The sequence below is a fragment of the Triticum urartu genome, chromosome 6A (assembly GCF_056163025.1).
Source record: "Triticum urartu cultivar PI428250 chromosome 6A, HENAU_Tu73, whole genome shotgun sequence".
Taxonomy (NCBI): Eukaryota; Viridiplantae; Streptophyta; class Magnoliopsida; order Poales; family Poaceae; genus Triticum; species Triticum urartu.
Window position 1 is genome coordinate 44,369,045 of NC_141878.1, and position 72,089 is coordinate 44,441,133.

The following is a 72,089-nucleotide window of genomic DNA, read 5'->3' on the forward strand; positions in this document are numbered from 1 at the left end:
TAAATAACATGCCCATCAATATTATCAGCCAAGAGATCCTTAACAATAGCAATATTAGGTTCAAATTTAACTTGCTCAGGAGGTGTATAGGTTCTAATATTGCTTTTACGAACCACAATTGAAGCTTTAGCATGATCTTTTATCCTAACAGGAAAAGGTGGTTTCTCAACATAAGCAGTAGGAATAATAGGATCATTATAAGTGATAGTCTTTTCTTCAACTTTAATAGGTGCAGCTACTTTTACTTCTATGGGAGGATGATATTTAAACCACTTCTCCTTAGGGAGATCAACATGACTAGCAAAAGATTCACAGAAAGAAGCTACTATCTCAGAGTCAAGTCCGTATTTAGTGCTAAATTTACGAAAAACATCGGTATCCATAAAAGATTTAACACAATCAAACTTAGGTGTCATACCTGACTCCTTACCTTCGTCGAGAACCCAATCTTCGGAGTTGCGTTTAATTCTTTCCAATAAATCTCATTTGAATTCAATAGTCTTCATCATAAAAGAGCCAGCACAAGAAGTATCGAGCATGGTGCGATTGTTATCAGAAAGCCGAGCATAAAATTTTTGGATAATCATTTCTCTTGAGAGCTCATGATTGAGGCATGAATATAACATTGATTTAAGCCTCCCCCAAGCTTGAGCGATGCTTTCTCCTTCGCGAGGCCAAAAATTATATATATAATTGCGATCAGGGTGAACAAGATGCATAGGATAAAACTTCTGATGAAATTCCAATTTCAATCATTTGTAGTTCCATGATCCCATATCATCACATAGCCTATACCATGTCAATGCATCTCCCTTCAAAGATAAAGGGAATATCTTCTTCTTGATAACATCATCGGGCATACCTGCAAGCTTAAATAATCCACAAACTTCATCCACATATATTAGGTGCTCATCAGGATGTAATGTTCCATCTCCTGCAAAAGGATTAGCTAGCAGTTTTTCTATCATACCCGAAGGAATTTCAAAGTGGACATTTTCATTTTCAGTAGGTTCAGTAGGTTGAGGAGCAACTCTTTGCTCTGCTGGTCGAGGTGAAGATACCCCGAACAAGCCCCTCAAAGGATTACTTTCCATAGTAACAAGTGAGAGTAAATTTCAGCACACTGTATAAACTTTTTCCTTACCAAATTCCACCTACCAAAGGCGCTTCACTCCCCGGCAACGGCGCCAGAAAAGAGTCTTGATGACCCACAACTATAGGGGATCTATCGTAGTCCTTTCGATAAGTAAGAGTGCCGAACCCAACGAGGAGCAGAAGGAAATGATAAGCAGTTTTCAGCAAAGTATTATCTGCAAGCACTGAAATTATAGGTAATAGATAGTTTTGTGATAAGATAATTTGTAACGAGAAACAAGTAACAAAAGTAAATAAAGTGCAGCAAGGTGGCCCAATCCTTTTTGTAGCAAAGGACAAGCCTGGACAAACTCTTATATGCAGGAAAGCGCTCCCGAGGACACATGGGAATTATCGTCAAGCTAGTTTTCATCACGTTCATATGATTCGCGTTCGGTACTTTGATAATCTGATATGTGGGTGGACCGGTGCTTGGGTGCTGTCCTTACTTGGACAAGCATCCCACTTATGATTAACTCCTATTGCAAGCATCTGTAACTGCAAAAGAAGTATTAAGGTAAACCTAACCATAGCATGAAACATATGGATCCAAATCAGCCCCTTACGAAGCAACGCATAAACTAGGGTTTAAGCTTCTGTCACTCTAGCAACCAATCATCTACTTATTACTTCCTGATGCCTTCCTCTAGGCCCAAATAATGGTGAAGTGTCATGTAGTCGACGTTCACATAACACCACTAGAGGAGAGACAACATACATCTCATCAAAATATCAAACGAGTACCAAATTCACATGACTACTAATAGCAAGATTTCTCCCATGTCCTCAGGAACAAACGTAACTACTCACAAAGCATACTCATGTTCATAATCAGAGGGGTATTAATATGCATATAGGATCTGAACATATGATCTTCCACCAAATAAACCGGCTAGCATCAACTACAAGGAGTAATCAACACTACTAGCAACCTACAGGTACCAATCCAGACTTACAGACAAGAATTGGATACAAGAGATGAACTAGGGTTTGAGAGGAGATGGTGCTGGTGAAGATGTTGATGGAGATTGGCCCCCTCCCGATGAGAGAAGCATTAGTGATGACGATGGTGATGATTTCCCCTCCCGGAGGGAAGTTTCCCCGGCAGAACAGCTCCACCAGAGCCCTAGATAGGTTCTGCCAAGGTTCCGCCTCGTGGCGGCGGAGTCTCGTCCCGAAAGCTTGCTTATTATTTTTTTATCAACGAAAGACTCCATATAGCAGAAGATGGGCATCGGAGGGCCACCAGGGGGCCCACGAGGCAGGGGCGCGCCCAGGGGGTAGGGCGCGCCCCCACCCTCGTGGCCAAGGTGTGGGCCCCCTCTGGAACTTCTTGCGCTCAGTATTTTTAATATACTCTGAAAATAGCTTCCGTGAAGTTTCAGGACTTTTGGAGCTGTGCAGAATAGGTCTCTAATATTTGCTCCTTTTCCAGCCTAGAATCCCAGCTGCCCGCATTCTCCCTCTTTATGTAAACCTTGTAAAATAAGAGAGTATAGGCATACGTATTGTGACATAATGTGTAGTAACAGCCCATAATGTAATAAATATCGATGTAACAGCATGATGCAAAATGGACGTATCAGCCCCTTAGGGCTCTTGCTACCTCTTGAGCACTGCGTTGGTTTTCCCTTGAGAAGGAAAGGCTGATGCAGTAAAGTAGTGTAAGTATTTCCCTCAGTTTTTGAGAACCAAGGTGTCAATCCAGTAGGAGATCACGCTCGAGTCCCACGCACCTACACAAATAAATAAGAACCTCGCAACAAACGCGATAAAGGGGTTGTCAATCCCTTCACAGTCACTTACGAGAGTGAGATCTGATAGATATGATAAGATAATATTTTTGGTATTTTTATGATAAATAGAAATAAAGATGCAAAGTAAAATAAACGGCAATAGAAATAGCTAAGTGTTGGAAGATTAATATGATGGAAGATAGACCCAGGGACCATAGGTTTCACTAGTTGCTTCTCTCAAGAACATAAGTATTACGGTGGGTAAACGAATTACTGTCGAGCAATTGATAGAATTGAGCATAGTTATGAGAATATCTAGGTATGATCATGTATATAGGCATCAGGTCCATGACAAGTAGACCGAAACGATTCTGCATCTACTACTATTACTCCACACATCGACCGCTATCGAGCATGCATCTAGAGTATTAAGTTCATAAGAACAGAGTAATGCTTTAAGTAATATGACATGATGTAGAGGGATAAACTCATGCAATATGATATAAACCCCACCTTTTTATCCTCGATGGCGACAATACAATATGTGCCTTGCTGCCCCTGCTGTCACTGGGAAAGGACACCGCAAGATTGAAGCCAAAGCTAAGCACTTCTCCCATTGCAAGAAAGATCAATCTAGTAGGCCAAACCAAACTGATAATTCTAAGAGACTTGCAAAGACAACCAATCATACATAAAAGAATTCAGAGGAGATTCAAATATTGTTCATAGATAAACTTGATCATAAACCCACAATTCATCGGATCTCGACAAACACACCGCAAAAGAAGATTACATCGAATAGATCTCCAAGAAGATCGAGGAGAACTTTGTATTGAGATCCAAAGAGAGAGAAGAAGCCATCTAGCTAATAACTATGGACCCGAAGGTCTGAAGTAAACTACTCACACATCACCGGAGAGGCCATGGAATTGATGTAGAGGCCCTCCGTTACCAATGCCCCTCCGACGGAGCTCCGGAACAGGCCCCAAGATGGGATCTCTCGGGTACAGAAGCTTGCGGCGGTGGAATTAGGTTTTTGTGGTGCTCCTGGATGTTTGGGGGTACGTGGATATATATAGGAGGAAGAAGTAGGTCGGTGGAGCAACGAGGGGCCCGCGAGGGTGGAGGGCGCGCCCAAGGGGTAGGCGCGCTCCCCTGCCTCGTGGCCTCCTTGATTGAGTCTTGACGCCCACTCCAAGTCTCCTGGATCACGTTTGTTGAGAAAATCACGTTTCCGAAGGTTTCATTCTGTTTGGACTCCGTTTGATATTCCTTTTCGGCGAAACTCTAAAATAGGCAAAAACAACAATTTGGGCTGGGTCTCCGGTTAGTAGGTTAGTCCCAAAAATGATATAGAAGTGTAAAATAAAGCCCATTAACATCCAAAACAGATAATATAATAGGATGGAGCAATCAAAAATTATAGATACGTTGGAGACGTATCAAGCATCCCCAAGCTTAATTCCTGCTCGTCCTCGAGTAGGTAAATGATAAAAAAAATGGATGTGGAATGCTTTCTAACATATTTCTCAATGTAATTTTTATTTATTGTGGCATGAATGTTCAGATCCGAAAGATTCAAGATAAAAGTTTAATATTGATATAAAGATAATAATACTTCAAGCATAATAACTAAGCAATCATGTCTTCTCGAAATAACATGGCCAAAGAAAGTAATCCCTACAAAATCATATAATCTGGCTATGCTCTGTCTTCATCACACAAAATATTTAAATCATGCACAACCCCGATGACAAGACAAGCAATTGTTTCATACTTTTGATGTTCTCAAACTTTTTCAATCTTCACGCAATACATGAGCATGAGCTATGGATATAGCACTATATGTGGAATAGAATGGTGGTTGTGGAGAAGACAAAAAGGAGAAGATAGTCTCACATCAACTAGGCGTATCAACGGGCTATGGAGATGCCCATTAATAGATATCAATGTGAGTGAGTAGAGATTGCCATGCAACGGATGCACTAGAGCTATAAGTGTATGAAAGCTCAACAAAAGAGCTAAGTGGGTGTGCATCCAACATGCTTGCTCATGAAGACCTAGGGCATTTTGAGGAAGCCCATCATTGGAATATACAAGCCAAGTTCTATAATGAAAAATTCCCACTAGTATATGAAAGTGATATCATAGGAGACTCTCTATCATGAAGATCATGGTGCTACTTTGAAGCACAAGTGTGGAAAAAGGATAGTAGCATTGTCCCTTTTCTATTTTTCTCTCATTTTTTTGGGCCTTCTCTTTTTTTATGGCCTTTCTATTTATTTATTTATTTCGTCCGAAGTCTCATCCCGACTTGTGGGGGAATCATAGTCTCCATCATCTTTTCCTCACTTGGGAAAATGCTCTAATAATGATGATCATCACACTTTATTTACTTACAACTCAAGAATTACAACTCGATACTTAGAACAAAATATGACTCTATGTGAATGCCTCCGGCGGTGTACCGGGATATGCAATGAATCAAGAGTGACATGTATAAGAATTATGAATGGTGGCTTTGCAACAAATACCATGTCAACTACATGATCATGCATGGCAATATGACAATGATGAAGCGTGTCATAACAAACGGAACGGTGGAAAGTTGCATGGCAATATATCTCAGAATGGCTATGGAAATGCCATAATAGGTAGATATGGTGGATATTTTGAGGAAGGTATGAGGTGGGTTTATGGTACCGGCGAAAGTTGCGCGATACTAGAGAGGCTAGCAATGGTGGAAGGGTGAGAGTGCGTATAATCCATGGACTCAACATTAGTCATAAAGAACTCACATACTTATTGCAAAAATCTATTAGTTATCGAAACAAAGTATTACGCGCATGCTCCTAGGGGGATAGTGTTGGGGATATTACTACTGGAGGTAAACCGGCCTTATGTAGCCGGGTTGACTCTTTGAAGATTAGAAGCCCATGAAGATGTAAAGATGATAGCGCTTTACGGAGGGCCCAAAGGCGGGTTACAGCCTGTAAATGTAAACCGGCCTAGTCATGTAACTTGTATAGTAAGATAGAAAGAGAGAGGCCGAACCGGATACGTTTATGATCCGGCTTCGGGACTCTGTAGCCCGGCGGGCGTCAACCTATGTATATAAAGGGACGACCCGGCCACGGTTTAGAGACAGACAACAACAACTCGAGAGCCAGACAAAGCGGATTCGCTCCCTGGCCTTCGAAACCCTAGCAATACCAATCACAACTAGACGTAGGCTTTTACCTTCATCGAAGGGGCCGAACTAGCATAAACTCCCGTGTCCCCTTGTCTGGTTTAACCCCTTAAAGCTAACCCAATGCGATGGCTCCACGACTAAGTCCTTTCATGAGGACATCTGTCGTGACAAACCCACGACAGTTGGCGCCCACCGTGGGGCTATCGCACGATGGTTTTGAGTTCTTGAAGGGCAGCTTCGATGGACTTAAGGGATACACTGTGGGTCGGATGACGAAGAGTCGTCGTGGCAAGCTCTACATCGACAATGCAGGATGGGGTCCCGAGGTCGATTCAATCAAATATGGGTACCGGGTCCCCTTTGGTGGGATTCACGTCTTCATCAACAAGTTCGGCGAACCGGCCCCCGAGCCGGACATCTGCACCGACATCATCGAAACGGCTCGGCGTGCAAGTTCTTCGCTGGTTCAGCCCGAGGCAAGACATGTTTTCGTAGGTGTCGTCCATGGATCAGGGTACGAGGATGGACCGGTGTCCGATGGAGAAACTGTAGTCTGCTCTGATGATGAGTCTTCTGGAGAGACCGAATCGCTTTACCAGTTGCAGGAAGGCCGGTTTGAGGGAGGATCCGAGGGCAACAGTATTCCGGATTCCCCCAGTCTGCCAAACCGGGCTGCCATCTTCATGGCCGGCACACAATCGGCGCCTCATTCATCTACCACCGCAGCAATGCTCTCCGGTTCAACGACGGCCACACCAGCAGGGGCAGGAAGCTCGGCGCCACCTCCGGCCCAAGTCTTGTCTGATTTGTTCGACGCTCTGGCGACATTGATATCCGCGGAGGTGGACGCAGCAGCCAGGGATCAGCACAATGCGGAGATTGTAAAAGTGAAAGATCAGATAGCCCAGGCTAGAACGGACCTGGCAGCAGAGAATGCCAGGATGGCTATGGAGTGAGCCGAGTTGGAAGCACAGGCCTACCGGATTAGACTGGATCAGAATGCTTCAGAGGAAGTCATGAGAAGAAGGTATCGATCACGTCTCCCGTCGGTTTATGAGCCGCAGAATCTTTTCAACACGCCAGGTGCAGGAGCTGGTAACCAACCCACGCTAAACCGGGCGGGGGCGCCGGGAGCAGGAGCGCCGGGTCAGCCACGCACGACGGACCTGCCTCGCCAGAACAATGTTGTGCCATCAATGCCGCCCGGGCATTATTCCAACCCATTGGACAACATTGTGGCCGCCGCTTCACGCCTGGTGGCCCTCCCAACCGACAGCGAGTCACCAGTTGTAGTGGAAGCGCGTCGGGCCAGGGGTCTCCTTCAAACAACACTAAATCAACAACAAGCATATTCACATAGCCGTGAGAGGATTCATTCCACTCCCCGTCCAAGCCGGAGTTATAGCAGACACGTGGAGGACGAACCAGCCGTGTCCAGTAGTGCACGTCGCCGAAATTCGCCATGAGGGAACAACCTGGCCGGGGGATGTGCTAATGTGCAAGATGTTGTGGACCATGGCCGCGCACATCGAGAGGACGAGTTGACAGCTCGACACGGAGCACGGCAGCATACTCCAGTTCACCCCACGGCCTCCGTGGAGCCAGGGGTGATGTTCAGTTCCTTAGGGGTACCGTGTTTAACTCCCGCTTTGCGTAATGTGAGACTGCCCAAGGATTTCAAGGGACCTCGTAAGGTGCCAAATTACACCGCCGATTTGCAGCCAGAGGCGTGGGTGGAGAGCTATGAGATGGCAATGGAGATGTTAGATGTGGATGGGGCGGTGTGTGCTAAATATTTCACCATGATGTTGGAAGGAACAGCTCGCACTTGGTTGAAGAGCTTGCCGACCAACTCTGTTGGATCATGGGCCGAACTGAAGCACCGGTTTATCCAGAACTTCAAGGATACGTGTAAGAAGCCTATGTCAATTGTAGATCTGGCCGCTTGTGTCCAAGAGGAAGGGGAGTCCACGACCCATTGGGTCAAACGGGTCTCGGCGATTTTGCATTCATCAGATCGTATCATTGCAGACACCACATTGTTAACGTCGGAGGGCAATTGCCATTTCAAACCGTTAAAACAGAAGTTGGGAAGGCTCAAACGTCACTGCAACGACATGTCAACACTCATGGCCGCTTTGGTTAAATATGCCGATTCAGATAATACCAAGGATCTGGATTCAAAGGAGGACAAACCGGAGAAAGGTAAGAAGAACGGCAATGCCAAAGGCAAACAACATAATCCGGCAGGCCATGGAAACGCTGGTAAGCGCAAGGCCGATAGTAGCTTGGACTTTGTCGCAAATACCAATGCGCAGGAGAATGGCCAGCGCCGTAAAGGCAAGCAGCCCCAGAGGGGTGGAGGTCCAGGCAACAATTTGGAGTGTTTGTTAAATCAGCCTTGTCCAAAGCATGGATCGAAGGAGAAACCGGCATCACATCTCTGGAAAGATTGTTATATCATGCGGGATTTCAAGAATTCCAATATGTTCCAATATGACAATGGCCCGCCCGGCGGTTCAGGAGGAGGTTTCCACGGGCCGGGCTACGGAGGTGGTGGTTCCGGTTCAGGGTTTCCAGGCAACCAAACCGGACACGTCAATCAAGGACACCAAGGCAACCAGGGAGGCTACAACCATCAGGGGAGTCAGCAGCAGCAGCAGCAGTCGGGTTATCAGAGCAATCCCAAATAGCTGAACAACGGGCAATATCATGTCTTCACTACTAGTTTGTGCAAACGTGATCAGAAGCTTCACAAAAGGGCAGTCAACTCTGTTGAGCTGGCAGTACCTCAGTATTTACGCTGGTCTGAACAACCTATTTTGTGGAGTAGAGATGATCACCCGCCCCGGGTTGATAATCCAGGTCATTTGGCCTTGGTGGTAGCCCCTCAAGTCGGGGGATACAAGTTCACTAAAGTGCTCATGGATGGGGGAAGTAGTATCAATATTTTGTATTATGATACGTTCCGTTGTATGGGGTTGACAGATAAGGATCTTAAACCGTCAAATACGGTCTTTCATGGTGTGGTGCCTGGTAAGTCTGCATATCCTATTGGTAAGATAGCTTTGGAGGTAGCTTTTGGAGATGACTACGATTCAAGGTCAGAAACTTTGACATTTGAGGTGGTAAAGATCAAAAGTCCGTACCATGCCTTGTTTGGGCGGCCAGTTTATGCTAAGTTTATGGCAAGGCCATGTTATGTTTATCTACAGCTTAAAATGCCAGGTCATAAAGGGACTATCACAGTACATGGAAGTAGAAAGATTGCTTTGGAGTGCGAAGAAGGCGATGCGGCTTATGCGGAGTCGGTTTGTGCCACGGAGGAGTTAAAATTCTATAAGGAGCAAGTTTATCCGACAGACATTACCTCTTTAAAAAAGCCAACCACGGAACATGATCCAGCGTTGAAGTTCAAATCGGCTACAGACGTTAAAATGGTTGACTTTGTTCCTGGCGATTCATCCAAACAGTTCAGCATCAGCGCTAACCTGGATCCCAAATAGGAAAGCGCGCTCATCGAGTTCATCCATGAGAATCGGGACATCTTCGCATAGAAACCTTCTGACATGCCAGGTGTACCGAGGGAACTCGCTGAGCACACACTGAACATTGATCCTAAGTTCAAACCGGTCCGGCAGTTCCTCCGCCGTTTCAACAAAGAGAGATGCAAAGCTATAGGTGAAGAGGTAGCCCGTCTGTTGGCTGCTGGGTTTATTGTCGAAGTTTTTCATCCAGAGTGGTTAGCCAATCCGGTGCTGGTTCTGAAGAAAAACGGCACTTGGCGCATGTGTGTGGACTACACGGATTTAAACAAAGCTTGCCCTGCAGACCCCTTTGCTCTCCCTCGCATTGATCAGATAATTGATGCTACGGCGGGTTGTGACCGTTTGTGTTTTCTGGATGCTTACTCTGGTTATCATCAGATCAAAATGGCGGTTAAGGACCAGGAGAAAACAGCCTTCATAACTCCCTTTGGAGCCTTCTGCTATGTTTCTATGCCCTTTGGACTCAAGAGTGCCCAGGCGACTTACCAGTGATGTGTTCAGAATTGCCTACATAAACAAATTGGGCGCAATGTTCATGCGTATGTGGATGATATTGTGGTCAAATCTAGAAAGGAGGAGACATTGATAGATGATCTACGGGAAACCTTTGACAATCTCCGGGTTTACAAGATGATGCTCAATCCGGAGAAGTGCGTTTTTGGTGTCCCAGCAGGCAAGCTCTTAGGTTTTCTAGTTTCAAACAGAGGCATTGAGGCTAATCCGGAAAAGATTGCAGCAATTACATCCTTGGCTAAACCGGCGTGTATTAACGATGTTCAATGTCTGGCCGGCCAGATTACAGCCTTGAGCCGGTTTATCAGCCGCCTTGGAGAAAAGGCCATCCCTTTATATCATATGCTCAAGAAAACATATGACTTTGTCTGGAGTGAGGCAGCGGATAAAGCGTTCGAGGATCTGAAGAGGCAGCTAGTTGAACCGCCCGTGCTTGCAGCGCCGATCGATAAAGAGCCATTATTATTATATGTGGCTGCTAATGCCCGGGCTGTTAGCGTAGCCATTGTGGTAGAGCACAAGGGGCCTGGCAAGGAGTATCCGGTTCAACGGCCGGTTTATTATATCAGTGAGGTGCTCATTGAGTCAAAACAGAGGTATCCACATTGGCAGAAACTGGTGTATGGGGTGTTTATGGCAAGCCGAAAGCTTAAACACTATTTTCATGGCCATCCCATCACAGTGGTCAGTTCAGCTCCTCTGGGCGACATCATTCAAGACAGAGAGGCAACTGGCCGGGTTGCCAAGTGGGCTATTGAGCTTGGACCTCATGGGCTCAAATATATACCCTGCACGGCGATCAAGTCCCAGGCACTCATGGATTTCATCAATGATTGGACGGAGTTACAGGCACCTGAAGAGAAACCGGATAATACATACTGGACTATTCATTTTGATGGGTCCAGACAGTTGGAGGGCTCGGGGGCTGGAGTCGTATTAACTTCCCCACGAGGTGACAAGTTTTGTTATGTCCTCCGTTTAATGTTCCCTTGTACTAACAATGCAGCTAAATATGAGGCTTTACTCCACGGGCTTCGGATGGCTAAAGATATGAATTTGAGCCGGGTTAAGTGCTTCGGCGATTCAGATCTAGTGGCCCAGCAGGTGTCTGGCACTTGGGATTCTAAAGACCCACTCATGGCTGCATATCGGCGAGAGGTAGACGCAGTGGCTGGTCACTTTAAAGGTTATCAGGTGGACCATATAGACCGGTGGAAGAATGAAGCGGCGGACACTTTAAGTCGTCTTGGTTCCCAACATAAACCGGTTCCGCCCAATGTCTTTCTTGATGTGTTGCACAATCCGTCAGTCAAAATACCAACTGAAGAAGATTTGGCTATTCCTGATCCGGAGGCTCAGTTGGTGGCAGCTCTGCATGCCATACCGGATTGGACGATCCCATATCTGGATTACATGAACCGGGGCGAGTTACCAGAGGAGGAAACGTTGGCCCGACAGATAATCCGGCATTCCAAGTCCATGACCATACTCAACGGGGAGTTATATCGTTACAGTGTTTCAGGAGCAATTCAGCGTTGTGTTTCTCCTCAAGAAGGTCGTGAGATTTTGCGAGAAATCCATGAAGGGGATTGTGGTCACCACGCCGGTTCAAAGCTGTTGGTTGCCAAAGCTTTTCGCCACGGTTTTTACTGGTTGACGGCGCATGCTAATGCGGAGGATGTAGTCAAGAGATGTGATGGATGTCAAAAATTTGCCCGCCGTGCGCACGTTCCGGCTCAAGAGTTGCGGATGATTCCAATTACGTGGCCGTTTGCATCTTGGGGGCTTGATATGGTTGGACCCTTCAAGCGCTCTAAGGACAAGAAGACCCACCTGTTAGTAGCAGTTGATAAATTCACTAAATGGGTGGAGGCAGAGCCAATCAGCAAGTGTGATGCAGCCACGGCGGTTCAATTCATTAAAAAGGTGATATTCCGGTTTGGTTTTCCACACAGTATTATAACAGATAATGGCACTAATCTATCAAAAGGGGAGATGGAAGAATTCTGTCAACGTGAGCACATCTGGCTTGATCTAGCATCTGTGGCTCACCCCCAATCTAATGGTCAAGCGGAAAGGGAAAATCAAGAGATTCTAAGGGGTATCAAACCAAGGCTTATGGTTCCCTTAAAGTGGACGCCGGGTTGTTGGGTTGAGGAGTTACCTTCTGTGTTATGGAGCATCAACACCACACCCAATAGGTCTACGGGTTACACACCTTTCTTCATGGTGTATGGAGCGGAGGCAGTTCTTCCTAGTGACATCCGTCACGATTCGCCCCGTGTTGCAGCTTATGTTGAGGCTGATAATGAGAAGGCACGTCAGGATTCTTTGGACCTGTTGGATGAAGAGCGTGATCTTGCAGCAGCATGTTCGGCGATTTATCAACAAGATCTTCGACGTTATCACAGCCGCCGGGTTAAAACTAGAACCTTTCAAGAAGGTGATTTGGTGCTCCGGCTCATCCAGGATCAGACTGATATGCACAAGTTATCCCCCCCTTGGGAAGGACCTTTTGTGGTCAGCAAAAACCTGCACAACGGATCTTACTACCTCATTGATGTTCGAGAGCATGAATATTCACGTCAATCGGAGCAGGAGACAAAGCGGCCATGGAACATAGCTCTCCTTCGGCCTTATTATATTTGAAGCCATAGGCTCTTCATCTGTACATATTTATGACAGTGTATATATCATATAATAAACCGGAGCCTCCGTTATAAGCGGGGTATCTGTTCTTTCTTATATCATGTGTGTGCTTTTACATGATAACTAACAAAGCGGAGTCTTTGTTAAACCAGATTTAGCAGCTGCATAGAGATAAAGAAAATCACTAGGGGGCTTGGTCATGTTTGAACCTCAGCTACACCTCTTGATAGGCATTTCAAGCCATACAAGGAAAATTTGTGGAGCCAAAGAGAGTGTTGTACATAGTACAAACTCAAACATAGGCACACACTGAGCATCACTCACAAAGTTACTTGGGGCTCTTTTTTGCAAAGCAACAAAGAGTTTGAAAGGACCCTCGTAATTGGCTATCAAGCCACGGCTTGGAAGCCTGCTGTATTCACCTAAAACCCTGGGTTAGCCTGCCTTCATCAAGTAAGCCACTCCTATCCAGGTAATCCTGGTATGACCCATCGAACGTTTGAGAAGTCAATCTTTTACAGACCCTGAACTTGTCACAGTTAAAATGATGATTGGTTAATTGGAGGCCCATCTTAAAAGGCTTTGATAAATGGTTTAACTCAGAGGCCTGGCAGCCCATGAAAAGCCTCGATTTGGAGCCTGGCAGCTCGTAAAAAGCCTCGCATATTTTCCTATTTGAATTTTGTTTGTTGAAAATCATAAGTATTTTTTGATAAACCGACGTCCTTGACCCGGCTTGCTTTCCAACTACCAGTTGTTGGCACATGATCAATTATAAACCGGTGGTCATCAACCCGGTCTGGTTTGACTAAATCACCAGTGTTATAAAGAAAATCCGGTAGTTATACCGGTCCGGTTTGATATATAGACCAGCATTATGAAGATAATATTATCAAACGTATCGGGTTGGTGTTAAACACCTTTGCTGTATACACGTTTGGTCAATCAATGAGGTATGTTCTGTACATTATTTTTTGTACAAACACTTGATTATTCAGCTAAAGTACTATATACTTCTTGGATATTATGACATGTCTAGCGGTAAACCGCTAGACACTTTTAAGTTTTTTGGACCCAGGAAGGCAAGTCATCATAGGCTATGCATAAAATATATCCTGAAGGGCGGCACAGATTGTCACAAAGCGTTATGAAACATGCTCGATGGCATGGCAGATAAACAAAGTTTCAGCTATCCTATTACATGAAGCTTCAAAGTGGCTCAAACAGTGCCATTGTTTTTTACAGTAGCCATATAAACCGGCGACCGGATCAGGACTCTTCATCACGACGGTTTTACAGTTGCGGATCAGTTGGTGTAGGCACTTCTTCATCCCTCCCCAGCCGCTGGAAATTAGCCGTTGACCAATCGATTCCGGTTAAAGCTTGGAACACTGCTTCCTCGTGGGTAAGATCAGAAGGGTTAATATCAGGGGCGTAAGTGTGCTTACGAATCGGAGGCACAAGTTCTTCGACTTCATGGATATAGGCCGGCTGTCTTTTCCCTTCTGCATCATAAAACAGTTGAAAATGGGACAAATCGGTGTCCTCGGCCAATTTGCTGGCCGCTGGCCGCATCTGTTTGGTCAGCCGCCAAAGATCATCATTGTCAAAGTTTGAACCGTCTTCTTTAACGCCTGGATATCCTTTAATGATATCCTCGCTTCAAGGTCCGGAATCCAGGCCTTGGCTCGAATAAGGGCGGTTAATGCTCCTGCTCTCGCAGCGGCTCTCTTCAACTCGACAATACGCGCTGGTAACATGCCCAGCTTCTCAAGGGTCTCCTTAATCAAAGTTGGCGCCGGTTTGTTATAAGCCGCTGTACTAATGGCTCACTGAGACCCAGAGTAAAGCTGCTCAACCAATGTATATGCCGCTTTGAGCTTCATCCGCATATCTGCACCAAGATGAGTGATCCGAGTTCCTGCCAAAGATTTTTATCAACATTTTGGTCAGTTTTAAGATTCATTGACTGGCGCAACATACATAAGCAGACACTTACCAAAGATAGCAGAGGTCATAGCATTGATTTGGCGCTTCAAACCAGCTAGTTCTTCAACTACCGGTTTCAGGGCTTCCTCGGCGTCTACAGCTCTTTTGGTTAAACCGGCTTTTTCGGTTTCCCATTCAGCACGATCTTGGTTGAAGGATTCTTTCAGCTTTTCCATTTTGGCCAGGGCCTGGGTCAGCTCCTCTTTGGCTTTTGCAGCTTCAGCTTGTTGAGACTTCACATTTTCTTGCAAATCAGAGTTTTGGGCATCTTTGCTTCTCAGTTCAGCCTGCAACATTGAAGGTATATTCAACAAAACAACATATTTATACACTAAGTATAAAGCATATAACAAGTTATCTACTTCATACTTGGGGGCTAATGCCTATTTGCTCTCAAATACTAAACTCTATACAAGTCTCCAGAACAATGCAAGCATTCTCCTTGACACTTGGGGGCTAATGTACGTTTGTTCTAAACCGGCGGTGTGGATTAAAAACCGGATTAACTTGCCAAGTTAAACCGGCCTTTGGGGGCTATGCTGTAGAAAGTTATCTAATTTTTTCAAAACATGAGTCTTATCTATAATTGAGGACACGCCTTTGCAAGGATCAATGATGGGATGCTTGAAGTGTTACAAAGACCCGGTTTATGATTAACAATCATAAAACGGCTCTTGGGGGCTACTTGGAATAGTATTTCAGCTATAAATCAATGTACAAGGGAGAAGAATTTACCTCATATCGTTCTTTCATCAAATTCACCAAACCGGCTTCATAATCCCGGTTTGAGTGCAGACGGTTCAAGAAGTCGGAATGAAGCTCATCAGCATTAAGATGAGCATAGTTTGATAAGTCGCTGCTCCATTTACCTTTATCCCTGGCAATTTGCTCTTCTTTGGCACTATGCTGAGCCAAAATGACGGGATGACCAGGAGAGCTGTGGCCTATTCCAGTAATAATAACGTCATCACCTTGGCCTTCAGGATTTTTGGTGGATGATGATGGAATTTCAGTGTCTTTCATTGGACTAGCCCGGTTTGGTTCTGCCGGTTCAGTATCAGGGGCGGCAGGCTCAGCATCTATTGGTTCGTCGGTATGTTGGCCGTTAAGGGCGGATCATCAAAAGTTGTTTTAGGATGGAGGCCTTCCGGTTCACCAGTCTGCTCCGGTTCACCTCTTGGTTCTTCTTCTTCGGCGACAGGGTCTTCTAGCAGATTGGTGACCCGAGCTTTCTTGCTGGGTCTGGCTTTGGCCCTGGAAACAGAATAAAAAAGGATTAACATCCTGTTCAAAAGATGTAGGGCGCATTAAAAGGAAAGGTTTTTCATAACTCACCCGGCCACAGTTTTCAAAGGGGGGAGTTGACTTGCTGTCGATTCACCAGAAGAGGAAGGAGGTGTCACCTGATAATTTGAATCAGACAGATTAAGAGGCTGTCTGAAATAACCTGCCTTGGGGTAAGAATGGTTAGAAGTAGGAGAGACCTCAGACCGCCGCTTCCGAACCGGAGTATCAGGTAAACCGGCAGAGGTGACCTGTTGGCCACTGTGCCGGGTTGTCCGGCGAGCTTCATGCTGTTGAGTCTTCAAAATAAATGTTGGATCCAAGTGAGCAAGAGGATGAGAAAAGCTTACTTTTCGGATTGCTTGGCGAGTTTTTTGTGTTGGCATAGAGTCTGAACCGGAGCAAAGGGTAATTACCTCTACGTCATCAGCCTGACTAGCTTCTGCCTCCTCCTGAGGAAGATCATTGTTAACAAGATGCATAAAAAGAGAGCCAAGTGAGTCAAGTTCTACCTCAACTTCTGGGTCATCAGTATTATCATCAAGCTCCATATTAATCCGGTCAGCCGTTTTCCGCTTTGACGTCCATTTTACGGCTTTGGTCTTCGGGCGGGTTGGCTTGACCACTTTGTCTCCAGTTGGCTTTGCCGCTTTATCTATGGATTTCCGTTTCCAGAAGGGGTCATCACCCTATATATATAAAGAAGAAGGGTTACAGATTGTATAAGTTAAAGATATTAGAGATGAAGAGGAAGTGTAATACTTACAGCAGGCGGTTTGTTCTTGGCATAGAAGGGACTCAGACCGGTTTGACTACAGACCAGTTCCGATTCATTCAGAATTTTCTTTACACCTTCAGTAACTTCTTCCTCAGATAATTGGATATTGCAGTGGCGTTGAGGATCGTCAACTTCACCGGTATATTCGCACATTAAACCGGGACGCCGGCTTAGCGGCAAGATACTCCAGGATATCCAACAGCGCACAAAATCCACGCCTGTTAAACCGTTTGCCATAAAGGACCGGAGCTTGGCGATTTGAGGAGCGTATTTTGCCCTTTCTGAAGAGCTCAGGCGTTGTGGCATTGGGTGAGTGTTGGATAGTCTATGATCACGAAAGTCGGGGAGGGGATTTTCATCCTCAGGCGAAGTGTCTCTGCAATAAAACCATGTTTGGTTCCATTCCTTTGGGTGGCTATGATGTTTTGCATGAGGAAATTCCACTTCTTTCCGCTTTTGAATCGAGACACCACCAAGCTCTGTGTTCGGGCCATTTACAAACTCTGTGCGCCGGTTTAAGTGAAAGAAATCCCGGAACAGTTCTGCAGTTGGTTCTTCTTGTAAATAGACTTCACAGAAGACTTGGAAGTTGCATAAGTTGGAGACTGAGTTGGGACCAATATCTTGTGGATGCAGTTGGAAGCTGGCAAGCACATCTCGATAAAATTTTGACCCTGGCGGTTTGAAACCACGGCCTATATGGTCAACAAAGACTACTACCTCGCCTTGCCTTGGTGTTGGAGGATTCTCTGTTCCTGGAACTCGCCATTTGATCTCAGTTTTCTTAGGCAAAGAGCCGATGCTAACCATCTCATTCAATTGAGCCTCAGTAACCCGGGAACGAGCCCAGTTGCAGGCAGTGAATTGTTTGGCCATTGCAAAGTGAACAAACTGAAAATGAAAGGCCGGTTTATATATTACGCATGATTATACACAAGAGACAAGGGAGTAAGAAACATACTGATATGATAAATAGTACAACCCGGAGACTAGTAATGCTAGCATAGGATTGATCAGACACTGTTAAACCGGAGCATAATTATGAAGGTAAAATGCTCTTCCGGTTTATCAGAGGGCTAATGGCATAGACTACTTATACAAAGTTAAACCGCTTATATTGGTGCGAGGAGAAACAGATTTCACGGGAACATAGAAACAGATCTCACAGTGATGTATAAAACTTTCGGATCTAAAGCTAAGACAGAAAAGCAAAAATAATTGGATCTTGAAGGGATGCAGAACTGAAGCAATTTTTGACAGACTAGATCAGATCTTTGCGCATAAGGATTTGTGATGACCATGGTAGGTAAGCTACGGCAAGAGATGCGTCAAGCATGAAGTGTTCATCTATATATTAAAGGAAGAACAGGGAAGAACAGCACTGATGAACTTCGGAAGAACTGCGAGGAATGTCGAAACCCTGGAACAGATCTATGGTGAAAAAAAAGCAGAGAACTTACCGGAGCTGGTGAGGAAGCGGAAGGGCGCCGCAGTATTCTGGTGCGTTCAGGGTGATGCAGCGGCCAAGGTTGGAGCAGAGGTGACGGTCGATGGTGGCGGCGGAGCTCCAGAGGCTGAGCGGCGCGAGGAAGACGACGCGAAAAGGCACGGGGGGGAAACGGTGAAAATGACCCCTCGGTCCTATTTATAAGGCGAAGTGACAAAATGGCAAGTACGGGAATCGAGGAGCCCAAAAAATGGATGAGTTAATAAAGGTGTCGCCTCGATGACTGGATATATATTAAATGAAGGAAATCTCCGACATCAACGGATGGATGACATCAGGGCGGTTTATCGTAATTTTGAAGTATGACATCATGGCGGTTTACAAGATCAAAAATGAAGATAAGAGAGAAGATTTTTTCTAAGTGTGGAAGATTGACATGAACAAGTTCAAACCAATCTTGGGCCTAATGTTGGGGATATTACTACTGGAGGTAAACCGGCCTTATGTAGCCGGGTTGACTCTTTGAAGATTAGAAGCCCATGAAGATGTAAAGATGATAGCGCTTTACGGAGGGCCCAAAGGCGGGTTACAGCCTGTAAATGTAAACCGGCCTAGTCATGTAACTTGTATAGTAAGATAGAAAGAGAGAGGCCGAACCGGATACGTTTATGATCCGGCTTCGGGACTCTGTAGCCCGGCGGGCGTCAACCTATGTATATAAAGGGACGACCCGGCCACGGTTTAGAGACAGACAACAACAACTCGAGAGCCAGACAAAGTGGATTCGCTCCCTGGCCTTCGAAACCCTAGCAATACCAATCACAACTAGACGTAGGCTTTTACCTTCATCGAAGGGGCCGAACTAGTATAAACTCCCGTGTCCCCTTGTCTGGTTTAACCCCTTAAAGCTAACCCATTGTGATGGCTCCACGACTAAGTCCTTTCATGAGGACATCTGCCGTGACAAACCCACGACAATTGGTAGGAAAAGAGCATCGCTCGTCCCCGACCGCCACTCATAATGATGACAATCAATAAATAAATCATGCTCCGACTTCGTCACATAACGGTTCACCATAGGTGCATGCTACGGGAATCACAAACTTCAACACAAGTATTTCTCAAATTCACAACTATTCAACTAGCATGACTCTAATATCACCATCTCCATATCTCAAAACAATTATCAAGTATCAAACTTCTCATAGTATTCAATGCACTTTCTATGAAAGTTTTTACATTATTCCTAAAAGCAAATTTCCATGTTGTTCTAAAGGATTATCAAAATAATATAAGTGAAGCATGAGAGATCAATTATTTCTATAAAATAAATCCACCACCGTGCTCTAAAAGATATAAGTGAAGCACTTGAGCAAAAACTATATAGCTCAAAAGATATAAGTGAGGCACATATAGAGTATTCTAATAAATTCTGAATCATGGGTGTCTCTCTAAAAAGGTGTGTACAGCAAGGATGATTGTGGTAAACTAAAAAGCAAAGACTCAAATCATACAAGATGCTCCAAGCAAAACACATATCATGTGGTGAATAAAAATATAGCTCCAAGTAAAGTTACCGATAGACGAAGACGAAAGAGGGGATGCCTTCCGGGGCATTCCCAAGTTTAGGCTTTTGGTGTCCTTGAATTTTACTTTGGGGTGCCATGGGCATCCCCAAGCTTAGGCTCTTTCCACTCCTTGGTCCATAATCCATCAAATCTTTACCCAAAACTTGAAACTTCACAACACAAAACTCAAAATAGAAAATCTTGTGAGCTCTGTTAGCGAAAGAAAAAAAACACCACTTCAAGGTACTGTAATGAACTCATTCTTGCTTTATATTGGTGTTAAACCTACTTTATTCCAACTTCTCTATGGTTTATAAACTCTTTTACTAGCCATAGATTCATCAAAATAAGCAAACAACACACGAAAAACAGAATCTGTCAAAAACAGAATAGTCTGTAGTAATCTGTAGCTAACGCAAACTTCTGGAACCCCAAAAATTCTAAAATAAATTTCTTGACGTGAGTAATTTATCTATTAATCATCTTCAAAAAGAATTAACTAAATAGCACTTCCCAAATAAAAATGGCAGCAATTCTCGTGAACGCTAAAGTTTCTGTTTTTTACAGCAAGATCAAAAAGACTTCCCCCAAGTCTTCCCAATGGTTCTACTTGGCACAAACACTAATTAAACACAAAAAACACAACCAAAACAGAGGCTAGATAAATTATTTATTACTAAACAGGATCAAAAAGCAAGGAATAAAAATAAAATTGGGTTGCCTCCTAACAAGCGCTATCGTTTAACGCCCCTAGCTAGGCATAAAAGCAAGGATTGATCTAGGTATTGACATCTTTGGTGGGCAATTCTTCAATAAGACACCTATAACCCCTAGGAGTTTCTTTATTTTTATTAATTATCAAACTCCTAGGAACATGATCAAGAAAATCATTTGTAGCAAACGGTTCCTTAATGATAGCGAAAAGATTGGGATGAACACTTATTGATTTTAAATCCGCAGTTTCCTTACTAGAGGATTCACCCTTATTTTTAGGAACATAAACAAGCTTGGCAATTTTGGTAGGAGGATTTGGAGTATTTTTAACGGAAGAAAAAGCGGACCCCAAGTTGGTGATAATTCCCTCAAGTTTATCAATTCTAGTAGAATCTTGATCTATTATTTCATTAACTATGGGTTCTTTTTCCTTAAAACTTTTCAGAGTAACTCCCACCTTAGATCCATATTGGGCAATTTGGTTGTGGGTCTTTTTATCCAAATTCTCAATCAACTCTACAGTAGCAACTTTATTCTCAATAATTTCAAGCCTTTGCATCACATGTTCCAAAGTTAACATAGTTCCATTAACCAAAAGAGGTGGTGAGCTAAACAAATCTATCATAGCATTATAAGAATCAAAAGTATGGCTACCCAAGAAATTCCCTCCGGTAATGGTATCAAGAATATATCTGTACCAAGGAGTAGCGCCTACATAAAAATTGCGGAGAAGATCGGAAGTAGATTGCTTCCTGGTAGATCTATTTTGAGCATTGCAATTTCTATACCAAGCGTCTTTTAGATTTTCTCCCTCCCTTTGCTTAAAATTAATAACTTCATTCTCGGGAGACAACGGAGAAGATAGAGAGCTAGCCATAACGACAAGGCAAGCAAGAAAGCGACGAACAAAAAAGAGAGGTCGAATAAAACGGCAAGGGTGAAGTGGGGGAGAGGAAAACGAGAGGCAAATGGCAAATAATGTAATGTGACGGATAAGAGTTTGTGATGCGTACATGGTATGTCTTGACTTGTGCGTAGACTACCCAGCAACGGTGCCAGAAATGGCTCGTTGTCGGGAGTCAAATCTTGACTTGACTTGGCGCGAATCTCCCCGGCAACGGCGCCAGAAATCCTTCTTGCTACCTCTTGAGCATTGTGTTGGTTTTCCCTTGAAGAGGAAAGGGTGATGCAGTAAAGTAGAGTAAGTATTTCCCTCAGCTTTTGAGAACCAAGGTATCAATCCAGTAGGAGATCACGCTCGAGTCACACGCAGCTACACAAACAAATAAGAACCTCGCAACCAACGCGATAAAGGGGTTGTCAATCCCTTCACGGTCACTTACGAGAGTGAGATCTGATAGATATGATAAGATAATATTTTTGGTATTTTTATGATAAATAGAAATAAAGATGCAAAGTAAAATAAACGGCAATAGAAATAGCTAAGTGTTGGAAGATTAATATGATGGAAGACAGACCCGGGGACCGTAGGTTTCACTAGTGACTTCTCTCAAAAGCATAAGTATTACGGTGGGTAAACGAATTACTGTCGAGCAATTGATAGAATTAAGCATAGTTATGAGAATATCTAGGTATGATCATGTATATAGGCATCAGGTCTGTGACAAGTAGACCGAAACGATTCTGCATCTACTACTATTACTCCACACATCGACCGCTATCCAGCATGCATCTAGAGTATTAAGTTTATAAGAACAGAGTAATGCTTTAAGTAAGATGACATGATGTAGAGGGATAAACTCATGCAATATGATATAAACCCCATCTTTTTATCCTCGATGGCAACAATACAATACGTGCCTTGCTGCCCTTGCTGTCACTGGGAAAGGACAGCGCAAGATTGAACCCAAAGCTAAGCACTTCTCCCATTGCAAGAAAGATCAATCTAGTAGGCCAAACCAAACTGATAATTCTAAGAGACTTGCAAAGACAACCAATCATACATAAAAGAATTCAGAGGAGATTCAAATATTGTTCATAGATAAACTTGATCATAAACCCACAATTCATCGGATCTCGACAAACACACCGAAAAAGACGATTACATCAAATAGATCTCCAAGAAGATCGAGGAGAACTTTGTATTGAGATCCAAAGAGAGAGAAGAAGCCATCTAGCTAATAACTATGGACCCGAAGGTCTGAAGTAAACTACTCGCACATCACCGGAGAGGCCATGGAGTTGATGTAGAGGCCCTCCGTGATCAATGTCCCTTCGGCGGAGCTCCGGAAAAGGCCCCAAGATGGGATCTCTCGGGTACAGAAGGTTGCGGCGGTGGAATTAGGTTTTCGTCGTGCTCCTGAATGTTTGAGGGGTACGTGGATATATATTAGAGGAAGAAGTAGGTCGGTGGAGCAACGAGGGGCCCATGAGGGTGGAGGGCGCGCCTGGGGGGTAGGCGCGCTCCCCTGCCTCGTGGCCTCCTCGATTGTTTCTTGACGCCCACTCCAAGTCTCCTGGATCACGTTTGTTGAAAAAATCGCATTCCCGAAGGTTTCATTTCATTTGGACTCCGTTTGATATTCCTTTTCGGCGAAACTCTAAAATAGGCAAAAAAAACAGCAATTTGGGTTGGGCCTCCGGTTAGTAGGTTAGTCTCAAAAATGATATAAAAGTGTAAAATAAAGTCCACTAACATCCAAAACAGATAATATAATAGAATGGAGCAATCAAAAATTATAGATACGTTGGAGACGTATCACCTCTCAGAGTCGGTAGTTGTCGATGAGTAATGGTATTCACCCATAGAGGGAACATTTAAATGCGCAACTGGATTGTATCACCACGTCGTTTATCTAGGGGCTTCTGACTTCCGCACCCTGCTGTACTCGAGTAAAAACTTGTAAGGGATGCGAATATTAGCCTATTTCAACGATCTACAGTTACATGAGATTTTGTGCCCTGCGTTTGCAGGATCACTTGACGGTATCACACCCCTCGAAAATAGCTACCATACTACATTGCCCACGGCGGCTTATATAAAGGCGAACAAGTTTCCATAGAAGGACAAGGTCATACGGGAGCCGGTGCTCGTAATGAAGATACACGGGCAGGACAGAAATGGTTTTTGAATTCTTTTAGTTTGAGTCATGTGCACAATTGTTGTCTACTCCTCTGTAGGAGTGTTGTGTCGAAGAATTCAGACTCAAGAAGATGATTTTCCTTACCAAAGTAGAGATGGGGCATGGTCGTCAAGGGTGTAGCTGTTGGCTCATCAGCTTAGTTAGATTGTGTTGGTGGTGGTGTTTTCCCCCATAGATGCAAGTGTTTGATTTTGTTGTTGCTTGACTTGGTAACCATCCCTCCCTGATTTGGAATCTTATTTATCTGGTGAATTAATGAATACATGTATTTCTTCCACCTGTTGTATAATTGAATAGCTTTGTATGCTCTTTGTTCTATTTGTCTTCTATAGCCAAGTTGATGGGTATTTCTTCAGAGAGAGTGGTGCATTATAGTGGGTTCTAATTTTTACGGTGATCTATATCCTAGTGACAGAAAGGGACAAGAAACGTACTTTGATGATACTAATAAGGATAAAATGTTGGTTTCTTGTCATATTTCTTGACATTTTACTGACTATATATATTATGTCATCTTGCTTATTGCAATGCTCTATCTATCATGAACTTAATACTTCGAGAATTGAGATGCATGCTGGATAGCGGTTTGGGTGGATTATTAGTTGTAGATGCAGTTGGATAACGGTGTACATAACGCCTATATGAGATTATACCATTAATGATCATAGTCATAAATATAAATATTATAATTCAATCACTGCCAACTGTTATTCGTTAACCACACTACACTGCTATTTTGATGAGAGATGCCACTAGTAAACCTATACCCCTATTCTCTATTACTAAAAACCTCATCAAATATATATTTTTGTTGTGCCGTTTTTATTTTATTTACCAATCATTTCCTACTATACCGTGCAAGATAAGAAGCTTGACAACCTTCTTGAGTGTTGGGGACAAGATTGTTTTGTGCTTTATGTGCAGGACAAGATTGTCTTTCAGCTTCATTTGCTATCAGTCTGTAGGCCATTTTATCCTCGGGTAATTTATCCCTAATGAATATTCTGTCCATGTAATCCTCACTGGTCATGACTAAACTCGCCTTCTGGTATTGCTATCCTGCTTTCGATTTGGCTGTGATAATGAGAACTAATGTTGCCCATCTTGCTCTGAGGGGCTGCAGAGAAGACATAATAGGCTACCTGAGAATGGCCATTTGTGATTGCTTTGATCCTATTGCATGGATGGATCTGTATGTGCTCATCACACCGTCAGTAAGTTGTTGCTATAAATTAGTGGTTTCGACTCATCCAGCTAGGTCAGCATGACAGTTGCATGATCTGTAGCGACCTGACCTGAATGGATCACGTCTACTGTGCTACGGTGTCATCCCTGGATCAGTAATGCTGACACCACACAGTACATCGAGGTTTTATAGCAGAGTTGCAATCACACACTTATTACATCGATGGCTCAAAAAGAACTTATTACAATAAATATGGCTGAAGGCCATCTAATATCGATAACAGCGGAAGACTCGAAAGATAAATGGGTCCATCAACTCCAACGGCATCATTGAGTATAGAACCACGACCTAAAACACCTCAATCGTCGTCTGAAAAGTCTGCAACATGAGAAGTTGCAGCCCGAAAACGGGTCAGCACATGGAATATGCTGAACACATAGAGAGTAATGGAATGAAACAGCTATACTATATGCATATATGGCTGGTGGAAAGCTCTATGGTTACAGTTTTGCGTAAAGCCAGTTTTTCCCTACTGCAAAGGAATAAGTTTATTTAACTATCATGGTGGTTGTGAAACATTGAGAATGGTTGACAGTATTCTCAATCCCAATTAAAAGTACAATTAAAACCCAACAACATTAATTAGAAGTAACATGTTGAGATTCACATGATATTCAAGTACTAGATACTCAAGTTGTCCATAACCGGGGACACGGCTAATCATGATTAGTTTGTACACTCTGCAGAGGTTTGCGCACTTTTCCCCACATGACTCGATCGCCTCCATTTGTTTTCTCGCACTACATGGTGTTTGAGAAACGGATGACCGAGACATAGCCTTTCAGAAGCGCTAGCACCTTACATGTGGGGTAGACCGGTACACCTACTTCCCCTACATCTGCTAGTCCACCCCGTAAGAGTTCGCACAACTTAGTCAACTATGCCAGAGCCCATAGTAGCATGTGGCTGCACACGGAAGTTTCTAGCATGAAAGATCTTATGATCCCTTTGAGCCTGGGTGGCGGTCCAAAAAAAAAACAGGCAAGTCCTGATAGACATCAGGTGCCTCAATCCACCCAGATGTGTGTTAGGTTGCCACCTTAGATAAACCATTAAAATTATCAATCTCACATCTGTCATGGATATCACTCACCCAATCCACGTCTACTAGCATAGCATGGCATAATAAGCAAACGTAGAAGTAACTCCCAAAGGTTTCATAATAATACAGGTAATAGGTACTACCTCATCTACTTCCCATCCCACAATTTAATTAGATCCTAATCATGCAATGTGTGAGGATTGATCTAATGCAATAAAACATGGGTTGTAGAAAAGGTATGATCAAAGTGTTACTTGCCTTGCTGATGATCCGCGAGTCCTAGGGTTTCGAAGTAACAAGCGGCGCAATCCGGGTAATCTATCGCAGACAAACAACAAGCATACAATAAGTACTCATCTAATGCACAGGTAAAACTCGAACAAGAGATCGAACCAGATAGTTCAACTTAAGAACTCCGGTTGCAAAGAAAGAACGAACCGAACAAACGATGGAAAAACAAGCGGCAGAAGAAAACAACTCGGTTCTAGCAAGTTGAATCTAGGTCAAAATTTTACTGTAGCAAAAGCTTGTTCAAGTTGATTAGACGGAACGGCGGTTTCGAGACGAAACTCCAGGCGCTTGAATCACCTGATTCCGATAAACGAGCGAAAAGAAAGACTAGAAAGAAGATCGGATCTGAGATCGCGATCGCGGAATAAATCCGACGAAAAGAAAAAAAAGAACGGTTAAACGAATGGACGTCGTTAACCTAGAAGAATCCGGTGATCACGTTCGTTAGGACGAACGGTCCGGCGAACAGTCCAAAAGCAACTAAATCGGAGAAGAAAACGAATCCGATCTAGGGTTTCGGAGAAGAAAACCGAACGAAAAACCGATCTAGAAAACCAGAACGGTTTAGAGAAGAAAAGAATCGGAACGATTAGAAGAAAACGATCCGAGAAAAAGAGACGCGGGGCAACCTCGGCGAGGTCTCCGGTGAGGGGCTCCGGCGGCGGCGGCGTAGGGCGGCGGCGTGGGCAAGGTGCGGCGGCGGCGGTGACGCAGCGCGCGGGCGGCGGCTTAGGGCGGCGCGGCGCGGGGTGTGGTGTAGCTCTAGGCTTTGGGTTTGATGATTTAAAGGGGAGGTACTTGGGTATTTATATGGGTGAGGGGAGACAAAACTTAGGGTAAGGGACAAGAAATAGGAGAGATCAACTAGGAAAAGAAACGAAATAAGGAAAGGGGAGGGGCTAAGAATCCTACTAGGATTCGGTTTAGAGCAAGAGGCGAGGCGGCGGCCTCCTGCGCCAGCGCTAGGCGCGCGCGGCTCCCTGGGGCGGTGGCCTTTGGCCCGACTGGGCCTTGGCCTGGCCGGCCTTGGTCCAGTTTTTTTTTTGTTTTTGTTTTTTTAACTGATTTCGCGCGCAGAAAAACAAAAAGAGAACTAAACAAACTCCGAAAAAATCTAAAGTAAATTTTCTCCGACTCCTAAAAATGAGTCGAACAAAATGAACTTTTCTCCGGACCTAAAATGCAATTTTCGAAAACGCGCATTTTTCTCTATCCAAATAAAATGCGAATAAACTCCGGCAAACAAACTTTGATCTATTTATTAAATCTTCATTTTTCCTCAATTTTGGGAAAGTCATATTATTCCCTCTCTCATATACTTTAACACCGGAAAATAATTGAAGATAAAATAAATAAATCAAATGATCCTCTTTTCAAAATTTGAGAAAACTCGAATATGAAAATAACGAAATCTCCAGCTCTCTCCGAGGGTCCTTGAGTTGCGTGAAATTTCTAGGATCAACCAAAATGCAAGAAAAATATGATATACATGATGATCTAGTGTATAACATTTTAAATTGAAAATTTGAGATGTTACATGATCGCTCTTGAGTTTATCGTGATCAAGCTCCAGATGTTAGGGGGGGGGGGGGGGGGGGGGCAGGCCCCTGTTGGGCCCGCCTGTCTCCACCACTAATCAAGCTCCAGTTGTGAGTATTTTCGACCAATTCACTATCTGAATTTTTGGCCTCGAATGTTTACCTGCCCATGGGCTCACATGTTTTGGGAACAAATGAAGGCGCGAGCAGGAATTAAAGTGCCCAACCTCCATCCGGATTCATGGCCACTTGATATGATTCCAGGGTCAAGGAAGTAAGGTCGATCGTCACACAACATGTATGATCTTATGTAGCGCGTGGTCTGTTTGGTCCAAACACAATGTAAGAGCATCTCCAGCCGCGCCCCCAGAAAGGCCTCCCCAAACGTTTTTTTCGCGCCGGCGCAGAAAAATCGGCCCAGTCGCGCCCTCAGAAACCTGATTTTCGCCGGCCTGGGCCGAATTTAGCACCGGCGGACCCAGGCCGAACCCGGCGCACTGAGGGACGCTCGGGGACGCCGGGGCGAGCGGTTTTGGCGCGAAAGAGCCGCAGGCCCGCCGCGTCAGCGACACCGCGCGTCTTCTTCCCCGAACGATTCGCGCAGCACCGCAGGGCCGCGACATAGGAGAAATCGTCGTCATTGAGGACAGCGACGACGACGACGCGCCGCCGCCACCAGCCCGCATAGGCGACGCCGGTGAGGGGTCCACCAGGGACGGCCGCGTCAAGGAGGAGAAGCCGGACGACGACGACGACGGCGGCAACTACTCCGCTTTTAGCTAGTTCTTTTTTTAATTATATATATTATGTAATAAAAATCCGCTTTTTTAATGTAACTAGTACAAATGCCCGTGCGTTGCACCGGGCAAAAAATGAAATATAACCTGCTCCAGTGCCACTATGCAATATTTTTTAATATAATTTTGTAAACGTCAGAAATAAGGTTGAGTATTTTTTGTAAATCAATGCTGCATAAAGGAAAAGTAAAATAGTTTGATAAACTTTTGGGTGCCAATAGAAGCAGATTCAACTAAATATCTTAAAGATGTGATATGAAAAACAAAGTAAATATTCATATTCTATGAAAGGTAAGTGCAATACGATTAATCTAGTAAAGTAATTTGGAATGTCGGCTTCACTAACTCTTTACCATCAACTAAATTGTGAGGAACCCATTTGTTTCACCATAAATAGAAACCAAAAAACTTTCAATCTATTAGATAAAGTAAACTGATTAGGCGGCCTAATCAAAGATGTACGTCTATATCTGTTTAGGATTCATCAAAGAACACACTTGATGCTGTTAGAAATGCTATGCAAAATAAGCTAGCAAACCGTCGTAAAAGAGACGAATAATTTGATATATTATTCAGCAGAATATAATATAAATGGATGCAGTATTCAACTTTTACCAGGTCTAACTGATAAGGTTTACCATGAGACAAACCTGAATCCTTACAGCCGCAATTAAATTTTGCACAACTGAATTATAATACTGGTAAAACAACTATACCACCATAAGTAATTCTACCTAAACGGTTTCAATGGAGAGAACCTATACACTCAAGGATTCCTGGGAGCAAGATGCAAGGAAAAGGACTAAAATACTGGGGGTAATGAAAGTTCCAATGTATAAAAACTTGCCCTTCTCATGTTCTTTGGTAAACACATATCTTACTCGAGCAATAAAATCGTTCCTACAAAATTGAAGGTCTGAATCTTTTCCATTATTAGATGAACATACAAAAACTTGCCCGCAGGTAAGAACTGCTTAAGTGAACAGATAACTTCAAATAGTTAGCCATGAAAACAACAGAGAAAGGGAAGTAAGAAAATATAGAATTTTTTCTCAGGTAATTAAATTAAAAGGAAAATGATTCCACCAAAAGACAGAAGCATTGTCGTCCCACATACTTAAACAAAATAACTATTGCCACAAGTAGCAACACAGCCAGCAATCGCACAGCAGCAGCCAAACACACATATCAGGCAGGACATGCACCAACATCAAACAAAAAAGTAGGTTTGATGTTCATGTAAACGAAAAGGGCATTTCTTGAGATTTATTACCGCATAAGGGAGAGTGTGGCTGGCGAAGAACAGGGGCGGGGTCGTCATCTTCTCTGCACATATGCACATGAAGCAGAGTGAAGCGATGGAGAACCGATAGGATAGGTCATGCTGGATCTGACAGGAGCAGGCGACGAAGACCAGCAGTGCAGCCACTGGCGGCGGGAACCTCCACACGCCCCTCCTCCTCGAGCTCTTAAACTGTGACTTCCTTGGTCGGCTCCAAACCTGCATTGAGCAGAACATCTCAGCAAAATGCAATACTGTACTCCATTAACTCAAGCAAGGAGAGAAAAAGAATATGTTCCATCAATGTTATTCTAATTTGATATTAATGAGAAATAATGTCAGAAGTACATTGGTCCTTGATTTTGTTTTCTTAGATAGGGTCTCTTGTAGGTTGTAGTAGATGTATTAAGGAACTGAAACAAATCAAGTCTGCATTTTTGTGCCAGCTGGAGACCTACTGCTTTTGTATCTTGTTGTATACAATTCAAATGATACAGAAATTATGAACTTGAGACTGAGACACCATGTAGTAGATTGGACATGGTTTTACATCAAACACATATTGAGGATTTACAACAATCTCTTGTGACAGGGCCACTAACAGCAATGGGGGAGTAATGCAACAGAAGTTCTATGCAAGGAGATTAATATAAATTAATAGAATTATAAAAAGCAAGGCAGCAAACCTCTTTAGAGAAGGCTAATGTTTATTTCTTAACTGAGGTACTAAAACCACACAAAAACTTATAAATACTAATTCTGAAGAGTGAACAGTATGAGATCAGTCTCCCTAGAATTAGTACATACTACACAATGCGTCGACAGTATATGGAAAACAAAGACATGTGCATAATCTACAAGACAACCATGCTAGCATATTCATGAGGCAGGGAAGACAGCATATGAAATCTGAACTTGCATCATTGTACTGTTTAGGCTGTCCTTTCCCTTTTATACCACATCTTTTGTTCAACATGTTCCTCTGCATTTTCACTTGAACAACATTCTGTTGAACCAAAAGACAATACCACCAATGCCAATTACCAAGATGACAATAAATAAAAATTGTTAGCGACCTGTGAGAGTTTAGCCAACATATTATGTAGCTGATGGTCCATCTTTGCAAGTAAAAATTCAGAATAGAGGCCTGTCTTTGTCAGCGGCTCGTCTAACCTGCAGAATCGTGCATCATTCTATCATTCACTTGCTTATAGAAGCACTACTCACTGGACCACTCAACATTGTAATTTGGAACTAACTGGACAGAAAAATATGATGCAAATTTATGTCCTCTCGCATGAAACATATCATTACAGCTGTAAAATCATGTCATGGAATATAAGCTACCATTAATCATGTTCATGCAAGAGGCCGCAAAAACTCTACCTATATACTCCCTTTGAATCACCCTGGTAGCAGCCAAGCCCTCTGCCGTTCCGCCAGCAGTGAAGCCACCATGGTCCACCCTGAGTTTTTGCATGGTTCATCTTCTCTGCACTGAACACTTTGGAGATGAGATTCTTTTGCCTTCTCTGCTTTTGGAAAAAAACATAAAAGGCCTACAGATCAGACTGTCATATATATGCCACTTCAGTTTCTATAATTTATTGATTCTCTTAAAATTAAATGATGTTTCGTCATCTCGTGTTTGTTAAAATATATAATCAATTGCAAGGGATTAGAGGCCGGATGTATGATTTTTATTTAAGTTTGGCTGTTGCACAGTCATTACCAGTTGCATGGATAGCCGGCTAGTCAATGGACGGAAAGCTACATAAGCAGGATGCCGCTTTGCTAGTTTACTCGTGCATCAATGAACCATTGAATAAATGAAATCTATCCACATATCCAGGTCTATGGTAGGAGCCTAGAGAGGCACGCCAACAACTATTGGTTGCCAACGCCAAGGAACTGCAAGCCTGACACTGGTGAGCTGCACGCCCGCGGTACAGAGCCGCATGCCAACGAGCTGAACCAACACCGCGCTGTCAGCTGCATGTGCTGCCCAAACCACAGTCGCAGACCTGGATGTCATGGAGAATTGGATCCAAGGTAGGAGCAAGAACAACACATGGCCGCCAGCCAGACTGCCCCACCGATGAACTGCACCGCACACACACAACAACACTGAATCTGCTAGCACGCAGTAATGAACTACACATGTCCCGTGAAACGGGGAGCTGAACTGAAAACTGAACCTTAAATTGCGCAAATCAAACTTTTGCCACTGCTCCTTATGGGACTGGGCACCGAACTGCAACTCCCGTGATGCCTAAGTAGCGTGGCTGATGCACTGCACTTGGAGTATTCACTGCGGTCCACCGTGTGGGTGGGTGTCGTGGAGGTGACAGCCGGAGGAAGGCGGTGGAGCACCTGCTCACCTCCTCAACAGAGAAGTGAGCGACATGTGAGCTGCGCATGCTCGCATGTGAGGAAGAAGGGAGGAGGAGAACGGCCCATCCGGTCACGGCGGCGTGGTCCATGAGCCTGGCTTCCAGCGCCGAACTACAAAGAGAGGGGGGATCTCTCCTACGGCTCAAGGTAGAAGAAGGTGGTAGATGGTCGGGGACGACCGGATCCAGCGCTGTAGGCGGTGGTTGGCGACGCAGGGCTCTGCGGTGGCTGGATCTGACGCTGGTGGCCATACGCGGGAGGAGCGCAACAACACGGGTGGTGGAAGTAGTCGGGGTCGTGCTGCTAGGTAGGGGCGGCAGGCGGCGCGGCGTTTCTGGGCTGCCGGCGGGATGTCGTGGGAGGCGCGGCTGGTGGAGGTTGGGTGGCGGCAGGGAGGCCGGGGAGGAACCGCACGGGAGAAGGAGCTCGGGGTCGGGCGGTGGTGGTGGCGGCCGCGGCACTCGGGCCTGGGCGGGCCGGATCTGGGCTCGAAACATTTTCTCACTTTAAAAAGGACCGCGGGTTTAATACCGAAAACCACAAGGACTTTTCTGCAAAATTGGCGACGACGTACAACCAGAGGCAATAGCTGGTTTATTACTAATTAGAGTTAAATGCACTGGCAGTTCTAAAAGTTTCATCGGGGTGTCACTTCAGTCCTAATTCTTTCAAAATGCATCTTTAGGTCCTCATTCTTTAGTAAGTGGTTCATACGAGGTCCTTTTTCCATGAGCGCTCATTGCCCTACATGTCTAGCGCGTTGACCCACGCCACGTCGACAGAGGGCCCAACCGCCAGGCGAGAAAACTATACTGGAGGTCCTAAAAGTTTCTAGGCAGTGTCACTTTAGTCCTACTTCTTTCAAAATGCATGTTTAGATCCTAATTCTATAGTAAGTGGTTCACGCGAGGTCCTTTTTTGCATGATCTTTCTCTGACATGCTTGCGTGACGCATTGACCCATGCCATGTCAACTTAGAGGCCGTTGTGGTTGTTCTTTTTTTAGAGAAAGCCCCTTGTACCCTCCCCCTCTTGACATTTCTCACCCCTCTCTCTCTCTCTCTCATGCCCACACCGTCGCCATGGCTGGGGCAGCAAGCTCCTCGGCAAGGAAGCGAGTGACGAAGAGGAGCATTGCAGCAGCGTCGGCAGCGTTGCCTCCTCCACAAGCTATAGAATGATCGTGCGAAAAAGGACCTCGCATGAACTACTTACTATAGAATTAGGATGTAAACGTGCGTTTTGAAAAAAAAATAAGACTAAAGTGACACTGCTCAGAAACTTTTAGGATCACCAGTGTATTTTCCTCGCCAGCCAGTTGGGCCCTCTGTCAACGTGGCATGGGTCAACGTGCCACGCGGGCAGGTCAATGAGCACTCATGAAAAAAGGACCTCAAATGAACCACTTACTAAAGAATTAGGATTTAAAGATGCATTTTGAAAGAATTAGGACTAAAGTAACACCTTGATGAAACTTTTAGGACCTCCAGTACATTTAACTCTATTAATTATAAGGGGAAGATATATGCCGAACTTCGCCGAACTTTGAACTTTGCTATATTTTTTAAAAAAATTGAACGCGGACCAACTCGGCCCCAGGCCGATTTTTTGCGCCGGCTCACCCCCAGGGGCGCCCCCGGGGGGGGGGGGCAACGGCTGGAGATGAGAACAGAAACGTTCTATGGCAAAATCTGCCCTGTGGGCAATTGACATTGCAATGGACCTTTCTCAGGTTGGTAAGGAGCAGCAAAAGACCATCATTCAGGTGAAAGTGCGCTGGAAGCCTCCAGATGGGACATGTTCTAAAAATAAATGTTGATGCCCAGTTTGTGGAAGCTACAGGTCAAGGAGGGACCAGATACGTTGTGTGCAATGCATCAGGAAACCTTATACGAGCACAATCCAGATGGTATGAGTTTGCTGCATCTGCCAGACTCATGGAGGCGTACGCTTATCCGTGATGCCATCATACTAGCAAGTGATTTGGGTTGGCAGCGAGTTGAGATTGAAAGCGATGCTCTGGATGTGGTTCAGCTATGGAAGTCGCAAGCCTCTGAAAGGGCTGACGTTGCATGTTCTATGCAAGAGGTGAAGGAGCTAAGCGGGGATTTCACTAGTTATACGTTATCGCATGTTGGACAGGAAGCCAATATGGCAGCCCATCTCTGTGTTCAACAAGCTAGTGAGGTTGGTCGGAGATGTCTTTGGATTAACTTTGTTCCAAACTTTCTCCGTCATTGTATTACCCACGAATGTATTATGTCTGAGTAATCAATAAAGCGTCTGAATTACAAAAAAAAGAATGGCCTCGTAGGGAATAATTCTAAAACTTGGACCAGGTCTGCCCGTCTCGGCTCCTTTTTCATGTAATTCATCAGCCTACTCATGCTGTTGTTCCGGTTCCAAATTTCTCTCCTGCTCGCGTGACCAGAGCCATGGCGGTTACGGCGGGGGCGAGACAGGCCACAAAGTGTCTGCGTACGCAAAAAAAGCTGCTATACCTAATCGCTATCAAGGGCCAACGTGATCGATAGGGGGGTCTCGCCCCCCCCCCCCCCTCATCCCCCCTTGAAATCGTCCCCGGAGTGATGCATCACGGTTGCTGGTCTGGCCGCGTTGGTGACCGGGGCACGGTGCCTAGATGGAAACTTGCCTGGCAGAGCTGACGCAGATGGATGGTGTGCCACCCATTGCATCCAAGATCCAAGATCCAACTAAAAACATTTTGAGTTAATAAAGCGTTTTACGTTTCCTCCAAAGAGAAAAACAATGTCATTTGTCTCAAAAGTAGCTAACGCGATTAAGAGCATCTCCAACATTGGCGGAGCGCTAAAATAGTTTACATCGCCACTGTATCATTTTTAGCATGCCGTGGCTAGCATAGGTTTTCCACATGCCCAAAAACACGCGTCCATTGATAAACTCTTGCTAAACTCTTGCTGCTTCATAGGTACAATCCTCTAGCGGACATTTCCCCTCCACGAGCACATTGTATATCATGCTGCACAACAAAAGGAGACAAACAGGGGCGGAAACTCTAGATCAGAATTGGATCGCTCGTAACCTAGGCATGGCCGGAGGGAGGCGAGGACAGAGGCGACTTACGGGTAGAACATCATGAGTCATGGGAGCTGAACTACGGCTCTAGCTTGACCTTGAGGATGTTGATGAGATTGTTGACGCCATGTGCATGAAGTTCCACCCATCCTCGAGATCGATTGTCCTGCAATCTACCCATGCCCCGCTATTGCCGAGTAGCCGCCAGTTCTACCCTCGCCTGTGGCTTCAAACTCTAGAGGAGGCGCATCGTGGGGTTCATATTGTTCGGAGAGAGGGGGAGAGAGATGGGGAAATTGGAATAGGAAACGGGGCGTCCGATAAAGAAGGCTTTGATTGGGAGGACGGTTTGCTTCCGCTTCCCCTTCTGTGGGTCGGGTTTTAAGGTACGGAGAGGTCAACGCCTCAAGAGAAATTAAATCATCACAAAAATAAGATGATGTGGCTAGACTAATGAGGTGGAGTGAGGTGAGTGGCTGCATGTTCATTAGTGATGCGGATAGCTTGCATGTCAAGAGAAATAAGATAGTGGGGATCAACTATTTAGGTATTATAGATTATAGATTATAGATATAAGATTACGGTTTAGGTCTGAACAAATGCGAAATAAAACTAGCGTTTAGTTTGTCAAACACAAAACCTAAATATATTAGGCTCAGCCATGTGCACCAACAACTTATGCTAAGCAAGATAAATAACTATGTGATAGTAAGATATATAACATGAATCACTATGACTATCACAAAAGTAAAGGGATCGGAAAAGAGATAACCGAGACATGTGGAGACGACGATGTATCCCGAACTTCACACCCTTATGGATGCTAGTCTCCGTTAGAGTGGTATGAAGACACAATACTTCTCAAAATGCCACCATGGACATTGTATTCTCCTCACACCCTCGCACAACGCAAGGTGCCATGATTCCACAAAAGGGTCCTTGTGGACGGTCACCAAACCCGTACAAATGAAGACCCTTAGGGATGATAGGAAAAGGGTCAGGTTCGCAATTCTTTTACGAACATGGGTCAGATCATGCATAAGTTTGACAAAAGGGTCAAACCAGGGATTTCGGCCCCTCGCATACGCCCTCATCTCATCTCCTCCCCGCCTTCCTCAAGAAAGAGAAAATCACAGCACATCCGACGTACAATAACAGATGAACTTACATGGAGAATACCGGGGAATGTCAAAAGCCATCATCCACGAGGTGAAAGGAAGATGTAAAACTATATGTTGAAGATTATCCATGAGACGCGCCAGTTGAATATTGAAGCTCATAATAACATAGCTAAAGCTGTGACTACCTTAGCTTTTGGTCGGCATGTGCGTGGCTATCTGAGACACCAAACATTATTTGTATCACTTAATTAAAACATTTTGAGTTAATAAAGTGTTTTCACCCATAAAGAAGACAGAATGGACGATTACGGGTTCCACCAGTGGCGAGTCCAATGGGCAGGCTTCAACAGGCTGAAGCCTGCCCTCGATAGAAAGCGATTTTTTTTTACTACTAGTATGCTTCGTTTTGGCCCGGACCAACTAGTCCCAGCGTCCAGCCCATCAACTCCCAGCTCCCAGCCAGACGTGTTTCTCGTTCTCGTTCGAGCCAGCAGAGAGCAGAGAAGCGCCGCCCCCAATCCTAACCCTAGGCAGCAGGCCCCTCCGCCCCCCCTCCCCCGGTCCCCCGACTCGACCTCGTACAGGCGCTCGACGGCGGCACGGCCACCTCGTCCAGGCGGTCCACAAAGTGCGCGCGTCGACGACAGGCTGCAGGACTCGCGCGGCATCGAAGGCCCCTGACGGCCTGACCCTGAGTGCAGCCACCAACTCGTCGTTGGCCAGAGAAGTGGAGCCGCCAGCTGGCCAGAGCGAGCATTCGGCTCGCATAGCCGCACACTGCCACGCCCCGTTCCAAGCTGAGCGCATCCAATACTGGCTAAGGTATAATTCCCAGTTTGCTTCCAAGTTCCATAATTCCATTCCTTTCTTTAATTTGGCTCATATCAATTACAGTTTGTTTGCTAGTTCATGCGCTATTAGTTGATTTAGGTCAATTACAATTTATTTGCAGATTTAAAAATGAAGAGAAAAACTATGAGTATGCATAGTTTTTATGCAAGCAGTTCAATTACCCCTCCCCAAAGGCCTGCTCCTCCCCCTACCGATGTCGAACCTGAACTTGAACCAACTAATGTGACTGCAAATCCCCTCCCCTTAATTGTTGTGGGCACAATCCCTCCTCCTGAACGCACAAATGAATCCCCAAATGTTGAGATGAATCATACCACAATTGATGAGAGTACAAACCAACCAAGGCAACCTATACCAGAATTTCATCCAAGTCAAATTATTTCAGATCCAGGACTTCGAATACCAATAGAAGATTATGCTCCTGAAATTAGAAGTGATGTGAGACGAGCTTATTTGTTGAAAGGGAGAAACAAAGCTATTGGGCATAATTTTGAAAAGACAAAGGATGGTAGAATTTGGAGATCCTTTCAACCTGCGTGGTTTGATACGTATGATTGGTTGGAATATAGTGTGGAAAAGGAGGCCGCTTTTTGCTTCCATTGCTTTCTTTTCAAGAAACCATCACAAGCCATTAGATTTGGAAATGATGTTTTCACAAAAGATGGTTACACTCGTTGGAAAACAGCCCTAAGTAATTTCAGGAAGCATGTTGGTGGTCCATCTAGTTACCACAACATTGCTAAGGGAGATTGTGATGATTTCAACAATCAGAGAGCAAGTGTGGCTACCCAATTCCGTGTGTACAGCAAGGAGTCTGAGATATCTTATAAAATCCGCCTAACTGCATCATTGGATTGTGCAAGGTATCTCATAGCACAAGGTGAAGCTTTTCGTGGGCATGACGAATCCTCCACTTCCATCAACAAGGGCAATTTCAGAGAGTTATTGGACTGGTATAAGGACAAGAAAGAAGATGTGAAGGAGGCATTTGATAAGGGGCCAGGAAACGCACAAATGATTTGTTCCGACATCCAGAAGGACCTTGCTACAGCTTGTGCAATGGAGGTAACCAAAGTTATTAAGAATGACATTGGAGATAAGAATTTCTCAATACTTATTGATGAAGCTAGAGATTGCTCAATAAAGGAGCAAATGGCGGTGATTGTCAGGTAACACATGCCATATTCTAGTGTTTTTTTAAATTGTTCTACTAATGTTTACTAATCTGATTTCCTGATGCATGTAGATTTCTAGATGATCATGGAGTGCTTCAAGAGAGATTTCTTGCAATTAAGCACATCACAGATTGTACATCTGCTGGAATTAAAAAAGCTTTGGTTGATGTGTTGGAATATCATGGTTTGTCAACTTCTAGGCTACGTGGTCAGGGTTATGATGGTGCTTCCAATATGAGAGGGGAATTCAACGGTTTGCAAAAACTGGTTAGAGATGAAGCTCCGTATGCATTTTATGTTCATTGCTTTGCTCACCAGTTACAGTTGGTGGTTGTCAATGTGGCTCAATGTAGTCCTGCTATTGCTGATTTCTTCAACTATATTCCGTTGATAGTTACTCAAGTGTGTTCATCTTGCAAAAGGAAGGATGCATTACTTTCCAAACATCAAGATGAGTTGTTAGATTTGATGGAGAATGGAAAGATCACAGCCGGAACCGGGCTGCATCAAGAATCTAACATAACAAGGCCAGGAGATACTCGTTGGGGCTCACATCTCAAAACTTCGCTTCGTATATTTACAATGTGGAATGCTGTGGTGGAGGTGCTAGGAATTGTTGTGGTTGATGCCCGAGAACACACATGCCAAGGTGGAGCTAGAGGTTTGCTTAAAAACATGGAATGCTTTGAATTTGTGTTCATCATGTTGTTCTTAATAAACTTGTTGAGCAACACAAATCATCTATCCCAAGCTTTGCAAAGAAAGAATCAAAACATTGTTGAAGCCATGCGTTTGATCTTGGATGTGAAAGAAAGCTTGCAGAGCATGAGGGACAATGGGTGGGAGTCTTTATTCTGCCAAGCCAAGAACTTTTGTGAAACACATGGTATTGATGTGCCAAACATGGATGATCTTGTTGGAGCTATGGGTCAATCTGTTCGCACTAAGAATAAGGTGACTCGACTTCATTATTACAAGGTTAGCATATTCAATGTTGCCATTGATGCAACTATCACTGAGATGAATCACCGATTCAATGAAGTTTCCACCGAGTTATTGGATTGTATGTCTTGTCTTAATCCAGCAAACAACTTCTCAAAGTTTAACGTTGACAAACTTATTCGGCTTGCTGAAATTTATGATGAGGACTTCACAGAAGCTGATCGGTTAATGCTAGGAGTAGACCTCCCAAGATTTCTTATGAACATTAGGAGAAGTGAGGAGTTTAATGGATGTCGGGATGTGTCCACACTTGCTCGGTTGATGGTTGAAACAATGAAACACACATCTTTCCAGTTGGTATATCGCCTCATTGAGTTGACACTTATTCTTCCTGTGGCCACTTCATCCGTTGAGAGAATATTTTCAGCAATGAAGATAATCAAGACAGATTTGCGCAACAAACTATCAGATGATTGGCTAAATGATTTGATGGTGTGCTACTGCGAGAAAGAGATATTTAGAAGCATTCCTGATGACCAAATCATGATACAATTCCAGAAAATGAGGGATCGGAAAGGACATTTGCCACATGAGTTTCATGTGATTTCTTAGAGGTATTGATGCCACTGTTACTAGATTCAATACTTATTCGTTCATGACTTATTGTTATATCACTAACAAGTGTACTAATGTGAACAGATGGCTTGTAGGAGGTGCCTTACGCATACATTTCTATATTTTGGTGTGAAGGTGTTCTATAACTACAGTACTAGTTAGTAAGAGCAACATTTCATTGTCCTTTTGTTGTTACTTCTCTTGTACTTTGATACCTTGTGTATGAATTGTATTAACATTTCTAGTATGGTTAAACATGTTATTACTATTGCTCTTGAAAATTTTCATGTCTTTTTGAGCACTGGTTTGGCAGATATTGTCTTTGCAATACCAATATTAGTTTGAAATTCAATTGTTAAAACCTTTCAAAAAAATCCAGTAAATAGTACATGTTTCCAGTAGTATTCCTGGAAAGCTTGAGCACATTTGCACAAATGGCCTAGAAAATAATGGCTATTTAGCTAAGCAGATTCAGAATTTAGCTCAAATTTAATATGTTTCAAACATTCCAGAGAAAAAATCCAGTAAATACCACATGCCTCCAGTAGTATTCTGAGAAAGTTTGATCACATTTGGACAAATGGACTAGGAGATGATGTTGTTTTTCATCAAACGGACGTTTCGTTTTTTTTCTCTGTTAACTTTGAGCCCACCCTCCATTTTCTTTCTGGATTCGCCACTGGGTTCCACCAAATAGAAAAGTAATTTCATTTGTCTCAAAAACTGCTAACGTGATTAATGAAACTAGCTAGCTATTCGCAATATAAATAAGTAGATAAAATGAAACTAGCAGCTAACTTATTAGGGAATAAACCAACTAGGCTTAGTCGAGCAGCCGGGAGGACCATCGTCCTTGGGTGATGACTTGTAGACGCATTCCAACCTGTTGTCCTGCACGCTGTAGCAGTAGGCCGCCGTGCCGCATTCCGGCCTGCTTTTGTAGCAGCCGGCCGCCGTGCCGCATGCCGACTTGTTATCGTAGCAGCAGGCTGCCGTGGAAGAATTCCAGGGCGTGTCATGAACATAGTAGATCCGAGTCCCGCTCACGTTGGCGCCGTCGTTTTCCCTGAACGTGGCGTGATATCCATCCAGGAACAATTCGTAGTTACCAGCATCGGTCACCTTGCGCCAGGCGAGCTGCCCATCAGGGCCAGAGACCAACTCGAAGATGGTGAAGGCCACCGGCCGGGCCGACTTGACGGTGGTCCTGACCAGAACCAGCTTGCTTGGCAGCGCAACGAGGTGGGCGTAATCGAACTTTTCCATCTCAACGCCGATGCCGTACATCTTGTTGGCAAACATGGTGGTGGCCGGCGGGCGGCCGACCAGCTGCAGGGCGCCGAGTGTGGCAGCGTCGAACACCAACATCTGGTAGTTGTTGTGCTGCATGCCGAACATCTTGCCGTCGTGGTAGGCCAAGTCGAAGTAGCCGTGGCCTATGTTGTTGGGCTCCCCCACCTTGGTCCAGGCCGCGTCTCCGGGGCGGCAGAAGAACATGCCCGCCTCCCGGTGCATCATGTGGCACATCATGACCGTCATGCCGGTCGCCGCCGGCGGGCCGGGCGGGAGGTGGACGGCGAAGCGCAAGCAGTCCGTGAAGTCGAGGTAGTTTGTGAACATCCAGCCGTTACGGACCGACGTATCCACGTCGTTGCAGTCCACGTATCTTGCGTGCCTGACCACGTCGCTGCCCGCGTCGCGGAAGGCGTTGAGCGCGGGCAGGGCCGCCGTGGCACCCGTGGCCAGGTGCGAGAGGTGGCAGGAGGCATCGCGGACATGGAAGACGATCGACCAGCCGCGCGCCAAGGGGAAAACGAGCCGCGCGGCACGGGGACGGGGGAGGAGGAGGCGCGGCGCGCCATGTCCGGCACACAGATCGGAACACGGTGAGCCCGGTGACGGCGTGGCGGGACCTCCGAGCGATGATCGTGAGTAGATCGGAGGGGAGGTTCAACCAGTCCGGTCGTTCCTCCTGGGCCGCCATTGCTCGCACGCCGATTCAGGCCAAGATCGACACGCCACACGACGGCCGGTGTGGAACAAGATCGAGCGATGCATACGCACCAAGTTGGTTAATACTCCTCCGTAGCCAGAACAGATAGTGCGACTTACGCGACATCTTTTTTACGACTTCAGCCACGGTACGACTGCAGATCCATTTTAAACAAAGCAGACTTTGGTGGAGTGGAAGACTGGCATCGCGGGACCGCCATGCTTCGATCATAATAAGAGGTACTCTGTTGGTGTATCTAAGGCACATCTAGATGTGCTTTAGTTATTGTACATCTAAGTGAGTGAATCATGCATAAAGAAAAAAAGAAAAAAAAAAGAAAATATCAACACGAATCTCAACGTAAGATCAATGACATAGGACTTAGATGTGCAATACTTATAAGAGTATGCTTTGATATGTTTAGCAAAACTGATAAGAGTATGCTTTGATACGTTTCAGGGGGTGTTTGTTTTCAGGGACTTTTTTGTGTAGGGACTAGAAAAAATTCCTCTTAGAGACTTGTTTACCAAACGGGAGAGACTTTTTAGGTACTAAACCAGGCATTTGGAACTAAATGAAGAAGACTCTTAAGGAGAGTCTTTTTGGGACTTTTTGGAATTTTTCCAACAATGTCCCTCCATGCACCCATTGGCCCGCCACCTCATGGTGTTGTTTAATTGTTATTTTTTTATATATTAGGGGCAACATGGTCATTTAATAACCTCTAGGAAGGGACTAGGGACTTTTTAGTCTTTGGAAACAAACAGGAAATGACTTTTTAGGGACTAGGGACTTTTTAGTTGGGACTAGAAAAAGTCCTAGGACTAGAGAACCAAACACCACCTTAGTCCTATGACTAAAAGTAGTGGGACTAAAACTTACTAGCCTCATTCATGCTTAGATCCAAATAGTATTAAAGAGACTAAAATCAAGTTAATGAGTATTTATTATCCTCCAAACCCTCCAATCCAGAACTCGTATGTGTTAAAGGAGAGGACTTAAATGAGAAGAGAGAGGACTAATCCACATTTTAGTAGGGGTACCCATGACTAAAAAAAAAATTAGTCTCAAAACTAGTTTTAGCCTCTCTTTAGTGAGGGGTGCTTGGAACTTTAGCCACTTAAAGAGACTATTTTTAGTCGTCCCTTGGATCCAAGCATCTTCTAAATACACCAAATGCTCCATCATAATAAATACACCATGTCACTGTCACAGCTTATGAATGATGTCAAGGATCTTGGCGGACGCTATGGCATGGATTAGGAGATAAATCATTATCTACCCACCTAGAGTTGCTATATATGGAGCCGTAATGGAGACGGGAGCATTTTCTGGCTTGATCCATGGCTATGTAGATCTCAACTCTATGTTGAGATGTCGGACTTGTTTGTTATCTGCATGGACATTTTTTTAGACAATCTCACGAAGCCTTTATTAATTCGTCACAATATTTACCGGGGCGGAGGGAAGATCTCTGGTATGGTCTAACCAAACATGACGGCACCTAAATTGTGAGCTTCAACATTTGAGCTTCTAAATTCATGAAGTACTTCACAAAAATTAAAAGCCAAAGAATAGTCCATTATTTCATGTATAACTGCTCCATAACTTGCTGAATTTCCCTTCTTTATGTCGTTCAGAGGCCACATGGATTCCTTGTAAATATAGATCATCGAAGAGGGCCATAGCTTTTCTTACCTCTAGCGCTTCGAGCGTCTATGGGTACATGATGTACCTGAAAAAGATTGCTGAAGCGCCCTCCATGGTCTCTACAGATCACACCCACTGCTCCAAACCTGCCATGAGGAGACACTGATGCATCCACATTGACTTATGCACAATGCGCATCAGGAGGCAGCCACTGGTTAGTCCTAGGTGCCCCAGGTGCCGGCGGTCTTGGAGTTTGATTGTTTACAACCTGGAGCTCGGACAAGTAGCTAGTGATGAACCCGTTGATTGCATGAGGTCATTGAAATATGTCCTCGTGAATGGCCTTCCTCCTTGCTCCCCATATTTCTCATGTTGTCACCACCAGAATGATCTGCAAAGATTGATAATGCTGGTTGCACTAGTAGAAAATAAGGCTTTGGTTCAGGCTTGGCCAGCCCATTAGTCCCGGTTCAGTCACGAACTGGGACCAACGTCCCAGTTCGTGAGCCCAGGGGGCCAGCCGGGCCTCGTGGGGCATTGGTCCCGGTTTGTCTGGACCCTTTTGTCCCTGTTCTAGGCACGAACCGGGACCAATGGTCCTCGCTACTAGCCCACATCCATTGGTCCCGATTCATGGCTGGAACCGGGACCAAAGGGTGGCCTTTAGTCCCGGTTCCAGCCACGAACCGGGACCAATGAAGTGGCTATATATACCCCTCGTCCGCGAACAGAGCACTCCATTGCTTTGTTTTTTCTGGCCGGCCAGGGGAGAGCTTTGTGGTGCTCTAGCTCACCTCCTATGCACATGAGGTGTTCGATGAAATGCCCGAGCCACACTAGTTAAGCTTTCTCCTCTCGAAACTCGACCTCCAAACTTCATTTTCCTCGAGATTTGTCTAGATTTAGCGGTCCGTCAAATCCCGTCCCCGTCTTCACCGCCGTCGATCGCCCGCGCCGATCTCGTCGCCGGCACCACCGTGGTGAGCCTCTTGTTCTTATCTTCTTTCTAAAAGAAAAAAAATTCTTACTTGTATGATTAGATAGATACTTATCTAATTTTCTTACTTGTATTATTGCTTGTTATTATATAGTGCGATGGTTTTTGTATCCGCCCCCGTCGGCCCTCGTCCTATCTATGATTCGGATGTGGTATATATTATCTTTTATAACTATTTGGTTCATTTATTATTTATGACAATTATGCCGACCAACGTGACATAGATTTTATTTATCTAGGAGGTATGTGAACAGGAAATTCCAACCGACCCTATTGTCGAGAGGTTAAATTTAGTTGAAGAAGAAAACAATTACTTGAAGCAAAAAAATGAGGAGGAGAAGATGATATTGGAGTTGCATGTTGCGGATGTCGTCGATGATTACAAGATCAAGATGGATGCAATGCGGTTGAAGATTAGAAAACATGCCATTCATACCGAGGCTTGGTATCATTATGCCATTGGATCAATTGTTACCTTGGTTGCAGTTATGATCGCATTTGTTGTTGCATTGAAATGTTTTACATAGTTTCAATGTATGGTTTAATTAGATGCTCTGGAGAGCTATATGTTGTTTAATGAGAACTATGTTTGTACTTTGGTTTTAATGTGATGATGAACTTCTATTAATTTCGTCACTTATCTATTCATGATGTTCTGTAATGGTTTTTGACACACTTAATTATATATAATGCACGCAGATGAACCGGCAATGGATGTACGGTGACAGACACACCTCCGAGTACATTGAGGGCGTGCATAATTTTTTCGAAGTGGCTGAGGCAAACAAGCAGAATGGCTTTATGTGTTGTCCATGCCCTATATGTGGGAATACGAAGTCTTACTCTGACCGGAAAATCCTTCACACCCACCTGCTTTATAAGGGTTTCATGCCACACTATAATGTTTGGACCAAGCACGGAGAAATAGGGGTTATGATGGAAGACATCAAAGAAGAAGAGGACAATGACAACTATGTGCCCCCTGAATACGGTGATGCTACAACGGGGGAACCTGAAGATCAAGAGGAACTAAACGATGTGCCCGATGATGATCTCCGCCGGGTCATTGTTGATGCAAGAAGACAGTGCGAAAGTTAAAAGGATAAGCTGAAGTTCGATCGCATGTTAGAGGATCACAAAAGAGGGTTGTACCCCAATTGCGAAGATGGCAACACAAAGCTCGGTATCATATTGGAATTGCTACAGTGGAAGGCAGAGAATGCTGTGCCTAACAAAGAATTTGAGAAGCTACTGAAAATATTGAAGAAGAAGCTTCCAAAGGATACGAATTGCCCGAAAGTACGTACGCAGCGAAGAAGGTCGTATGCCCTCTAGGATTGGAGGTGCATAATATACATGCATGCCCTAATGACTGCATCCTCTACCGCGGTGCGTACGAGGATTTGAACACATGCCCAGTATGCGGTGCATTGCGGTATAAGATCGGACGAGATGACCCTGGTGATGTTGACGGCGAGCCCCCCAGGAAGAGGGTTCCTGCGAAGGTGATGTGATATGCTCCTATAATACCACAGTTGAAACGTCTGTTCAGAAACAAAGAGCATGCCAAGTTGATGTGATGGCACAGAGAGGACCCTAAGAAATACGGGAAGTTGAGAGCACCCGCTGATGGGTCGCAGTGGAGAAAAATTGAGAGAGAAAGTATCGGGCTAAGTTTGCAGGTGACCCAAGGAACATATGGTTTGGTTTAAGCACGGATGGCATTAATCCTTTCGGGGAGCAGAGCAGCAATCACAGCACCTGGCCCGTGACTCTATGTATGTATAACCTTCCTCCTTGGATGTGCATCAAATGGAAGTTCATTATGATGCCAGTTCTCATCCAAGGCCCTAAGCAACCCGACAACGACATTGATGTGTACCTAAGGCCATAAGTTGAAGAACTTTTACAGCTGTGAAATGCAAATAGTGTACGTGTGTGGGATGAGCACAGACAGGAGAAATTTAACCTGCATGCATTGCTGTTTGTAACCATCAATGATTGGCCTGCTCTCAGTAACCTTTCAGGATAGACAAACAAGGGATACCACACATGCATGCATTGTTTAGCTGACACCGAAAGTATATACCTGGACAAATGCAGGAAGAATGTGTACCCGGGGCATTGTTGATTTCTTCCGACCAACCATCAATGTCGAAAGAAAGGTAAACATTTCAAAGGCGAGGCAGATCACGTACTTGCTATGTTCAATGATTTACACATAATCTTTGGAAAGGGCTCGGCGGACTATCTGTTCCGAATGACGCTGAGGGATGCGCACCCATGTGGAAGAAGAAATCTATATTTTGGAATCTACCCTACTGGAAAGACCTAGAGGTCCGCTCTTCAATCGACGTGATGCACGTGACGAAAAACCTTTGCGTGAACCTGCTACGCTTCTTGGGCGTGTATGGGAAGACAAAACATACACTGGAGGCACGGGTGGACCTGCAACGTTTGCACGAAAAAAACGGCATGCCTCCAAAGCAGTATGAAGGTCCTGCCAGCTACTCTCTTACCAAAGAAGAGAAGGAAATCTTCTTTGAATGCCTGCTCAGTATGAAAGTCCCGTCTGACTTCTCATCGAATATAAAGGGAATAATAAATATGGCCGAGAAAAAGTTTCAGAACCTAAAGTCTCATGACTGCCACGTGATTATGATGCAACTGCTTCCGGTTGCATAAAGGGGGCTTCTACCAGAAAATGTTCGATTAGCCATTGTGGAGCTATGTGCATTCCTCAATGCAATCTCTCAGAAGATGATCGATCCAGAAATCCTACCAAGGCTAAGGAGTGATGTGGCACAATGTCTTGTCAGTTTTGAGTTGATGTTCCCACCATCCTTCTTCAATATCATGACGCATGTCCTAGTTTATCTAGTCGACGAGATTGTCATTCTGGGCCCCGTATTTCTACACAATATGTTCCCCTTTGAGAGGTTCATGGGAATCCTAAAGAAATATGTCCGTAACTGCGCTAGGCCAAAAGGAAGCATCTCCATGGGCCATCAAACAGAGGATGTCATTGGGTTTTGTGTTGACTTCATTCCTGGCCTTAAGAAGATTGGTCTCCCTCAGTCACGGTATGAGGGGAGATTGACTGGAAAAGACACGCTTGGAGGGGACTCAATAATATGTAGGGACGGGCATTCTTGATCTCAAGCACACTACACAGTTCTACAGAACTCTACCTTGGTGACCCCGTATGTCGATGAACACAAGAACAGTCTGCGCTCCAAACACCCGGAGCAGTGTGACGACTGGATTACATGTGAACACATCAGGACTTTCGGTAGTTGGTTGGAAACACATCTCAGAAGTGACAACACTATTTCTGATGAGCTGTACTCGTTGTCCAGGGGACCATCTTCGACTGTATTGACTTACAAAGGATACAAGATAAATGGGACTATATTTTACACGATCGCCCAAGATCAAAAGAGCACCAACCCAAACAGCGATGTCCGCTTTGATGCAGCAACCAATAGAGGAAAGGACACATATTATGGTTACATAGTGGACATATGGTAACTTGACTACGGGCATGATTTTAAGGTCCCTTTGTTTAAGTGCAAATGGGTCAATCTGTCAGGAGGCTGGTGATATGTCTCCAACGTATCTATAATTTTTTATTGTTCCACGCTATTATATTATCTGTTTTGGATGTTTATGGGCTTTATTGTACACTTTTATATTATTTTTGGGACTGACCTATTAACCAGAGGCCCAACCCAAATTGTTGTTTTCTTGCCTATTTCAGTGTTTCGAAGAAAAGGAATATCAAACGGAATCCAAACGGAATGAAACCTTCGGGAGAGTTATTTTTGGAACGGAAGCAATCCAGGAGACTTGGAGTATACGTCAGGGAAGCTTCGAGGTGGCCACGAGGCAGGGAGGCGCGCCTGCCCCCCTGGGCGCGCGCCCACCCTCGTGGGCCCCTCGTGGCTCCCCTGACCGACTTCTTTCGCCTATATATGTCCATATACCCTAAAAACACCGGGGAACAGAATAGATCGGGAGTTCCGCCGCTAGAAGCCTCCGTAGCCACCGAAAACCAATCTAGACCCGTTCCGACACCCTGTCGGAGGGGGGAATCCCTCTCTGGTGGCCATCTTCATCATCCCGGTGCTCTCCATGACGAGGAGGGAGTAGTTCTCCATCAGGGCTGAGGGTATGTACTAGTAGCTATGTGTTTGATCTCTCTCTCTCTCTCTCTCGTGTTCTTGAGGTGGTACGATCTTGATGTATCACGAGCTTTGCTATTATAGTTGGATCTTATGATGTTTCTCCCCCTCTAGTCTCTTGTGATGAATTGAGTTTTCCCTTTGAAGTTATCTTATCGGATTGAGTCTTTAAGGATTTGAGAACACTTGACGTATGTCTTGCACGTGCTTGATACGTCTCCAATGTATCTATAATTTTTTATTGTTCCATCCTATATTATATCCTGTTTTGGACATTATTGAGCTTTATTATACACTTTTATATTATTTTTGGGACTAACCTACTTAACGGAGGCCCAGCCCAGAATAGCTGTTTTTTTGCCTATTTCAGAGTTTCACAGAAAAAGAATATCAGACGGAGTCCAAATGGAATGAAACCTTCGGGAACGTGATTTTCGGAACGAACATGATCTAGATGACTTGGACCCTACGTCAAGACATCAACCAGGAAGGCACGAGGTAGGGGGCGCAACTACCCCCCCCCCCAGGCGCGCCCTCCATCCTCGTGGGGCCCACGTTGCTCCACCGACGTACTTCTTCCTCCTATATATACCTACGTACCCCAAACTAACAGATACAGAGCCAAAACCCTAATTCCACCACCGTAACTTTCTGTATCCGTGAGATCCCATCTTGGGGCCTTTTCCGGAGCTCCGTCGGAGGGGGCGTCGATCACGGAGGGCTTCTACATCAACACCATAGCCTCTCCGATGAAGTGTGAGTAGTTTACTTCAGACCTTCGGGTCCATAGTTATTAGCTAGATGGCTTCTTCTCTCTTTTTGGATCTCAATACAAAGTTCCCCCCTCTCTCGTGGAGATCTATTCGATGTAATCTTCTTTTGCGGTGTGTTTGTTGAGATCGATGAATTGTGTGTTTATGATCAAGTTTATCTATGACCAATATTTGAATCTTCTCTGAATTCTTTTATGTATGATTGGTTATCTTTGCAAGTCTCTTCAAATTATCAGTTTGGTTTGGCCTACTAGATTGATCTTTCTTGCAATGGGAGAAGTGCTTAGCTTTGGGTTCAATCTTGCGGTGTCCTTTCCCAGTGACAGTAGGGGCAGCAAGGCACGTATTGTATTGTTGCCATCGAGGATAACAAGATGGGGTTTATTTCATATTGCATGAGTTTATCCCTCTACATCATGTCATCTTGCTTAAAGCGTTACTCTGTTCTCTTGAACTTAATACTCTAGATGCATGCTGGATAGCGGTCGATGTGTGGAGTAATAGTAGTAGATGCAGGCAGGAGTCGGTCTACTTGTTTCGGACGTGATGCCTATATACATGATCATACCTAGATATTCTCATAACTATGCTCAATTCTGTCAATTGCTCAACAGTAATTTGTTTACCCACCGTAATACTTATGCTCTCGAGAGAAGCCACTGGTAAAACCTATGCCCCCCGGGTCTATTTTCCATCATATTAATCTTCCGTCAACAAGCTGTTTCCTTTTCCATTTATTTTGCTTTCTTTACTTTGCATCTTTATCATAAAAATACCAAAAATATTATCTTATCATATCTATCAGATCTCACTCTCGTAAGTGACCGTGAAGGGATTGACAACCCCTTTATTGCGTTGGTTGTGAGGAGTTTATTTGTTTGTGTAGGTGCGAGGGACTCGTGCATGGCCTCCTACTGGGTTGATACCTTGGTTCTCAAAAACTAAGGGAAATACTTACGCTACTTTGCTGCATCACCCTTTCCTCTTCAAGGGAAAACCAACGCGGTGCTCAAGAGGTAGCAAGAAGGATTTTTGGCGCCGTTGCCAGGGAGTCTACGCAAAAGTCAACATACCAAGTACCCATCACAAACCCTTATCTCCCGCATTACATTATTTGACATTTGCCTCTCGTTTTCGTCTCCCCCACTTCACCCTTGCTGTTTTATTCGCCCTCTCTCTCCGTCCTCCTTCTCTTTCTCTATTTGCCTCTTTTTGCCCGTCTCTTGTTTGCTTGTGTGTTGGATTGTTTGCTTGTCACAATGGCTCAAGATAATACCAAATTGTGTGAATTTACTAATACCAACAACAATGATTTTATTAGCACTCCGATTGCTCCTCTTACCGATGCTGAATCTTGTGAAATTAATGCTGCTTTGTTGAATCTTGTCATGAAAGATCCATTTTCCGGCCTTCCTAGTGAAGATGCCGCTACCCATCTAAACAACTTTGTTGATTTGTGTGATATGCAAAAGAAGAAAGATGTGGACAATGATATTGTTAAATTGAAGCTATTTCCTTTTTCGCTTAGAGATCGTGCTAAAGCTTGGTTTTCGTCTTTGCCTAAAAATAGTATTGATTTGTGGAATAAGTGCAAAGATGCTTTTATCTCTAAGTATTTTCCTCCCGCTAAGATCATCTCTCTTAGAAACGATATCATGAATTTTAAGCAACTTGATCATGAACATGTTGCACAAGCTTGGGAGAGGGTGAAATTAATGATACATAATTTCCCTACACATGGTTTGAATTTATGGATGATTATACAAAAAATTTATGCCAGATTGAATTTTGCTTCTAGAAATCTTTTAGATTCGGTCGCGGGAGGCACTTTTATGGAAATCACTTTTGGAGAAGCTACTAAACTCCTAGATAATATTATGGTTAATTATTCTCAATGGCACACTGGAAGATCTACTAATAATAAAGTGCATGCGATAGAAGAAATTAATGTTTTGAGTGGAAATATGGATGAACTTATAAAATTATTTGCTAATAAAAGTTTTTCTTCTGATCCTAATGATATGCCTTTGTCTACTTTAATTGAGAATAATAATGAATCTATGGATGTGAATTTTGTTGGTAGGAATAATTTTGGTAACAACGCGTATAGAGGAAACTTTAATCCTGGGTCGTATCCTAGTAATTCCTCTAATAATTATGGTAATTCCTACAACAATTCTTATGAAAATTTTAATAAGATACCCTCTGATTTTGAATCTAATATTAAATAATTTATTACTTCGCAAAAGAATTTCAATGCTTTGATTGAAGAAAAATTGCTTAAGATTGATGAATTGGCTAGGAACATTGATAGAATTTCTCTTGATGTTGATTCTTTGAAACTTAGATCTATCCCACCTAAGCATGATATCAATGAGTCTCTCAAAGCCATGAGAATTTCCATTGATGAGTGCAAAGAAAGAACCGCTAGGATGCATGCTAACAAAGATTGTTTTGTGAAAGCGTGTTCTTCTAGTTTCCATGAAAATAAAGATGAAGATCTAAAAGTTATTGATGTGTCCCCTATTAAATCTTTGTTTTGTAATATGAATCTTGATAATGATGGGACTGAATATGATCCACCTTTACCTAGAAGGCGTTCCAAAAATTTGGAGTCTTTAGATCTTGATGCTAAAATTGTTAAAAGTTGGGTTGAAGAGGTCAAAACTTTAAATATCAATGAACCCACTATTTTGGATCTCAAGGAATTTAATTATGATAATTGCTCTTTGATAGATTGTATTTCCTTGTTGCAATCCGTGCTAAATTCTCCTCATGCTTATAGTCAAAATAAAGCCTTTACCAATCATATCGTTGATGCTTTGATGCAATCTTATGAAGAAAAACTTGAGTTTGAAGTTTCTATCCCTAGAAACCTTTATGATGAGTGGGAACCTACTATTAAAATTAAAATTAAAGATCATGAATGCTACGCTTTGTGTGATTTGGGTGCTAGTGTCTCCACGATTCCAAAGACTTTGTGTGATTTGCTAGGTATCCGTGATTTTGATGATTGCTCTTTAAACTTGCACCTTGCGGATTCCACTATTAAGAAACCTATGGGAAGAATTAATGATGTTCTTATTGTTGCAAATAGGAATTATGTGCCCATAGATTTTATTGTTCTTGACATAGATTGCAATCCTTCATGTCCTATTATTCTTGGTAGAACTTTCCTTAGAACGATTGGTGCAATTATTGATATGAAGGAAGGGAATATTAGATTCCAATTTCCGTTAAGGAAAGGCATGGAACACTTCCCTAGAAAGAAAATTAAATTACCATATGAATCTATTATGAGAGCCACTTATGGATTGCCTACCAAAGATGGCAATACCTAGATCTATCCTTGCTTTTATGCCTAGCTAGGGGCGTTAAACGATAGCGCTTGTTGGGAGGCAACCCAACTCTATTTTTATTGCTTGATTTTTTCTCCTGTTTATTAATAAATAATTTATCTAGCCTCTGTTTTGGTTGTGTTTTTTGTGTTCAATTAGTGTTTGTGCCAAGTAAAACCGTTGGGAAGACTTGGGGAAAGTCTTTTTAATCTTGCTGTGAAAAACAGAAACTTTAGCGCTCACGAGAATTGCTGCCATTTTTACTTGTAAAGTGATATTTAGTTAATTCTTTTGAAGATGATTAATAGATAAATTCCTCACGTCCAGAAATTTATTTTAGAATTTTTTTGGTTCCTGAACTTGCGTTAGCTACAGATTACTACAGACTGTTCGGTTTTTGACAGATTCTATTTTTCGTGTGTTGTTTGCTTATTTTGATGAATCTATGGCTAGTAAAATAGTTTATAAACCATAGAGAAGTTGGAATACAGTAGGTTTAATGACAATATAAATAAATAATGAGTTCATTACAGTACCTTGAATTGGTGTTTTGTTTTGTTTCGCTAACGGAGCTCACGAGATTTTCTACTGTAAGTTTTGTATTGTGAAGTTTTCAAGTTTTGGGTGAAAGATTTGATGGATTATGGAACAAGGAGTGGAAAGAGCCTAAGCTTGGGGATGCCCATGGCACCCCAAGATAATATAAGGACACCTAAAAGCCCAAGCTTGGGGATGCCCTGGAAGGCATCCCCTCTTTCGTCTACTTCCATCGGTAACTTTACTTGGAGCTATATTTTTATTTACCACATGATATGTGTTTTGCTTGGAGCGTCATGTATTATTTGAGTCTTTATTTGTTAGTTTTCCACAATCATCCTTTCTATACACACTTTTTGATAGAGACACACATGATTCGGAAATTGTTAGAATGCTCTATGTGCTTCACTTATATATTTTGAGTTATATAGTTTTTGCTCTAGTGCTTCACTTATATCTTTTAGGGCACGGTGGTGGATTTGTTTTATTGAAACTATTGTTCTCTCATGCTTCACTTCGATTATTTTGAGAGTCCTACAAAACAGTGTGGTAATTTGCTTTAATTATGTTAGACATTCAAGATTAATAATTAAAAAATCTTATGAGTGTGTTGAATACTATGAGAAGTTTGATACTTGATAAATTTTTTTGAGATATGCAGATGGTGATATTAGAGTCATGCTAGTTGAGTAGTTGTGAATTTGAGAAATGCTTGTGTTGAAGTTTGTGATTCCCGTAGCATGCACGTATGGTGAACCGTTATGTGATGAAGTCGGAGCATGATTTATTTATTGATTGTCTTCCTTATGAGTGGCGGTCGGGGATGAGCGATGGTCTTTTCCTACCAATCTATCCCCCTAGGAGCATGCGTGTAATACTTTATTTCGATAACTAATAGATTTTTGCAATAAGTATTTGAGTTCTTTATGACTAATGTTGAGTCCATGGATTATACGCACTCTCACCCTTCCACCATTGCTAGCCTCTCTAATACCACGCACATTTTGCCGGTATCATACACCCACCATATACCTTCCTCAAAACAGCCACCATACCTACCTATCATGGCATTTCCATAGCCATTCCGAGATATACTGCCATGCAACTTTCCATCGTTCCATTTATTATGACGCACTCCATCATTGTCATATTTCTTGCATGATCATGTAGTTGACATCGTATTTGTGGCAAAGCCACCACTCATAATTCTTTCATACATGTCACTCATGCATCATTGCATATCCCGGTACACCGCTGGAGGCATTCACATAGAGTCCTATTTTGTTCTAAGTATTGAGTTGTAATTGTTGACTTGTAAGTAAATAAAAGTGTGATGATCATCATTTTTAGAGCATTGTCCCAAGTGAGGAAAGGATGATGGAGACTATGATTCCCCCACAAGTCGGGATGAGACTCCGGACTAAATAAAAAAAGGAGGCCAAAAAAGAGAGAAAAGGCCCAAATAAAAAAATGAGAGAAAAAGAGAGAAGGGACAATGCTACTATCCTTTTACCACACTTGTGCTTCAAAGTAGCACCATGATCTTGATGATAGAGAGTCTCCTATGATATCACTTTCATATACTAGTGGGAATTTTTCATTATAAAACTTGGCTTGTATATTCCAATGATGGGCTTCCTCAAAATGCCCTAGGTCTTCGTGAGCAAGCGAGTTGGATGCACACCCACTTAGTTCTTTTTGTTGAGATTTCATATACTTATAGCTCTAGTGCATCTGTTGCATGGCAATCCCTACTCACTCACATTGATATCTATTAATGGGCATCTCCATAGCCCGTTGATACGCCTAGTTGATGTGAGACTATCTTCTCCCTTTTTGTCTTCCCCACAACCACCATTCTATTCCACATATAGTGCTATGTCCATGGCTCACGCTCATGTATTGCGTGAAGATTGAAAGAGTTTGAGAACATCAAAAGTATGAAACAATTGCTTGGCTTGTCATCGGGGTTGTGCATGATTTAAATACTTTGTGTGGTGAAGATGGAGCATAGCCAGACTATATGATTTTGTAGGGATAACTTTCTTTCGCCATGTTATATTGAAGAGACATAATTGCTTAGTTAGTATGCTTGAAGTATTATTATTTCTATATCAATATTGAACTTTTGTCTTGAATCTTTCGGATCTGAATATTCATACCACAATTAAGAGAATTACATTGAAATTATGCCAAGTAGCATTCCACATCAAAAATTCTGTTTTTATCATTTACCTACTCGAGGACGAGCAGGAATTAAGCTTGCGGATGCTTGATACGTCTCCAACGTATCTATAATTTTTGATTGTTCCATGCTATAGTATATCATGTCTTGGACATTATTGGGCTTTATTATACACTTTTATATTATTTTTGGGACTAACCTATTAACCGGAGGCCCAGCCCAGAATTGATGTTTTTTGCCTATTTCAAAGTTTCGCAGAAAAAGAATATCAAACGGAGTCCAAGCGGAATGAAACCTTCGGGAACGTGATTTTCGGAACGAACATGATCTAGAGGACTTGGACCCTACATCAAGACATCAACCAGGAAGGCACGAGGTAGGGGGCGCACCTACCCCCCCCCCCCCAGGCGTGCCCTCCACCTTTGTGGGGCCCACGTTGCTCCACCGACGTACTTCTTTCTCCTATATATACCTACGTACCCCCAAACTACCAGATACGGAGCCAAAACCCTAATTCCACCGCCATAACTTTCTGTATCCGTGAGATCCCATCTTGGGGCCTTTTCCGGAGCTCCGCCGGAGGGGGAATCGATCATGGAGGGCTTCTACATCAACACCATATCCTCTCCGATGAAGTGTGAGTAGTTTACTTCAGACCTTCGGGTCCATAGTTATTAGCTAGATGGCTTATTCTCTCTTTTTGGATCTCAATACAAAGTTCCCCCCTCTCTCGTGGAGATCTATTCGATGTAATCTTCTTTTGAAGTGTGTTTGTTGAGACCGATGAATTGTGGGTTTATGATCATGTTTATCTATGAACAATATTTGAATCTTCTCTGAATTCTTTTATGTCTGATTGGTTATCTTTGCAGGTCTCTTTGAATTATCAGTTTGGTTTGGCCTACTAGATTGATCTTTCTTGCAATGGGAGAAGTGCTTAGCTTGAGGTTCAATCTTGTGGTGTCCTTTCCTAGTGACAGTAGGGGCAGCAAGGCACGTATTGTATTGTTGCCATCGAGGATAACAAGATGGGGTTTATTTCATATTGCATGAGTTTATCGCTCTACATCATGTCATCTTGCTTAAAGCGTTACTCTGTTCTCTTGAACTTAATACTCTAGATGCTTGCTGGATTGCGATCGATGTGTGGAGTAATAGTAGTAGATGCAGGCAGGAGTCGATCTACTTGTTTTGGACATGATGCCTATATACATGATCATACCTAGATATTCTCATAACTATGCTCAATTCTGTCAATTGCTCAACAGTAATTTGTTTACCCACCGTAATACTTATGTTCTTGAGAGAAGCCACTAGTGAAATCTATGGCCCCTGGGTCTATTTTCCATCATATTAATCATCCGTCAACAAGCTATTTCCTTTTCTGTTTATTTTTCTTTCTTTACTTTGCATCTTTATAACAAAAATACCAAAAATATTATCTTATCATATCTATCAGATCTCACTCTCGTAAGTGACCGTGAAGGGATTGACAACCCCTTTATTGCGTTGGTTGCGAGAAGTTTGTTTGTTTGTGTAGGTGCGAGGGACTCGTGCGTGGCCTCCTACTGGATTGATACCTTGGTTCTCAAAAACGGAGGGAAATACTTACGCTACTTTGCTGCATCACCCTTTCCTCTTCAAGGGAAAACCAACGCAGTGCTCAAGAGGTAGCAGTGCTTATCTGTGGTGACAATGGGATATCATGTGATCCACTTGATGTATGTTTTGGTGATCAACTTGCGAGTTCCGTGACCTCGTGAACTTATGCATAGGGGTTGACACACGTTTTCGTCTTAACTCTCCGTTAGAAACTTTGGGGCACTCTTTGAAGTTCTTTGTGTTGGTTGAATAGATGAATCTGAGATTGTGTGATGCATATTGTATAATCATACCCGCGGATACTTGAGGTGACATTGGAGTATCTAGGTGACATTAGGGTTTTGGTTGATTTGCGTCTTAAGGTGTTATTTTACTACGAACTCTAGGGCTGTTTGTGACACTTATAGGAATAGCCCAACGAATTGATCAGAAAGGATAACTTTGAGGTGGTTTCATACCCTACAATAATCTTTTTGTTTGTTCTCCGCTATTAGTGACTTTGGAGTGACTCTTTGTTGCATGTTGAGGGATAGTTATTTTTTCCAATTATGTTATTATTGTTGAGAGAACTTGCACTAGTGAAAGTATGAACCCTATGCCTTGTTTCAACGCATTTCAATACCGTTTGTGCTCACTTTTATCATTAGTTACCTTGCTGTTTTTATATTTTCAGATTACAAAAACCTTTATCTACCATCCATGTTGCACTTGTATCGCCATCTCTTCGCCGAACTAGTGCACCTATACAATTTACCATTGTATTGGGTGTGTTGGGGACACAAGAGACTCTTTGTTATTTGGTTGCAAGGTTTCTTGAGAGGGACCATCTTCATCATACGCCTCCCACGAATTGAGAAACCTTAGGTCATCCACTCGAGGGAAATTTTCTACTGTCCTACAAACCTCTGCACTTGGAGGCCCAACAACGTCTACAAGAAGAAGGTTGTGTAGTAGACATCAAGCTCTTTTCTGGCGCCGTTGCCGGGGAGGTTAGCGCTTGAAGGTATATCTTTAGATCTTGCAATCGAATCTTTTTGTTTCTTGTTTTATCACTAGTTTAGTTTATAAAAGAAAATTACAAAAAAAATGGAATTGAGTTTGCCTCATACGCTTCATCTTTTTAATATTTTTCATGAGAATGATGGAAAGGAAAATTGTGCTCGAGTGCTAGAAGAAGAAGTCTATAAAATGTTTGGAACTAAATCTTTGAATGATAAGCACGATTGCAATGTTGTTAGTATGAACTCCTTGAATATCCATAGTACTAATGATGATTGCACTAGTCATGATGAAAATGTCTCTTATAAGCATGTCAACTTTTGTGGAGTGCATAGAGTTTGCAAGTACACACCAAATAGGGAAGATAGATTTTGCAATAGGCATAAGTATTTGGAAACTAATTGTTTGCAAGAGAGGCTAGATGTATGTGCTGAAAATTTAAAATTTCTTCACCATACTTGTGAACTTTGCAATGAACATGGTCATTTAAATCTCCGATGCAAATTGTTCCATGATTGTATCGTGTCCAAAAAATTGTGATGATTTTATTTCCCTTGCACATCATAATGAACTTAGTTTGCTTTTGGGTTATGAAGAAATGAAACGTATAACTAAGCATATTCCAGAATATAACCTTGAGAAATTCCTCGATATTGATCTAGAAGAAATTTTTATGTATTGTGCGGTGAATTGCATTGAAAATCCTTATATTTCCAATTACATAAAAAAAGAAAACAAATAGAGGATGAAGAGAATACTGATGAAAGGGGAGAGGCTTCCCAATATCCTCCTATTATTTCTTATGATGAATCAGGTAACGAGGAGGAGCCTTCTATTCAACCAATCTCATCAATAAAGAGCTCCAAAAAGAGGAATAAATCCACACATGATGTGAAGAAGAAAAAGAAAAGACGGAGAAGCAAAGGTAAAAAGGCATCCCTCCCAAATGATGTTGCTTCTATTACTCATTGTGATGATGATAATTGCTATACTACTATTGGTGCTATCCATTCTATTAATGATGAGAGTGATTGTGCTTATGATATGAAAGGCCCAAGCTTGGGGATGCTATGTTTGATGAGAATGACATGTTTGAGAATGTATTTGTTGGGGAACGTAGTAATTTCAAAAAAATTCCTACGCACATGCAAGATCATGGTGATGCATAGCAATGAGAGGGGAGCGTGTTGTCTACGTACCCTCGTAGACCGAAAGCGGAAGCGTTAGCGCAACACGGTTGATGTAGTCGTACGTCTTCACGGCCCGAGCGATCAAGCACCGAAACTACGGCACCTCCGAGTTTTAGCACACATTCAGCTCGATGACGATCCCCGGACTCTGATCCAGCAAAGTGTTGGGGAAGAGTTCCGTCAGCACGACGGCGTGGTGATGATCTTGATGTACTACCGTCGCAGGGCTTCGCCTAAGCACCGCTACAATATTATCGAGGATTATGGTGGAAGGGGGCACCGCACACGGCTAAGAATATGATCACGTGGATCAACTTGTGTGTCTAGGGGTGCCCCCTGCCCCCGTATATAAAAGATCAAGGGGAGGAGGCCGGCCGGCCCCTATGGCGCGCCAAGGAGGAGTCCTCCTCCTAGTAGGAGCAGGACTCCTACTAGGAGGGGGAAAGAAGTGGGGAGGGAGAAGGAAAGGGGGGCGCCGCCCCCCCCTCTCCTAGTCCAATTCGGACCAAGGGGGAGGAGGCGCGCGGCCCACCCTGGCTGCCCCTCTCTCTCTCCACTAAGGCCCATATGGCCCATTACTTTTCCCGGGGGGGTTCCAGTAACCCTCCGACTCTCCGGTTTTCTCCGAAATCACCCGGAACACTTCCAGTGTCCGAATATAGCCGTCCAATATATCAATCTATATGTCTCGACCATTTCGAGACTCCTCGTCATGTCCGTGATCACATCCGGGACTCCGAACTAACTTCGGTACATCAAAACTCATAAACTCATAATATAACTATCATCGGAACCTTAAGCGTGCGGACCCTACGGGTTCGAGAACAATGTAGACATGACCGAGACATGTCTCCGGTCAATAACCAATAGAGGAACCTGGATGCTCATATTGGCTCCTACATATTCTACGAAGATTTTTATCGGTCAGACCGCATAACAACATACGTTGTTCCCTTTGTCATCGGTATGTTACTTGCCCGAGATTCGATCGTCGGTATCTCAATACCTAGTTCAATCTCGTTACTGGCAAGTCTCTTTACTCGTTTCGTAATACATCATCTTGCAACTAACTCATTAGTTGTAATGCTTGCAAGGCTTATGTGATGTGCATTACCGAGAGGGCCCAGAGATACCTCTCCGACAATCAGAGTGACAAATCCTAATCTCGAAATACGCCAACCCAACATTCACCTTTGGAGACACCTGTAGAGCTCCTTTATAATCACCCAGTTACGTTGTGACGTTTGGTAGCACAAAAAGTGTTCCTCCGGTAAACGGGAGTTGCATAATCTCATAGTCATAGGAACATGTATAAGTCATGAAGAAAGCAATAGCAACATACTAAACGATCAGGTGCTAAGCTAATGGAATGGGTCATGTCAATCACATCATTCTCCAAGAAGTAACAAATGGTGTGTAGGTAATGAACTCCTTGCTCTTGTGCTTCAAATGATAGTCTCCCCAACACTCAACTCTCTCTCATAGGATTTGGATTTTGTGGAAAGAAGATTTGAGTGGAAAGCAACTTGGGAAGGCTAGAGATCAAGATTCATATGGTAGGAATGGAATGTCTTGGTCTCAACACATGAGTAGGTGGTTCTCTTTCAGAACGTATGAGTTGGAATGATGTGTGTGTTCTGATGGCTCTCTCACTAAATGAGAAGAAGGTGGAGGGGTATATATAGCCTCCACACAAAATCCAACCGTTACACACAGTTTACCAATCTCGGTGGGACCGAATCAGAAAACTCGGTCTGACCGAAATAGTAAACCTAGTGACCGTTAGGAATTTCGGTGGGACTGACATGCAACTCGGTAGGACCTATTCGGTTAGGGTTTGGGCATAACGTAATCTCGGTGAGACCGATTACACAAACTCGGTGAGACCGAATTTGGTAATTAGCTAACCAGAGAGTTGGTCAGGCAAACTCGGTGGGACCGATTTGCTCTTTCGGTGAGACCGAGTGGAACTCGGTGAGACCGAAAAGTTACAAAGGGGAAACACTGAGTTTACATTGCAATCTCGGTGGGACCGATTCGCTCTTTCGGTGGGACCGAAAAGTTACGAAAGGGAAACAAAGAGTTTGCAACCCCATCTCGGTGAGACCGAGATCCTTATCGGTAGAACCGAATTGCTAGGGTTTGGTAGTGGCTAATGACAAGTGAAACTCGATGGTGCCGGATAGGAAGAATCGGTAGGACCGAGTTTGGCTTAGGGTTTAGGTCATATGTGGATATGGGAAAGTAGTTGAGGGTTTTGGAGCATATCACTAAGCACATGAAGCAAGAGGCTCATTAAGCAACACCTCATCCCTCCTTAATAGTATTGGCTTTTCCTAAAGACTCAATGTGATCTTGGATCACTAAAATATAAAATGAAGAGTCTTGAGCTTTTGAGCTTGAGCCAATCCTTTGTCCTTAGCATTTTGAGGGTTCCACTTTCACATCCATGCCATGCCAATCATTGAGCTTTCCTAAAATAATCATCTTGGAATAGCATTAGCTCAATGAGCTATATGTTGTTATGAATTACCAAAACCACCTAGGGATAGTTGCACTTTCAATCTCCCCCTTTTTGGTAATTGATGACAACATATAGATCAAAGCTTCGACAAAAGATAATAATCATGAAATATATCGTCGCTTTGAGAAGTATGTGATAAGTAAGAGCTCCCCCTAAATTTGTGCATATTTAAAATTTACTTTGGACTGCAAATGCACAAAGAATTAGAATTATGGGTTACTCTTCCATGTCACATACATCTTGGTGGAGCGCTCAAAAATGATAAGAATGAAATACATGCACTCATCACCAAGAATAGTGAATGATCACAAACGATAGATAGAATGATAATATTTAAGCAAGCATTAAGCAAACATTAAGTGTAGCTTATGATCAAACACATGATCATCAATGTCTCACAAATAATGACGTAGTATCAAGCACTCAAAAACAGACAAGTTCGAAAAACCACCAAATAAAGTAAGAGAGAAAAGCAACACTCTCTCTCTCGAAGCCTATGATCTATACATCTTCTTCCCCTTTGGCAACAAGTTACCAAAAAGTTCCTAGAAAATGCATAGCACTAGATCGACGGTCAGGCTTGATCTTCAGGTGGTGGTGGAGTCCGGAGCACTCCAAGGACGAAGCCTTCGGTAGACGTGGTCGGAGTCGAGGCTGAAGTGGATACTGGAGCTGGTGGAACTGAGTCTGTGGCTGGTGCAGATGTTGTAGCTCTGGTGTCAGCAACTGGCAGTGCAGACAACCTCGGACCTCGTGGCACCCTCGCAAAAGCATCAGTCGTGGTCCTGCCTCTCCTCTCATTCATGTCCTCCTGGAGCTGCTCCACGGCAGTCTGTATCTCTGTCACCTTTATGTCCAAGTCATAGAACCTCTGTTCCATGATCCTCTCTAAACTCGCCTGGTTCTGAGTCAGGGTGGCTATACTCTGCTCAATCCGCAGGGTGGACGCAATCAGGTAACCAAGCTGCTCTTGTTTGGTTTTCAGGAAGTAATCAGATGCCTCCGCTTGAGTAGGCATCCTGGCAGCTTTCTCCTTCTTCGCCTTCTCCTTCTGAGCTTGTGCATGGGCAGATGATGGTTCATTCTCAGTCATAACAACTTCATTGTTCTCAAAATCTGGACGGATGGGCAGGTGTTCCTTATCCAACAAATATACACCTGTGCCCATCTTGGAGTTGATGAGCTCCTGAATCTGAGGGGCATATCCACAGCTCCTCTTCTGATCTGCCGCAGTCCTTTTGATTGTTTCCACTATGAGGCTCATGACTTTGAATTTTTGAGGCACGTCAAAAACATGAAGCAAATTGATCGCGTGACCTCTGATCATCTTGTGATCTCCAGACTTGGGCAGAAGGGTGTGCCTAAGGATCCAGTTGATCGTAGGCAATCCTGAGAGCAGATAATGCACTGAGCCAAACTTGAACGTGTCAAGTGCTTCATTCGGAATCTCCTTGTACATGTTGGACATGGAGTTGTGGTCCATCTTTTTCTTGGCATAAATGTCCAAGTCATCTGCTTGCTCCTCTGGGGCATTGATTAGCTTCGCCCATTCCTCAACAGTAGAGTTGTACCTTGTACCTTCTGACATCCATGTGATCCTGTCATCCGGATAAAAGTGTGCTGTGGAGTATAATTGCATGATCAGCTCCTCATTCCACTTTGTGAGCTTCTGCCCAACAAAGTCTGCAACTCCACACGCACTAAAGCTGTCAAATACTCCAGGGTAGTACTCTTCATTGTCCTTGATGTAGGTCCAGTCGACCCATCTCATGTCACATACAATTGGCTTCTTGTCAAGTAGCACTGTCTCATAGAAATCCTGCTGCTCCTTGGTATGAAACCTGTAGTCCACTGCAGTCCTTCTCCTAGAAGCGTATGGATCTGCTTCTCTCCATTTCCTGAGCCCTGAGTCTCTCCTGAGCTTCATATCCTCAGCCACAGGATGAGCATCGTTGTGGTCTGGGATCTTGGGCTTGAGCTTCCGAAGGACATTTTCTTCCTCATCCTCTGCAACAGTCTCAGGCACTGGGGCCTTGTTCTTCTCAGTGGCTGGGATGCTTCTTGTGTTTCTCTTTGGTGCACTCTTAGGCTTAGATGCAGCCTTAGGTGCTTCCTTGGGCTTGGATGCAGCTCCTCCTGACCTTATGGCATCTCCCATTAGCTTGGGTGCCTTGGGCGCTGGTGCAGCTGCCTCTTCTTCCTCTTCCTCTTCCATGATGGAAGCTTTGCCAAGCACCCTAGCCACAGTCTTTTTCACCCTCTCCTTCCTTTTATTGCCCTCAGCTGCAGCTGGCTCTTGGGAAGTGGGCTTCTCAGTTGAGGCTCTAGCCTTTGACATGGGCTGCCTGCCTGCTGGCCTTTTGATCTTCAGACCTGGCTTAGTGCCTTGGGCTGGCTCAATTCTCTTGGAAGTGGCCTCTTCCTCTGCCACATAGTCCTCATCTTCAGAATCTGAGGTTCTCTTCTTCCTTTGTCTAGTGGCAGCTTTAGGCAGGTTGCTGGGTGTGCTCCTGCTGCCATCATCTGAGGAACTTGAGGGGCTAGTGCCCTCACTCAACTGCACTTGCTGCTCTGACAAGTTTTGGCTATCGCTCTGGTCTGACATGATGCAAACTGACTGCTGACCCTGTGAATAGATTATAGAGGAGATAGAGTGGATGAGCATCACAAAATGCAGAGATTTTTGCAAAAGAATAATTCAAAAACTTAGTTTTAGTTTCCCACTGAAATCATCTCGGATCTACCGATTTTCAAACTCGGTGATACCAAAGCAGTTTTGGAACCTAAACTAGTGAACTCGGTAGGACCGAGTCATAGTTCGGTGGCACCGAGACTGCTAGGGTTTCACTGAGTTCAAAAATCGGTCACACCGATAAGTAATTCTCGGTCAGACCGAGTCTCACTTGTGCAATGGCATAAGCCAAATCGGTGGGACCGAGTTTTTCAACTCGGTGGGTCCGAGATGGTTTCGGCGGAAACCTAAACCTAGAATTTTCGAATCAAACCTAATCTATGAGCGTTTTGACTGGATAGAAGTTTATCAAACGTGGCTAGAAACAATATGATCACAATGTGCTAGGAATCAGATTGAGGAATAGCACAAAGATCAAGTCCATACCCTAGTTCGGCGGGGACTTGCTACGGCAGCAACGGCGGGGCAGAAATCGCGTTGACGGCGACGGAGACCAGCGACTGGAGGCTGCTGGCGGCGAGAAGACGATCCGGAGACCTCGAGGGCAGAGCAGGCTATCGCGCGGGCGAAGGGGTTCGGAGAAATTTCCAAATTTTGCCCGTGACTATATATAGACCGACCCTGTCGGTGTGACCGAGTGGAACAACTCGGTGGCACCGAGATTCATAACTGCGTGCAGTTACTGAAACTCGGTGTGACCGAAAGGTTCAAATTGGTTGCACCGAGATCGAAAACCTAGATCAACTTAATGATCTCGGTAGGACCGAAAGTGGAGTATCGGTCAGACCGAGAATCATAAAGAGGTTTTGGAAGTTTAAGTCTATGACGAGTCGGGGACTCCGAGCGCTCCTCACACAGAGTGGTTCGAATCTGACTTGATCAAATTTTGTGATGCAGCATGAATAGAGTTTGAGACGAGAAAAGCATAGATAGCTAGAGGAGGTTCTTAGGCATTCTTGTCCATCCACTTGGCAAAAAGAAATAAAGCCGAACGATCAAAAACAACAAGTGGATGTCCTCGAATGAGTAAAATATGCAACCAGCATGCTCACACAATAAGATGGCAAATGAAATATGTGGCAAGGCATGCACAACCAATTCTAGCATCTATCAAGCAATTTGCGATGACTAGGTCATCTATATATGAGTATATTGACTTAGGAGTCAAGTGAGAACACTTGATCATAGGTCATACTCATCGTTTAAGCTCAAGTGGGGTTACCACTTTTACATAAAGCATTGTTGTGTTCACATATTTAGAGTTGCTTTAGCTCAAGTCTTAGAGTAAAGCTCCCCCTAGATGTGATATCCCCCCTAAGAGGGATGAACTAACCTTGGGTTTTATCGATGATGACTTCATGTAGATATTGAAGATGTGGATGCTCAATGTTGATGTAGATCTCTTGGAGCTATCCATTTGAGTGAATTGCACTTTCAATACCTACATGGGTTAGTCCCACAAGGAACAAACAAGGATATCCATAGATATAGAGTGATGCACACAAAAGATGATGTCCATGAAAACTTTTAGGTTACCTTGTCCCTTGTCTTACCAACAAGAGGGTTTGTGACTCCTTGAACTAGTGCAAGATGTGGAAATTGATCGCACTTGTTCTTGCCAAAATGATAAGAGTGAAGTATGTTGGCGGAGTCACCCTCAAGAACTCTCTAGTTCTTCTTCTTTTGGATCCACATCATCTTGATGGGAATCCTTGGAGTTGTAGTCGTACTTGATGAAGTGGAACTTGAAGTAGTCTTGGGAATCCACTTAACTAAGGTCTTAGGAGCTTCTTCAAATGCATCAATTTCCTCTTGAAGCTTGTCCTTGCCTTTTTGCTCGTAGTCTTGTGATGGAAGATCATCTTGAGCTTGTGTCCCCTTTAAAGAAGTATACTTCTCTTGTTGAGGGACAAACTTTGTCTTGGGGTACTGATCTTCTTCCCATTCAACTCCATTGGCATTGAACTTTGGTTCAAAACCAACACCTTGATTCTTCTGGTGCATTCCTTGCTTGCGCACAATTTCCTCGAATTGCTTACTCCCGGCAAGGCTTTTGTACACTCCTTTCTCTATAATTCCCTTCAATAAGCTATTTTCTTGCTCAAGTGTAACTTGGCTAAGAGAATTATTAGTGGAATCGAGAGAACTACTAGAAGCAACAATATTGGATTTAGCATGATCATTGTTACTACTAGAGGAAGAATCTTTCTTGTTAGACTTGACTTGAGGCATGTAAGTGGATAAGAGTAAACGCTTGGCAATGTAAGAAGAACTTTTCTTGCGGAGATCATCATTGATTGCCTTTAAGAACTCATGCTCTTGCTCAAGATTGAGCTTTTCAAAGCATAGTTTCTCATGAGCTCTTAAAAGTTCTCGATGATCTTCGAAGATAGTGTCATGAGCTAACTTAAGAGTTTTTAGTTCTTTAGTTAGAGCCTCAATCTTCTCCTTATCATTGTCACTCGTTTTATCTTGATTAGCATGATTAATTGGTCTTTCATCATAGTATTCATCACTAGAGTTGTCACCAAGCAAATCATCACCTAACAAGTCATCTTCATCACTATTGAAATCAACATACTCGGGGTGTGTTACCTTAGGACCTTTGGCCATGAAGCATCTTCCAATTCCTTCATTTGGTGAGTCAAATATGTCATAGGAGTTGGTTGACACAAGTGCTAGACCGGCAACACCTTCATCTTGAGTATCTTCGGAGTCGGAGTGATAACTTCTCTCGGAGTGGCTGTCGGAGTCGGAGCCGGATACCCATTCACCAACATGAGCTTGATGTCTTCGTCTTGTGTAGCTCCTTGATGATTTTTCCTTCCTTTCCGAATCCTTGCTTCTCCGTGAGTATCTTCGTTCATAACGATCATCTCTACTCCTTCTCTCTCTTGGTGGTGATCCTTTGCTTCTTCTTTTTGGAGAATCTTCTCTTCTCTTGTAGGGAGCCGTACACTCATTGGAATAGTGTCCGGGTCTTCCACAGTTGTAACAGTTTCGCTCTCGACTAGAAGATCTTTTGTCATTGTAGGACCTTGACTTGGAGCTTCTATCTTTGCTTCTACTCTTGTAGAACTTGTTGAAGTTCTTCACCATTAAGCTCAATTCCTCATTGAAGTATTGTTTCTCACTTGATGATGTAGGGGCTTCACATGAGGCTTTATAGGCACCACTTGATTTGTTGTGAAGTTCCTCTTTATCCTTAAGTGACATCTCATGAGCAACAATTCTTCCAATCACCTCCGTTGGCTTGAGATCTTTGTAATTGGGCATCATTTGGATCAATGTGCACACGGTATCATATTTTCCATCCAAGGCTCTTAGGATCTTCTTGATGATGAATCTATCGGTCATCTCTTCACTTCCTAATCCGGCAATCTCATTTGTGATGAGAGCAAGCCTAGAGTACATTTCAGCGACACCTTCACCATCCTTCATCTTGAACTTGTCAAGTTGGCTTTGAAGCACATCCAACTTGGATTCCTTGACGGAGTCGGTACCTTCGTGCATATCAATCAAAGTGTCCCAAATTTCCTTTGCATTCTCAAGGCGGCTGATTTTGTTGAATTCTTCGGGGCACAATCCGTTGAAGAGAATATCACAAGCTTGAGCATTGTATTGCAACATCTTCAACTCATCCGTGGTAGCTTCACGGTTTGGTTCTCTCCCGTCAAAGAAGTCACCTTGCAAACCAACACACACAATAGCCCAAACAGCGGGGTTATGTCCAAGAATATGCATTTTCATTTTATGCTTCCAACTAGCAAAATTAGTACCATCAAAGTAAGGACCTCTACGGTGATAATTTCCCTCGCTAGACGCCATACTTTCCTAGGTTGTGAAACCAAGGCTATGACCACCAAAAGCTATGGAGATCAAGCAAATGGAGACCAAAGCTCTGATACCACTTGTAGAATCGAAAGTATGTCTAGAGGGGGGGGTGATTAGACTACTTGACCAAATAAAAGCTTAACCTTTTCCCAATTTTAGTTCTTGGCAGATTTTAGCTATTCTAGGAAAAGTCAAGCAATCATAACATAATTCAAGCAAGCATGCAAAGAGTTTATAGGCAGCGGAAAGTAAAGCATGCAACTTGCAAGAATGTAAAGGGAAGGGTTTGGAGAATTCAAACGCTATTGGAGACACGGATGTTTTTCCCGTGGTTCGGATAGGTGGTGCTATCCTACATCCATGTTGATGGAGACTTCAACCCACGAAGGGTAACGGTTGCGCGAGTCCACACAGGGCTCCACCCAAGGGCAACGGTTGCGCGAGTCCACACAGGGCTCCACCCACGAAGGGTCCACGAAGAAGCAACCACCCACAAAGGGTCCACGAAGAAGCAACCTTGTCTATCCCACCATGGCCATCGCCCACGAAGGACTTGCCTCACTAGCGGTAGATCTTCACGAAGTTGGCGATCTCCTTGCCCTTACAAACTCCTTGGTTCAACTCCACAATCTTGTCGGAGGCTCCCAAGTGACACCTAACCAATCTAGGAGACACCACTCTCCAAGAAGTAACAAATGGTGTGTAGGTAATGAACTCCTTGCTCTTGTGCTTCAAATGATAGTCTCCCCAACACTCAACTCTCTCTCATAGGATTTGGATTTGGTGGAAAGAAGATTTGAGTGGAAAGCAACTTGGGAAGGCTAGAGATCAAGATTCATATGGTAGGAATGGAATGTCTTGGTCTCAACACATGAGTAGGTGGTTCTCTTTCAGAACGTATGAGTTGGAATGATGTGTGTGTTCTGATGGCTCTCTCACTAAATGAGAAGAAGGTGGAGGGGTATATATAGCCTCCACACAAAATCCAACCGTTACACACAGTTTACCAATCTCGGTGGGACCGAATCAGAAAACTCGGTCTGACCGAAATAGTAAACCTAGTGACCGTTAGGAATTTCGGTGGGACTGACATGCAACTCGGTAGGACCGATTCGGTTAGGGTTTGGGCATAACGTAATCTCGGTGAGACCGATTACACAAACTCGGTGAGACCGAATTTGGTAATTAGCTAACCAGAGAGTTGGTCAGGCAAACTCGGTGGGACCGATTTGCTCTTTCGGTGAGACCGAGTGGAACTCGGTGAGACCGAAAAGTTACAAAGGGGAAACACTGAGTTTACATTGCAATCTCGGTGGGACCGATTCGCTCTTTCGGTGGGACCGAAAAGTTACGAAAGGGAAACAGAGAGTTTGCAACCCCATCTCGGTGAGACCGAGATCCTTATCGGTAGAACCGAATTGCTAGGGTTTGGCAGTGGCTAATGACAAGTGAAACTCGGTGGCGCCGGATAGGAAGGATCGGTAGGAACGAGTTTGGCTTAGGGTTTAGGTCATATGTGGATATGGGAAAGTAGTTGAGGGTTTTGGAGCATATCACTAAGCACATGAAGCAAGAGGCTCATTAAGCAACACCTCATCCCTCCTTAATAGTATTGGCTTTTCCTAAAGACTCAATGTGATCTTGGATCACTAAAATATAAAATGAAGAATCTTGAGCTTTTGAGCTTGAGCCAATCCTTTGTGCTTAGCATTTTGAGGGTTCCACTTTCACATCCATGCCATGCCAATCATTGAGCTTTCCTGAAATAATCATCTTGGAATAGCATTAGCTCAATGAGCTATATGTTGTTATGAATTACCAAAACCACCTAGGGATAGTTGCACTTTCAAGTAATTTCAAAAAAATTCCTACGCACACGCAAGATCATGGTGATGCATAGCAACGAGAGGGGAGAGTGTTGTCTACGTACCCTCGTAGACCGAAAGCAGAAGCGTTAGCGCAACGCGGTTGATGTAGTCGTACGTCTTCACGGCCCGACCGATCAAGCACCGAAACTACGGCACCTCCGTGTTTTAGCACATGTTCAGCTCGATGACGATCCCCGGACTCCGATCCAGCAAAGTGTCTGGGAAGAGTTCCGTCAGCACGACGGCGTGGTGACGATCTTGATGTACTACCGTCGCAGGGCTTCGCTTAAGCACTGCTACAATATTATCGAGGATTATGGTGGAAGGGGGCACCGCACACGGCTAAGAATATGATCACGTGGATCAACTTGTGTGTCTAGGGGTGCCCCCTGCCCCCGTATATAAAAGATCAAGGGGAGGAGGCCGGCCGGCCCCTATGGCGCGCCAAGGAGGAGTCCTCCTCCTAGTAGGAGCAGGACTCCTACTAGGAGGGGGAAAGAAGTGGGGAGGGAGAAGGAAAGGGGGCGCCGTCCCGCCTCTCCTAGTCCAATTCGGACCAGGGGGGAGGAGGCGCGCGGCCCACCCTAGCTGCCCCTCTCTCTCTCCACTAAGGCCCATATGGCCCATTACTTCTCCCGGGGGAGTTCCGGTAACCCTCCGGCTCTCCGGTTTTCTCCGAAATCACCCGGAACACTTCCGGTGTTCGAATATAGCCGTCCAATATATCAATCTTTATGTCTCGACCATTACGAGACTCCTCGTCATGTCCGTGATCACATCCGGGACTCCGAACTAACTTCGGTACATCAAAACTCATAAACTCATAATATAACTATCATCGGAACCTTAAGCGTGCGGACCCTACGGGTTCGAGAACAATGTAGACATGACCGAGACATGTCTCCGGTCAATAACCAATAGAGGAACCTGGATGCTCATATTGGCTCCTACATATTCTACGAAGATTTTTATCGGTCAGACCGCATAACAACATACGTTGTTCCCTTTGTCATCGGTATGTTACTTGCCCGAGATTCGATCGTCGGTATCTCAATACCTAGTTCAATCTCGTTACTGGCAAGTCTCTTTACTCGTTTCGTAATACATCATCTTGCAACTAACTCATTAGTTGTAATGCTTGCAAGGCTTATGTGATGTGCATTACCGAGAGGGCCCAGAGATACCTCTCCGACAATCAGAGTGACAAATCCTAATCTCGAAATACGCCAACCCAACATTCACCTTTGGAGACACCTGTAGAGCTCCTTTATAATCACCCAGTTACGTTGTGACGTTTGGTAGCACAAAAAGTGTTCCTCCGGTAAACGGGAGTTGCATAATCTCATAGTCATAGGAACATGTATAAGTCATGAAGAAAGCAATAGCAACATACTAAACGATCAGGTGCTAAGCTAATGGAATGGGTCATGTCAATCACATCATTCTCCTAATGATGTGATCCCATTAATCAAATGACAACACATGTCTATGGTTAGGAAACATAACCATCTTCGATTAACGAGCTAGTCTAGTAGAGGCATACTAGTGACGTTTGGTTTGTCTATGTATTCACACAAGTATTATGTTTCCGGATAATACAATTCGAGCATGAATAATAAACATGTATCATGATATAAGGAAATAAAATTATAACATTATTATTGCCTCTAGGGCATATTTCCTTCAGTATTTGCTTCAATTAATGTTTGTCCCAA

General features: G+C 43.8%; 2 protein-coding genes across 4 annotated transcripts; one reads left to right on the forward strand and one right to left on the reverse strand.

Annotated features, from left to right (window-relative positions):
* Positions 1-25,004: 25,004 nt before the first annotated feature.
* Positions 25,005-32,744, reverse strand: LOC125516478 (uncharacterized). Of its 3 annotated transcripts, XM_087531175.1 has the most exons (6): positions 32,235-32,683; positions 31,240-31,385; positions 30,930-31,026; positions 29,845-30,072; positions 26,204-26,263; positions 25,005-25,221 (listed from the first exon to the last, which is right to left on the reverse strand). In XM_087531175.1, the coding sequence occupies exons 1-5, from the start codon at positions 32,496-32,498 to the stop codon at positions 26,225-26,227; spliced, it is 774 nt and encodes a 257-aa protein (XP_087387301.1). In that variant the 5' UTR covers positions 32,499-32,683; the 3' UTR covers positions 25,005-25,221; positions 26,204-26,224. The 3 variants fall into 3 exon arrangements, with proteins under 3 accessions (XP_087387301.1, XP_087387303.1, XP_087387300.1); XM_087531177.1 differs by lacking the exons at positions 25,005-25,221; positions 26,204-26,263 and adding an exon at positions 27,856-29,487; XM_087531174.1 differs by lacking the exons at positions 25,005-25,221; positions 26,204-26,263 and having other exon boundaries at positions 29,605-30,072; positions 32,235-32,744.
* A 4,009-nt stretch (positions 32,745-36,753) lies between these two features.
* LOC125506437 (uncharacterized) lies at positions 36,754-40,270 on the forward strand. The gene is made up of 4 exons (XM_048671253.2): positions 36,754-37,246; positions 37,377-38,445; positions 38,523-40,007; positions 40,093-40,270. Exons 2-3 carry the CDS (start codon positions 37,385-37,387, stop codon positions 40,003-40,005), a joined length of 2,544 nt encoding a protein of 847 aa, XP_048527210.2. The 5' UTR covers positions 36,754-37,246; positions 37,377-37,384; the 3' UTR covers positions 40,006-40,007; positions 40,093-40,270.
* The last annotated feature ends 31,819 nt before the right edge of the window (positions 40,271-72,089 follow it).

Excerpts from the sequence above, each read along its gene's own strand:
- LOC125516478 (XM_087531174.1), bottom strand. The coding sequence starts at position 32,744 with ATGTTTCGAGCCCAGATCCGGCCCGCCCAGGCCCGAGTGCCGCGGCCG. Across the intron at positions 31,386-32,234 it reads CTCACTTCTCTGTTGAGGAG|AGAAGGCAAAAGAATCTCAT; the intron begins GTGAGCAGGTGC and ends TTCCAAAAGCAG. Across the intron at positions 31,027-31,239 it reads GATTCAAAGGGAGTATATAG|GTTAGACGAGCCGCTGACAA; the intron begins GTAGAGTTTTTG and ends ACGATTCTGCAG.
- LOC125506437 (XM_048671253.2), top strand. The coding sequence starts at position 37,385 with ATGAAGAGAAAAACTATGAGTATGCATAGTTTTTATGCAAGCAGTTCA. Across the intron at positions 38,446-38,522 it reads CAAATGGCGGTGATTGTCAG|ATTTCTAGATGATCATGGAG; the intron begins GTAACACATGCC and ends TGATGCATGTAG.